Source organism: Spinacia oleracea, chromosome 3, assembly GCF_020520425.1.
Source record: "Spinacia oleracea cultivar Varoflay chromosome 3, BTI_SOV_V1, whole genome shotgun sequence".
Taxonomy (NCBI): Eukaryota; Viridiplantae; Streptophyta; class Magnoliopsida; order Caryophyllales; family Amaranthaceae; genus Spinacia; species Spinacia oleracea.
Genome location: NC_079489.1, coordinates 82,904,571 through 82,976,659, shown reverse-complemented (window position 1 = coordinate 82,976,659; position 72,089 = coordinate 82,904,571). Strand labels below are relative to the sequence as shown.

At 37.9% G+C, this 72,089-nt stretch overlaps 3 protein-coding genes and 1 long non-coding RNA gene across 5 annotated transcripts; 2 read left to right on the top strand and 2 right to left on the bottom strand.

Annotated features, from left to right (window-relative positions):
• Positions 1 to 50,480: 50,480 nt before the first annotated feature.
• On the top strand, positions 50,481 to 60,500 carry LOC110805405 (uncharacterized). Its single transcript, XM_022011010.2, has 8 exons — positions 50,481 to 50,987; positions 56,015 to 56,095; positions 56,196 to 56,255; positions 58,499 to 58,542; positions 59,618 to 59,660; positions 59,774 to 59,845; positions 59,936 to 60,037; positions 60,142 to 60,500. The coding sequence occupies exons 1-8, from the start codon at positions 50,568 to 50,570 to the stop codon at positions 60,259 to 60,261; spliced, it is 942 nt and encodes a 313-aa protein (XP_021866702.2). The 5' UTR covers positions 50,481 to 50,567; the 3' UTR covers positions 60,262 to 60,500.
• An 840-nt stretch (positions 60,501 to 61,340) lies between these two features.
• LOC130470413 (uncharacterized) lies at positions 61,341 to 62,045 on the bottom strand. Its single transcript, XR_008930700.1, has 3 exons — positions 61,908 to 62,045; positions 61,687 to 61,796; positions 61,341 to 61,580 (listed from the first exon to the last, which is right to left on the bottom strand). It is a non-coding gene; the product is annotated as an uncharacterized lncRNA (long non-coding RNA).
• Positions 62,046 to 62,137: 92 nt separating this feature from the next.
• Positions 62,138 to 66,320, top strand: LOC130470412 (protein MAINTENANCE OF MERISTEMS-like). Of its 2 annotated transcripts, XM_056840532.1 has the most exons (4): positions 62,138 to 62,653; positions 63,885 to 65,377; positions 65,468 to 65,902; positions 65,979 to 66,320. In XM_056840532.1, the coding sequence occupies exons 2-4, from the start codon at positions 64,391 to 64,393 to the stop codon at positions 66,102 to 66,104; spliced, it is 1,548 nt and encodes a 515-aa protein (XP_056696510.1). In that variant the 5' UTR covers positions 62,138 to 62,653; positions 63,885 to 64,390; the 3' UTR covers positions 66,105 to 66,320. The 2 variants fall into 2 exon arrangements, with proteins under 2 accessions (XP_056696510.1, XP_056696511.1); XM_056840533.1 differs by lacking the exon at positions 62,138 to 62,653 and having other exon boundaries at positions 63,536 to 65,377.
• A 262-nt stretch (positions 66,321 to 66,582) lies between these two features.
• Positions 66,583 to 70,274, bottom strand: LOC110805415 (uncharacterized). Its single transcript, XM_022011017.2, has 3 exons — positions 70,271 to 70,274; positions 66,937 to 68,604; positions 66,583 to 66,845 (listed from the first exon to the last, which is right to left on the bottom strand). Exons 1-3 carry the CDS (start codon positions 70,272 to 70,274, stop codon positions 66,583 to 66,585), a joined length of 1,935 nt encoding a protein of 644 aa, XP_021866709.2.
• Between the last annotated feature and the right edge of the window lie 1,815 nt (positions 70,275 to 72,089).

The window sequence follows — 72,089 nt, the reverse complement described above, 5'->3', positions numbered from 1 at the left end:
GCCATTTTTGGGCAAAAATGACCTATATCGACCCAAATGACCAATAGGCGAGCATAACGAACTTGAAATGAGTCTTATAATCATCTGACTAATCATATAAATCATGAAAATGGGTTAGAATGTGGAAAGAGGTTTGTTTGTTGGTAGTTGGCTTCGAAAATGCCATTTTTGGCCACAAATGACCTATATTTAGGGGTGTTCATTAGCGAGTACCCGGCTTATCGGGTACCCGAAGAAGCAGGTACCCGCTTTTATGGGTAGTGAAAAAGTCGGCCCATGACCCGACCCGCTAAAACCGGGTACCCGCTTTAACCGGGTAGGGTCACTGGGTACCCGGAATTTTATTTCATCTTTTCTTGTGCGATTTTTTAAATGGAATCTTCATTCTATATTTCTATCAAAAATTGATTAAATCCAAAACAATTTCAAGTAATAGCCTAGTTTTGATAATATACAAAGTAGTTGATAATAACAAACCGTGAATCAAATACTATAACCGAGTAGTTTAATTTCAAATCATAATTTGACGAAAAAATTTGATGAATCCTTGAGAAGCATCTGGAAAGCACAAAATAAAAGAAAGGTAGAAAAACTCAGATCAAAGCAATATATTTTGGATGTATGCAACAATTTCATGCCTTTTCCAGCACCATTTAAGCGTCATAGCCATTGCTATGTAAAGTAGAGATCATATTTAGATAGAGAGTTTGAGAAATCACCATTCTTGAGAGACCAGATCTGAATAGTGAGTTTGAGAAATAAAAAATGAGAGTGAGAAAGCGGCAGCGGCTGTGTGAGTGTGAAAGAAAACCTACTCCGTATTTCATTGTCCCTAACTTACCAGTTTGCAATTTTTTTCAATAAAGAAATAATAATAAGCGGGTATGCGGGTACCCGTTTCGATCATTCGGCGGCCCATGACCCGACCCGCTACCCGGTAATTTAACCGGGTCGGGTACCCGGCCCACTAAATTTTAAGAAATCAGTTCAATACCCGGTTTTTATGTGTCGGGTCAGCGGGTTAGCGGGTCGGGTATTTATGAACACCCCTACCTATATTGACCCAAATGACCCATATGCATGCATAACGAACTTAAAATGAGTTTTATAAGCATATAACTAATCATATGAATCATGAAAAACGTTTAGAATATGGAAATAGGTTCGTTTGTTGGTAGTTGGGATCGAAAATGCCATATTTGGCCATAAATGACCTATATCAACCTAAATGACCAATAGGCGTGCATAACGAACTTGAAATGAGTCTTATAAACATATAATTAATCATATGAATCATGAAAAACTTTTAGAATATGGAAATAGGTTCGTTTGTTGGTAGTTGGGATCGAAAATGCCATTTTTGGCCATAAATGGCCTATATCAACCCAAATGACCCTTAGGCTATCATAACGAACTTGAAATGAGTTTCATAGACATATAACTAATCATATGAATCATGAAAAAGGGTTAGAATGTGGAAATAGGTTCGTTTGTTGGTAGTTGGGATCGAAAATGCCATTTTTGGCCACAAATGACCTATATCGACCCAAATGACCCATAGACGTGAATAACGAACTTGAAATAAGTTTCTAAACATATAACTAATCATATGAATCATTAAAAAGGTTTTAAATTTGAATATAAGTTCGTTTGTTGGTAGTTGGGATCGAAAATGCCATTTTTAGCCATAAATGACCTATATCGACCCAAATGACCCTTAGGCGTGCATAACGAACTTGAAATGAGTTTCATAAACATATAACTAATCATATGAATCATTAAAAAGGTTTAGAATTTGAATATAAGTTCGTTTGTTGATAGTTTGGGATAGAAAATGCCATTTTTGGCCATAAATGACCTATATCGACCCAAATGACCAATAGGCGAGCATAACGAACTTGAAATGAGTCTTATAATCATCTGACTAATCATATAAATCATGAAAATGGGTTAGAATGTGGAAAGAGGTTTGTTTGTTGGTAGTTGGGATCGAAAATGCCATTTTTGGCCATAAATGACCTATATCGACCTAAATGACCAATAGGCGTGCATAACGAACTTGAAATGAGTCTTATAAACATATAATTAATCATATGAATCATGAAAAACGTTTAGAATATGGAAATAGGTTCGTTTGTTGGTAGTTGGGATCGAAAATGCCATTTTTGGCCATAAATGGCCTATATCGACCCAAATGACCCTTAGGCTTGCATAACGAACTTGAAATGAGTTTCATAAACATATAACTAATCATATGAATCATGAAAAAGGGTTAGAATGTGGAAATAGGTTTGTTTGTTGGTAGTTGGGATCGAAAATGCCATTTTTGGCCATAAATGACCTATATCGACCCAAATGACCCATAGGCGTGAATAAAGAACTTGAAATGAGTCTTATAAACATATAACTAATCATATGAATCATTGAAAAGATTATGAAAGTGTCCTTTGGTTCATTTGTTGATATTTGGGATCAAAAATGCCATTTTTGGCCAAATATGATCTACATCGAGCCAAATGAGCCTTAGATGTGCATAAAGAACTTGAAATGAATCTTTGTACACTCAGAAAGTTGTTTTCGCGACCAATATAATTTCTGTTTTCGCATATGAAACTTAATTTAATTTATTTGTTCTCATGTACGTTGTTCTTTTAAAGGTTTTCAAAACTCCACGGGAGGGGCCCTTTACCAAAGAGGAGTTGGATGAAGTTCGAGACAAGTGGGCTAATACTTCAACGATTGTGAACTACCCTCAGTGTAATAAATAGAGCAGGCTTGTAGTTATCCGTGACTCTTACATTATTTTGTTATTTATCGATTTAATTAATTACATTTGAATTAATTCGGTAATATTATTGGAAATTTGAAATTTATATCATTTTTGAGGAATGTCAAGATGATGTTTGGTGAAACAGTATTCTATAAATTATAATGCAGAATTTTATTATTGCAAAATATCTGAAATTATATTGCAGATTTTTTTTTTTTTTAGAAAAAAAAACTCAAAAGTTGCCCTTGTTTGCAACAAGAGAAACTTATGTGAAGCTTATAAGTTGCCCTTGTTTCAAACAAAAGCAACTTATGTGAAGCTTATAAGTTGCTCTTGTATGCTACAAGGGCAACTTATAAGCTTCACATAAGTTGCCCTTGTTGCAAACAAGGGCAACTTATAAGATTATAAGTTGCCCTTGTTAAGGGCAGCCTTTGATAATTTCACAAAAGTGACCCCCCATATGTTGCTCTTATAATTGGCAACTTATAAGCCTATTTTAAGGGCAACTTATGATGTTTTTTCCTCTAGTGTATGATTTGTTTGAATTATTCTTTATAATATGATTTGATTGAGTTTTCTCATAAAATGATGTTTATGAGAAACCATGAATGAAATGATGTTTTATTGATCCTAAGATCTAAATGAGTTATGTTATTTCAACTAAAATACAAAATCCAAGGCTTAGTAAAATTACATAAAACATGGCAAATGAAAGTGAAAGACCTGGTTTGTCCGGCAGTATATAAACTACCATTTTCCTATCTACCGGTCATGCATGTACCTATGGACACCTGTCCACCCATGGATTACGAGCCCAGGCTCCCATGGTATATGAGCCCAGGCCCCATGTTACCAGTTCGATGATGAGCCCAGGCTCATATGGGCCCAAGCCCTAGAGGAGAATTCCATCACGGTTTGTACTTGCCGACAACTAGCATGTTAAATTGCAAAGTTTATGAATGAATTAATATGATGTTTTATTAAATGTTTTACCTATTCTATTCTTCCTGTGTTATTAAATAAAATGAATTGAAATGAATTTACACTGCTGGAATAGTTCGTTACTAAGTCTTCGGCTCACCATTTTGTTTTCTGTTTTAGGTACTGCGGGGAACGATGGAAACGAGTAGTGGCGAGGAATTTCACTTTTATATTATTCACCTAGTTTATGCTTAAAGTTTTAATAGTTTAATTAAAGACTTTTAGTAAGTTATGTACTTTTATTTTGGTAATATAAAGGATTATTATATGAATTTTGGGATTTAATAGCTTATGATTGATGGTTGCCTTGTAATTCCCAAGAGGGAGTTACGGCAGGTAATGTCCCGACCGAATTAGGTTAATTCCGCTGCTAAGTATGCTCTAATAATAGAATTAGAGGTCGGGGCGTTACATCCTGTCTTATACTTATCTTTTCATACACTAGAGTTTTAACTACACTCCGGGGCATTACAGTTTGGTATCAAGAGCAAAGGTTCTGGACCACAAGTGCTAAACCTTACGGGTTTTCGCACGAATAGAATTCATTAGGCTTTAAGTAAAGAAATTTAAGGAATGAGTTAAAAATAATGTTCTAAAATCTTGCTAAGTTAAAATGAATATGAGTGTGAGTGTAGGAACGGGATCAAAGGGTTTATTTTATATTATTATCGCTTCAATCTAATAAGATATGTTATGCAGAATGTCGACCATTGATGCTATCAACGATGTTACCAACGGAGCTCGCAACGAGCATCATGTTCACGATGATAAAGACATTACTCACGAGGAGTATGTCCATGTTAATGGCCATGAGGAAAAGATGGAACGATTGGAAAATGTGAGTGCAATGTTGGCCGAATTAGTCCAAGATTCTCGGAAAAAGAAAGATGTAAGTGGGAACGAGAGCGCAATAATGTTCAAGAACTTTTCATCGCTCAACCCACCATCCTACGATGGCAAGACTGATCCAGTTGAGTTCGAGGATTGGATAAGTCGCATTGATCAGTTGTTTGAAACCCTGCAATGCCCGGAGAAGTGGAGAGTTGACTTTGCTGTGTTTTATTTAACGGGCCAAGCAGGATTATGGTGGAAAGTTAATAAGGAACAAAAGAATGGGCTTGGATTTGGTTGGAACGAACTACAGAAGTTAATGAGAGACAAGTTTTATCCACCATCCTTGAGGAAACAAAAAGAACATGAATTTCTACACTTGCAACAAGGAACAATGAGCGTGTTGGAATACGCAAATAAGTTCATGGAGTTGTCAAGGTTTGCACCAGACTTGGTGTCGACAGAGCAGTCAAGGATGAACCGTTTCGAGCGAGGTCTTCACCTTAAGTACCAGGATAGGTTGTCCACTCAAAGGTTTACTTCCTATCAGGATATGGTTGATATTGCAGCTAATGTAGAGCGAGTGGTATTACTTCGAGAACTGAAGAATGTTGGGTATAAAAGGAGAAATGATAACCAAAGCCAAGGAGGAGCAAAGAATCCTAACCAAGGCTATTAGGGTAATCAAAGGAGGAACGATGTTGGAAACAAAGGGCAAGGATATCGTGGAAACCAGAATAATAGGGCACAATAATGTGCCAAATGTGGGAGAAGAGGCCATATCGAGAGTGAATGTCGTGCAGGATCAAACACTTTTTTTCGATGTGGGAGCCATGATCATTACATCAGATATTGTCCAAAGAAAGTAACACCAGCCATGAGAGGACCAGTTTCAACTAACAACGATTGTGGTCGGAACAACAACAACACAGGAGGTTCAAACCGTAATCCACCTCGACCACCGCCAGCCGAAAGAGTTTTTGTGATGAGACAGGATGAGGCAGATGAGAATGATAACGTTATCACTGGTACCTTTTATATCCATTCTTTACCTGCCCATGTTCTTTTTTATTCTGGAGCTTCACATTCCTTTATTTCTCCATTGTTTGCCAAATATTTAAATTTGAAACCATGTGTGTTTCCCTTCCTAGTGGAGAAATTGTGAAATGTAGAACAATGTATAGGGATTGTCCTATTGTAATAGAGAAAGATGAGTTTCGAGCAGACTTAATAGCTTTTGACCTATCGGAATTTGATGTAATCTTGGGAATGAATTGGTTGACTAAGTATGAAGCTAACCTTAATTGTTCTAGGCAAAGTGTGACCCTTAAAACTCCAAATGGAGATAGAATTTCATTCCATGAGTTAGCAAGAAAGCCAATGATTCAAAGTGTCCATGCTTTGAGAGCACGTAAAATGATTGAGAGTGGTTTAGCTGGTTATCTGTGTAGTGTTGTTGACCTAAATACCCCTGGATCATCCATTACTAACATACATGTTGTTTGTGAATACCCACATGTTTTTCCAGGAGAAATACCTAGCATGCCCCCACCAAGAGAATTAGATTTCAGCATTGAATTAATCCTAGGATCCACCCCTATTTCTAAGGCACCATATAGAATGGCACCAGCTGAGCTACAAGAACTAAAGAAGCAATTAGATGAGTTACTTGAAAAAGGATATATTCGACCTAGTGTTTCACCTTGGGGAGCCCCTGTCTTGTTTGTGAAGAAAAAGGACGGAACTTTGAGATTATGCATAGATTATAGAGAGTTAAACAAGATTACTATTAAGAATAAGTATCCTTTACCCCGTATTGGTGATTTGTTTGACCAACTTCGAGGTGCAAAAGTGTTTTCAAAGATTGACTTGAGGTCAGAATACCATCAACTTTGAATTAAACCTGAGGATATTCCCAAGACAGCCTTTAGAACACGATACGGTTACTATGAGTTTGTTGTGATGCCTTTTGGGTTAACCAATGCACCAGCCGTATTTATGGATTTAATGAACAGCATTTTCAAACCATACCTTGATAAGTTTTTAGTTGTTTTCATTGATGATATTTTGGTATATTCGAAGAGTACTGAGGAACACGAGGAGAATTTGAGAAAAGGGTTAGATATGTTGATTGAAAACCAGTTATATGCTAAGTTGTCGAAATGTGAATTCTGGCTTAAGGAAATATCATTTTTAGGTCATATAATTTCTGAGAAAGGTGTAATACCTCGTATTTTTATAATAATTATAAATATATTTTATTATATTTATAAAGCATTTTATGATTTTTAGAATTTATTTCGCATTTAAATATTATTTAAATGTATTTTAATTAATTAAATATTTATTATTTTAATTAATTATGAAACGAATTTAATTTTCGAGCCGGGAAATTTAATGGAGTCGCAGTAATTTTAAAGGTTTGGGTTTTTAAATAAAAGTCCAACTCGTTTTATTAAACAAGCCCAATCAAAAGAATTTAATTCTAAACACTAAAGCTAGCCCGATCATTTAATTCCTAGGCCCAATATCAAATTCCTAAGCCTAGCCCATTAGGGATTTGGGAGCCTATAAATAGGACTCCCCTCATTAAATGATCCCCCTTATTTTTCATTAAACCCTTCCTCCCTTTCTTGCCCAACACTCCTCTCTCTTTTCTCTCCCTTGTGCCCGGCTCCCCTCACCCGCACAACACGAGCACGGGTCGTGCCTTATGCTACCGTGCCTTGTGCCTCTCGCACACCATCGCTGCCCCTTCCCCTCGTCGCTCCTATCGCCCTCGCGCAGTGCAGCACGCCAGTGATGTTGCACGCTGATGCTGCTGTTGTTGTTGTTGTTGTTGTTGTTGTGTGCTGCTGTGCCGCTGCCCCTCTCGCCCAGCCACACACGCACACTCGTCCCTCTCGTTCCGCGCCCAGCGCGCCCTGCTGCTTCCCTCGCTCCTCGTCCGCGCGCGCACACACGCATCGTGTGTGTGTGGGTGTGTTGTTTTTGTTCGCTCGTTCAATTTTTCGCCCAATCACATTCAATTCGTGATTGTTCCGTGCTATAGGCCGGATTGGTGTAATTCTCTTCTTCCTTACCTATTCTATTTCAATTCCGTATTTCAAATTATATTATTATTATTGTTTTGAATAATTAAAATGCTGGGAAACGGTTATGAACACCGTATTGTGATGTTTTACATGTTTTGATTCTTGAGACGTATTTTAATTATTAAAGTATGAAATTTCAGATTCACTTATTTAATAAAGACTTGATTTTTATGGTGTTAAATTGATTTTATTGGAGAATTAAAGTTAGGGTTTTAACCTAGACCTAAAGGGTCAATTGATTAGCATAATTAGGTGATTGATTTAATTATGATAATCAATTATATTTTCAGATTTACAAAAAGGTTTAAAGTGTCAATTTTTATTGATTTTAAGGGTGGAAAAAGTATGTTTTCATACTAGGGTGTAGTTTTTCAAATTGAGACAATTAATTTATTAAAGAACGATTCAATTATAATTAATTTCAAGGTTTTATATTCATAAAAGTTGCTGGAAATTTAATGAACATGGAAATAATTAAGGTTTCATTATTTTGATGATAGGAGGTGATTTCTAAGTGACTGATCGTGTTCACAAAGTGGCCCCTACACTTAGATATTCAAGGTACGTACAAGTCTAGGGCGACCACATTATTTGTCAAGGGACATTACGTGATTATTTATTAATGTGAATCATATTACGTGAACTTGGTGAATTCATATTTGATTTGATGGACAAGCATGTGAATTATTATTATTGGAATTATTTGATTTGTTGATTGAACAAGCATGTTGGGACTATTGTGAGTATGGATTTCATTGTCAATCATGTTGTTCAATATTTATGCATGTATGGTTTGTTTCACATGCAAGGGATGGATTATTTATTATTATGCTATTGTACGGGATGTCTAGCATACTTTTGAGCCAATTATTCATGCCTCGTTGCACTATTTATTTTACCACATGTGAAGGGTTCGCTCACGTAAGCCGCCGCACATGTAGGGTTCAGTTGGGAATATTTTATATGAACTGAATTAGGATTTGTCGTGCTAGGGCACAACCCTTATGTTAACAGGCATGATGTGGAATCTCACCTTTTGTGAGAAGGAACTTGGTAGTAAATTCACTACGTCTTGATTTATTGATCACAAGTCCTATAGGATTAAAATGAGATTGTTTTGGTTGTCGTTTATTAAATGTATGTGAAGGAATTAATGCCCTTGGTCCAAGTATGCATTTAATGTTAAGTCTAATAAATGCGGTTCAGTATTAATTAACAAGTTAATAATTCAGTGAGATCAAGTGAGCTGAATGCCTAGCTAGAGGCCGCTTCAGTTCAAGTGGAATTAATGATATTAATCCACAGCTTACTCTTGACTGAACCCGTAGGGTCACACAAATAGTACGTAAATGGATCAAGTATTTAATGCATTAAATACTCCATCTATGGATATTTGGAATCGACGGATCTTGGTTTCAGTGGGAGCTAAGATCGTCAAAGACAAGTAAATGAATACTCCGGAAACGATGATATTGCCGGAAACGGAAATATGGATCGTATCGGAAATATAAATATTATCCAAGTCGTAGATGTTGCCGGAAACGGAAACATGGTACGTATCGGAAAATATTATCGGAAATGGAAATATTGCTAGAATCGGAAATATTGCCGGAAGAAGAAATATTGTCAAAATCGGAAATATTATCGGAATCGGAAAATAATTCCGGAAACGGAAATATTAAATATTTGTTCGAAACGGAAATTAATTCCGGAATCGGAAATGTTAAATATTGTTCGTATCGGAAATGAATTCCGGAATCGGGAATTTAATCGGAAGCGCATCGTACGAATTAGCATCGGACGAGACTTGCTAGACGAAGGCCCAACACGAAGCCAGGCCCGCTTCCAGCAAGCCAAGCGCCCAAACACACACGCTGCCAAAGCCTCGCCAGGCCCAGCGCAAGGCTAGGCCCAGCGTAAGGCCAGGCCCAGCAAGGCATGGCACGCGCGCTCGTGGGCTGCGAGCTACGTATGCTCGTGTGGGCCGCAAGGCCTGCGCGGGTCGTGCAGTAGGCTCGTGGTCGTACGACGTTTGTGTTCGATACGAATCCTAAAACTATTAGAATTCGTTCTATGATTAAATCCTAATCCTAATAAATAGAATTATTTTAAATAGAGTTTTAATGGAATTCTAAATTAAACTAATTGGTATCCTAATAGGATTCTAAATCCTTTTCCATGACTCTATAAATATGTGCCTAGGATCACAATTTATGGATACGAATTCAAGTATTCAAAAGGTAAGATTTTTAAGCAAAATTCAGCCAAAACACTTGCCCTATTAGCCGAAAATAAGTAGCACTTTAAGGGCGATTCTAGTTGGTCAATCTTAAGGCGGATCCGGACGTGCTGTGGACTTTCTACGGAGGGACGACACTTGGAGTCCTAAAGACTTGTTCTTGTTCGGTTCGGGCGCATCTAGGGAGGGCACGCTACAAAGTGTATGCATCCTAGACTAATTATATGATTATGTGCAATTAATATGATTCCTGACATTAAGGTTTTTCCGCATGATTTATGTTGTTCATATGTATCATAACCTAACAGTATGTTTGTTTGAGTCTCGAGTTCGCTATTAATAAAATATTAATAAACGTAAAGTGCAACCAGAACAAGCTTCAAAACTCTTGGAACGTATATACCTCGAGTATGAACAATGGGGGAAGACTTTCCGGAAAACTCGATCTACTACTAATGATACAAGACGTTGTTTTGTTTAATTTATGTGCTGGAATTCCGTCGGTATGGCCCGACACTCGGTATGGTCCGATATTCATTGTATTATTTATTATGGTGTTTGGTGGGCTCCCAACACCCTTCCTTTTTATGGAAACTTCTTTTGGCCCGTTCGAAGCTTATTCTAATTAAATTGTGAGTCAAGAGTTGAGTCAAGAGTCGAGTCTTACATTCATGATATGTTTGTTATTATTAAATGGCTTTTGCATGTGGATTAGTACTTTAGCGAGTGATGCATGTTTATAATTTTCTTTCACTCTAGCCTTGTAAGTACTCAGCTTTTGCTGACTACGTGCTTTATGTCTCTTGGTCATGGCCTTCGCCTTAATGACCCTATGATGATCCATCATTGAACTTGCATTGTTGGGGAGTAGATTTAATTTAGCAGGTTGGTAGAACAAAGTACGATCGAAATCATGTAGCTTGGGATGGTTGAGAATTGCATTCTTTTGTGCTTTGGAAACTATTTTAATATTTTAAGTTCGTATTACCTTCGTGGTTTGAATTATACTTTAATCATGCTTTGAGTTTGTTGGATTTTCAATGCTTTGGTTTTGGGCCGTTATGGTTCCAATTTGTAGGAGGCCTCAATTATTATTTATGTTGGTTTGAAAGTTAGTTATCATTAAATACAAACCTCGAAGGAAAACCAAACTCCAAAAGTCACTGCCTCAGGAATGTAATAGCGAAAGCTATGCTTTTGTTTACACGCTAAAGCGAAGCTTATGAATAAAGCGAAGTTTTTGGTTGTTTACACGGCTCGCAGCTTCGCCAGAAGCGACGAAGGGGGGCTGGGGAAGAAGGCCGACGACTACATGAGAGGGAAGGGGCTGAGCTGTCTACTTCGCGAGCCTTCTGTGCCCTGTTTTCCTTTTTCTTCCGTCCACGAGGTTCTGAAAGAAAGAAAGGGGCGGCTATCTGGCGGGAGTCGTTTCGGTTGTATGCCACCGGCAGTTTGAGTCGCTTACTTTATTTAGTTCATTTTTTGGTTTAAGATCTTGAATAGCTTCTTTTAAAAGGGCTTCTGCTTCCTCAGTAAATGTCTTGGAGTGGATGACATCAGTAAGATAGGGTTTCTCGTTCATTCAAATGAGTTTGAACTCAATATCCAGCGCCCAAGATGCTCTTTCTTCTCTGTTAAGCTGGGTTAAGTCTGGTAAACCGGCCAATCCCATCCCCATTCATAGTGGAATGCCCATCAAGAAAGGTGGGAGAGCTTTGAGAGAAAGCTCACTGGAAAGTATTGTTTACAGCAACAGCTTGGCCATCTTTAACAACCGGAGCAACAAATTGCAATGGTTTCCCCTTAGCAGTTATACTAGACCCAGAGAAGAGATTTGCCCATTTAGCCTCATTTCCCCGGCCCATGATCCAACTAAGTTTTTTTTGAAGACCCCCATTGAGTAAAAAAGGAGTCTGGGCTGGTTATTCAGAGCCAACAATTGGCTGCCAGATTTCGTCCCGCAACTAGAAGAAGATCACTGCGGCGTGACTGAATGTAGAGCAGTCCGCTCTTACTCCTATTTGCTTACTTGATAGAGTAAGGGCGCTACTGAAAGCAATAAAAAGAGCTCCTTCGGCTCTAAACAGCTACTGACCTAATTGGGAGCTTTTCAGCCAAGGTCGTCGGATTTAGAGGTCCTTTCACAACTATTTGCTTACTTAGAACAAGAGCAGGCTTTTCATTTAGTAGGTAACATCGCCGAAGCGTATTATCAGATTTGGCTACGAACAATGATTGAGAGGGCACCGGTTTTTCTACGCAGGTTCGAATCCTGCCTCTCCCACTTGTTTGTTGTAGAGCTCACCAACTTCACTTGCCTCTATGGGAGGCTCGCTCCGGGCAGGTTCGGATCACTTACAATACACGGCTCTACGAAGGAAGGGCTTGGGTTAGGAGCGTTTTCAATATGATTCTTTTCCCTTATTTGTTCGATGAAAAATTCGAGGCTGATACCTGAGAGGTTGAGTTCACGCCTAGACTATCGCAGTTTTCTTGCTCCATAAGCTTCGCATAAGCGAAGAGCTTTATTCATACCTTGGTTATTTTCAGAGTATAAGAAACCAACGATTCTCTGTTCTTAAACAACCCATATTTTCCACACTTAATCAGCCCCTTGGAAGACATAACTGAGCCCATGAAACTAGCTCAACCCTCAGGGGCAACGAAGAGAAGCCATCGCTGGGGTCAGAGAACCCGTCGCTGCCTCAGCTGTGCCCTCGGGATCAATTTCTTAGTTTTCTGACCTTGAACCTTGTTGGCGCCCCTTCGCCATAACTTGCGCCCTGGAGCCTAATAAATAGGCGTAAGTGGCTTTCAAGCTTTTCGTAGAATGAGTTGAGAACTGGTTTGTGGGAATTTCTTTCTGATGTTGCTAGTGCCAGTGATCTCTCTCCAACCATTCACAATTTCTCATTCGTCCGCTTGACATCGGGTTTAGGAGATTCCATCTTTCTTGGTTTCCTGGTCTATGTCCCCAGGTTCCATCAGTCTTCTTCCTTCAGCGGGTACAATAACCTTCCTTGACCCCTTTGGAAATTCCCAACCTCCTCATTAAAGTGAAAACCAGCAGTCCATTGCTTAACAATCAAAGGCCTGCCTGCATAGGGGCATATGTGCCCAACTGCCATCATACTATGTTCATAGTATGAACAGTTACATGCACGGACCTTTACAGAAGAGGACATACCAAAGGGGAGGGATACATCCCAATAAGTGGTCGGTCGTCCGTTGTCCATCTTGGATGAAAATGAAAGTCAGGATTGTGAGTGAGGTCATCAAAACATCTAGATAAATATTCCATACCTAAGGCAAAAAGAAAGGGAGAGCAGAAGCTGAACATACTTCTATAATTAAGTTCCAAAAGCTTCGCTTAAGCGATTAGACCTTCCAATTCACTCCATTTACAAATAGAAGAAAAGAAATCAACAATAGCATCTTTTTCACTGATACGATTCTCCATGCTGCGGTTCCCTCCGGTCCGTTCCCGGGTTGGGTTAGGGGAACATCCGAGCGGGCGCCGGGAGGGAGGAGATAAAGGCCCCCTACTTTAGAAGCAGAGACAGGAATTGCTACTTGAACTAGAAAGCATACTACTTAGATAAGAGTTCTCGAATTTCTTTCTTTATTTTGGGAAAAAGAAAAAAAGAAAGAGTTATGATAAGCTTGCCACTGTTTGCCAGGCAATGAACAAGCTTCAAAATAAAGGTTTTAAGAGAAATGAGGGGTTTCTCGACTTTCTTCAAAGAAACAGACGTATGAAGTCGCTAAAGCGCAGTTTTTGGATAGTGTCAATTGGCTTATTCGATGCTCACTGCCTGAATTTAGGAGTTAACCCGATCGAGATCAGATGATGCAAGGATCGGATTTGAGAAACTTTCTGGCAATTCGCCTCTTTCGGGATCGGCCGGGCAGTCAAGCTTTCGTGGAGAGGGCTTAAGAGAGATTGAGATTCTATTCTTCGGGAAGGGCATACCAGGGGGTCAGGTCGAATACCGGGTTTCTCTCCTTAGCCTATGGATCTGCCTTGCTTTGGCCGAGGCTTCCTTCTCTCCCAGGCTGCACCTTCTTTGGGATCCAAGCCTTCTTCACACCTCTATTATTAGGTGGTCTATAGGAAAATCAGTACTCACTTGTTGCTCACAGTTATGACCAGCCACATTGCAATTCTTACAGAATGCTGGCTTCCAGTCATACAGAACCACTTGCTTAAACGGTTTACCATTAGCGTCTTCAATCCATATATGGTCAGGCAAAGTAGATGTAATGTCCATTTCAACCAGCAATCTAGCAAAGGATATCCAAAGAGCGGATATTGAAAGCAGCGGATTCTTCCTCAAAATGGATTCGAATTCTTCCTTTTCCTCCGCAAACCAATTTAGAAATAGAAAAAACTTCCGAAACGAAGGAGACTAAACAGGAAGAAGAGGGATTCACCGAAGAAGATCCTTCTCCTTCCCTTTTTTCGGAAGAAAAGGAGGATCCGGACAAAATCGATGAAACGGAAAAGATCCGAGTGAATGGAAAGGACAAAACAAAGGATGGAGGAAGTATGTCCAACCATGATTGGTATGTTAATAAATTAGGTAGTTTAGATTCTCATTTTTTCGTAAACTATCGGAGCGGGTATTATTTTAGATGTGAAACTTGCAGACTTCATTGGTTGTGATATTGATCTTACGCAGGTTCTGCTCCAGTGATCTGTTTTTGCCTTTCAACTTGAAGAACCAAGTTGTCAAACTTCGCCCGTTGCTTGTTGGAGCCTTATCATCATCGATTTCCCGGAGCCATTCTACAAGGCTAGTGAAGGAGTGATCTATCCCGGATTTTAGGCATTCCTGGGGTCAAATTCACTTACTTGGACTTGGAACAAGTATGGCGACGGACCAAAGCGCGTTAGCGCAACTCGCTAAAGCCCTTGCTTGTTTTAAAGCTAAGCAGGAGTCTTCTATAAAGCTTGCTTAGCCATTTAAGACTTTCTCCTAATAGTCTTTCAAAGTTTTAGACCTTTAGAGCAAGAAGAAAAGAAGCAGAGAAACGAAAACTCAGTTCGCCATTGAAGCAAGCTCAAGCTCAGTTCATCATTCTTTTTAGAGAGAGAGTCCCAAAATTACAGAGAAGATAATGATGATGAATGAAGAAATTGGTTAATCGGTAAAGATACATGGATTTGCAAATTATAGTAGCCGCGGCCAAGCGAAATCCGATTCTTACAAATAGGCTTCAGTCTGTTGTTGGTGAAGTAGGGAGTGCAATAGAGAACTTAAGCGAAGCTTTCGGTTGTAATAGCTAAAGCTATGCTTTTGGAAAGGCGGCTGGAAAGAAAATTGCCATTCAACTGCGTAATTCTGGTACTAGCCTTAACTGTTATCACGGTGGCGGTAATACTTTAGTAATTCCTTTATTTTAAGTTGGAAAATAGTTTTATAAAAGCAAAGAATTATTAGGGTGTTACAAAAGGTGTATATGTTGATCCTGAGAAAATAAAAGCAATTGTGGAATGACCTAGACCAACTAATGTACCTGAAGTACGAAGTTTTATGGGTTTAGCTGGATATTATCAAAGATTCTTTCAAGACTTCTCTAAGGTTGCCTTACCTATAACCCGATTAGTTAGAAAGAATACCAAATTTGTGTGGAATGATGATTGTCAATGTGCATTTCAAAAACTTAAGAAACGTCTCACCATTGCCCCTATTCTTACCCTTCCATCTGGAACTGAGGGATTTGTTATTTATAGTGATGCTTCTAAGAATGGATTAGGATGTGTCTTAATGCAAAATGGAAAAGTCATAGCTTATGCTTCACGCCAACTCAAAGTTCATGAATAGAATTACCCTACCCATGACCTCGAACTTACAACTGTTGTTTTCGCCCTCAAAGTTTGGAGACATTATTTGTATGGTGTGTCGTGTCAAATTTTCACTGACCATAAGAGTATTAAGTACATTTTCACCCAGAAGGAACTCAACATGAGACAACATAGGTGGTTAGAACTTCTTAAATATTATGACCTCGATATTCAATACCATCCTGGCAAGACTAACGTTGTTGCAGATGCACTAAGTCGGAAGTCTCACCTAAATTCAGTCCTGACTTTTTCTCGAACCAACCAAGATGATCTACAAAAGATGGAAATTGAGTTTATCAAGAAAGGAAATGCATGTTTGAATGTGTTGGTAATGAAGCCAACTTTGATTGATGAGATTAAGGAAGCGCAATGTAAGGACTCACAATTAGAAAGAGTAAGGAGTGAAGTGGTAAATGGGAAGTCACTTGGTTTTGTAATTCAAGAAGATGGCACGTTGAGGTTTCAGGGAAGATTATGTGTGCCTAATGATGAGAAGTTGAAAAAAGAGAATTTAAGGCAAAGGTATTGGTGGAGCAACATGAAGCAAGAAGTGGCAGAATATGTGGCTAAATGTTTGACGTGTCAGAGAATTAAGATAGAACACCAAAGACCAGCAGGTTTGTTGCAACGTCTGGATGTGCCAGAGTGGAAATGGGACTCAGTTTCAATGGATTTTATCATATGTTTACCAAGGTCAACCAAGGGAATGAATGCTATTTGGGTTATTGTTGATCGATTAACAAAGTCAGCACATTTCTTAGCAATGAAGAACAATTCGAGTTTAGATCAACTTGCTGAGCTATATGTGAATACTATTGTGCGATTGCATGGAGTTTCTAGTTCGATTGTTTCTGATCGTGATACGAGATATCAATCCACATATTGGAAAGAATTGCACAAAGCCCTGGGACAAAGCTTAACTTTAGTACTGCATTTCATCCAACGACTGATGGAGAAACAGAACACACTAACCAAATTGTTGAGGATATGTTGAGAGCATGTGTTTTGGATTTTCAAGGAACCTGGGAGAAGCTTCTACCTATGGTTGAATTTTCGTACAACAACAGTTATCAGGCCACCATTGGTATGGCACCGTACGAAGCTCTTTATGGAAGGAAATGTCGAACACCGTTGTGTTGGAGTGATATTGATGAAGCATGTGTTATAGGACCTGAATTGATTCAAGAAACTACTAAAAAGATTCGTTTAATCCAACCAAGAATGAAGGCATCGCAAAGTAGACAAAAGAGTTATGCAGACCAACGAAGAAGACCGTTAGAATTTGAAGTTGGTGATCACGTGTTCTTGAAAATTTCGCCAACAAAAGAAATAATGAGATTTGGTCAAACTGGAAAGTTGAGCTCAAGATACATCGGGCCATATGAGATATTAGAAAGAGTAAGTAGCATATCGACTTGCTTTACCAACCGACTTGGAAAAGGTGCATAACGTGTTCCACGTATCAATGTTAAGGAAATATGTTCCTGATCCTAGCCATGTGATTACGCACAAACCCTTAATGTTGCGTAACGATCTTACATATGAGGAAAAACCAATTGAAATTCTTGAACAAAGAGAAAAGCAACTTAGAAGCAAAGTAATTCTAATGGTTAAAGTTTTGTGGGCCAATCACTTGACATCTGAAGCTACATGAGAAGTCGAAGCGCAAATGAGATCGAAATATCCCCAGTTATTCGTTTAGAAACGATAAGATATATGGATTTTAATATGTTATTTGAATGATTATGTTATAATGTTATTCCGCCATGTTTGTATATAACGAATAGAACAATTAAGTATGAATTGTATGATTTCTATGAATGGCTAGTTCGACTAAGCTCCAGTTTCGATGACGAAACTTTTTCTAAGGGGGTAAGTATGTAATACCCCGAAATTTTTTTAAAATTAAAAATATTTATTAACTTGATTTCGTTTTAAATAATTTCGAATAATCGAATTTCGTTATTTTAATCATTTTTACGATTTACTTTAAACGACAAATTTATAAACGAAAATTTATTTATTTTTCGTTAATGATATTTTACGAAGAATTTATTTAGTTAAATATTTCTATTTTTATAAATTTCTGAAAGTTACAACAAATTCTGAAATTTGGCCTAAATTGGTAAAATTACGAAAATGCCCTTAGAAGAGCAAAATTTCATTTCTCTTCTTCTTCCTCCTCTCCACGTATGTTTCATCCCTCCCTTTCCTTGAAAATCAGTCCAAATTCATGCCTTGGGGACCATGGACTTCTCCTTCTTCTTCACTCTACCTATTTACAAAAATCAGATTTTCCAATTCAATTTCAATAAATCAACAAAACACAAAATTCAATCTCACTCTACTTGATTTTCTGTAATTCAAACCAACCACCACCATCAACCACCGTATGCCACCACTGCAGCCACCACCGTCCACCACCATTATCACCACTCAACACCGCCCAACCACCCTTGACCACCACCACAACACCTCCCTCACCCTCTCCCTCCTCTGCACGCATCCCCTGCCTCGTTCCACTGTCTCCCTCCCCTTCTCTGCCATGCTACACCACCCACACCACACACCACCACCTCCCGCCACCATCACCACCTTGCCAGCCAACTACCGCCCTAAAAACCCCGGCGAGCCGTCCCCTACCTCCTCCCAGACTCACCCCAAACACCGCAAAAATCTGCCCTACTTCTCTTTCCCTTCGCGCAACTCACCACCCTTCCCCCTCACTGCTCCGCCACAGCGAACCACCCACCATCACCGTCGCATTAATCGACGCCACCCACCGAAGCCATCCACCTCAATCTTGAAGGAAATAATGCCCTTGGTCCAAGTATGCATTCTATGTTAAGTCTAATAAATGCGGTTCAGTATTAATTAACAAGTTAATAATTCAGTGAGATCAAGTGAGCTGAATGCCTAGCTAGAGGCCGCTTCAGTTCAAGTGGAATTAATGATATTAATCCACAGCTTACTCTTGACTGAACCCGTAGGGTCACACAAATAGTACGTAAACGGATCAAGTATTTAATGGCATTAAATACTCCATCTATGAATATTCGGAACCAACGGATCTTGGTTTCAGTGGGAGCTAAGATCGTCACAGGCAAGAAAATGAATACTCCGGAAACGATGATATTGCCGGAAACGGAAATATGGATCGTATCGGAAATATAAATATTATCCAAGTCGTAGATGTTGCCGGAAACGGAAACATGGTACGTATCGGAAAATATTATCGGAAATGGAAATATTGCCAAAATCGGAAATATTGCCGGAAACGGAAATATTGTCAGAATCGGAAATATTACCGGAATCGGAAAATAATTCCGGAAACGGAAATATTAAATATTTGTTCGAAACGGAAATTAATTCCGGAATCGGAAATATTAAATATTGTTCGTATCGGAAATGAATTCCGGAATCGGAAAATTTAATCGGAAGCGCATCGTACGAATAAGCATCGGACGAGGCCTGCCGGACGAGGCCCAGCACGAAGCCAGGCCATCGCCCAGCAAGCCAAGCGCGCCGCACAAACAGCCTCGCCAGGCCCAGCGCAAGGCCAGGCCCAACAGGCTGCGCAGCGCGCACAGCGCGCACAGCACGCGCAGCGCGCAGCGCGCGCGAGCGCTGCGTGGGCTGCTGCTCGCGCGCACGCATGGGGGCCCATCGTGGCTGCCGTGCGTGTGTGTGCAAGTGTTTGTGTTCGTGCACGTTTCCTAAAACATGCAGAGTTCGGTTAATGATTAAATTCCTAATTCTATTTGATAAATTAATTAAATTAGAGTTCTTGAAGGATTCTAGGTTTAATTAATTTGTATCTGAGTAGGATTTCGATTCCCTTTCCATACCCCTATAAATATGAGGCTAGGGCTCACAATTTATAACAAGTTTCAAAGTATTCAAAGTGAGTTTTTGAGAGAAAAATTCAGTCACACATTTGCCTATAAAGTGCCGAAAATAATAGTACCTTAAGGGCGATTCTAGTTGGTCAATCTTAAGGCGGATCCGGACGTGCTGTGGACTATCTACGGAGGGACGACACTTGGAGTCCTAAAGACTTGTTCTTGTTCGGTTCGGGCGCAGCTAGGGAAGGCACGCAACAAAGAGTATGCATCTAAACTATGCTAAATGATTATGTGTAAATAATATGTATTCCTGGCTTAATGGTTGTTTCCGCATGATTTATGAATTGTCATATGTATCATAACCTAACAGTGGTATCACGAGCCCCTTATTATTTTCATAATCTAAATTGCATGAACATGGTTAAATATTACAAATTTGCAAGAATTAAAAGGGGTGATTAATTTTCGTGATAGTTAATTAATTGCAAATTGCGTTTATTTAATTATACGTACGCAGTTTTTCGGCAGTTTCTTCGTTACTCATCCGAATTGAGTGATTTTTGTGTCAATTCCGCATGTAAAAGGCATTCTAAAATTTTGACAAAAAGAATATTTTTCTGCCGAACCCAGAATTCTCAAATTCGAAGCCTAACTATGACTTTTCGAAGGTTTTAGTTTTTCGAATGCAAAATTTCGTAAATTTAAGATGTTAAATTAAATATTTGCGATTCTTGTTGATAAATCTTGAATTTTTGATTGACCTACTGCATATGTTTAACAAGTTTGAATGCCTAGTCTTGTTAATTATGCAATCTAATTTGTAATTATGATTAATTTGTTGAAAATTAGAATAATTTAGAATTAATTTGATTTTCATAATTAATTGTAATTTAATTAGAAACCTATGATTAAAAACCACCATAAAAATTGTAAATTTATGATAAATTTTAAATTTTTATGACCTAGACTTACACGCACAAAGCAATGGACGCTTCGTGTTACCCTTAAGGGGTGTTGTATAATGCGGGCATGCGACGACGAGCAAGGGAGCTCGTCGCCCGTGCGGCACGAATGCAATGAGCAAGGGCGTAGTGCACGAGCACAAGGCAGCAGCCCTGCCTTGTGTCGTGTGCCACGAGCAATGGACGAATGGGCATGGGCGAAGGGCGAGCCAAGGCAGTCGCGTGTGGGCAGCAAGCGAGCTGCGCCACAACGCGCGCTGCCTCGCACAAGAGCGCGCAGCCTCGCGCGCAGCGAGCGCAAGCTCGCGTGCCACGAGCGCTGCGCCCAGCATTGCTCGCGCGCACAGCGAGCGATGTCGCCCGCCCAGCGAGCGATGTCGCGCGCCCAGCGAGCGATGGCTCGCGCGCCCAGCGAGCGATGGCTCGCGCGACCAGCGAGCGATGTCGCGCGCCCAGCGAGCGATGGCTCGCGCGCCCAGCGAGCGATGTCGCGCGCCCAGCGAGCGATGTCGCGCGCGCACTGCGAGCGATAGCTCGCGTGCGATGAGCGCTGGCGCGCGCAGCGAGCACCAATGCGTGCGGAGGTTTGCGATGGGGATGCAGCAGCTATGCGACGAGCGCATGGGCTGCGCGCACATGGCCAGCAATGGCTGTGTGCGTGCGGCCCATGGGCGTGCAACGCGTAGGGTGTTTGCGTTACGATTAAAGATCGTTTTGAATGTTTAATTTGAAAATTCCAGTTCACGTAATTTTAATTAATTTTAAAATTAATAATTTAAATTATTTTCTTGGATTTTAATTTTGAATATTGTAATTATAATAAATTTTATTTATTCTAATTATTTTACTAAAATTAAAATCATGAATTAATTTAAATACGACTGAAATTAAATTAAACTTTTTGGATTCAATTATAAGTTTATATGAGCTTTAAATTTTAATTAAATTTGTATGTTTCCGGTTAGACTAGAAATACATTTTTATGTTTAAAATTAGTAAAGCATATGAATTTATTGGTTTAAGTGGGAGCGTATTTTAGTCATAAACTCTTGATTAGGTCTACAAATCCTTAAGGTTAAAACAACTTGATTAGAATTAATAAGGACTGAATAATTGGTAGATTATTGGTGCCCTTGATTAATTGCTGCAAATGTTTACGTGATGCATAATGTGTTTTACTAACCAGCTATGTGGGCCATTCATGATAATGAATGGGTGAATGGTATATATTGTATATGTACTGTTTTGCAGGTTATGAAGTGACTAGTATGGCCCAAATAGGATAGAAAATATGGTCTGCGTACCATTAATTTGAATGTAATTGGTCTAAAGTACCAAAGTTATTTTTCAATTCAAATATGGTCTGCGAACCATCAAATAGTTGTAATTAGTTATAGCTTATCCTATTTGAAGAAAATGGTGCCTCCCACGGAGATTTTCAAGACGGACTTTGAAGTCAAAGCTTCAAGATGAAGTCGGGCCATACTAGATCACAAATATCTTATGCATGTTTTAAGTTATTTATTGTTTTAAATATGTCTTAAAATGCATGAGATCAAAAGCTTGATTATGTTGCATGATTAAGGATTTTAGTTCACTTAAAATCTAACCAACATAGTAAGAGCCTTAAGTTCCAAACTTAAAAATTGAGTTAAAAGGTGCCATGCCAAAATATACACTTGCTTGGATATCCTTTACATCAATCTAGTAATAGTTTTCGCTCAGCGAGGTGTTACTTATTGGTCCTAAAGGGGCAAGGTACACAAATAATTGTGAGTACATGTTAGTTTTGGTGAAACTCAACGATATAAGTAACGAGTCCTTTTATGTCGTGGCAAATTCGATAGGTTTACCTAATAAGTTCTTAGACGTACCTATCAACCAAGAATAGTTTCTAGACTATTAGCAAAAGGCTTTTGCTTACCTAAGATGTTCTAGGATTAAGTCGACAAACTGTGCTTAGTTCTTCAATGATTTTAGGATCTTGGAATCATTTTATTCACACCTGCCGGAACACATAATTTGAATAAAATGCTTAATAAACATTGAATTATGCATGTATGCTAGAATTTAAGTTTATTAAGAGAAACTGTGAATGGTTATTTATTTGTTTATTCTTTTCAATTGTAGTTTTTAATATGGCAAACAACAATTCATTCAACATTCGATCAATTCTCGAAAAGGAGAAGTTGAACGGGAAAAACTTCCTTGACTGGCAAAGGAACTTGCAAATAGTTCTTATGCAGGAAGAAAAGGAGTATGTCCTAGATGAGGCGATGCCCGAAGCTGCAGGCGACGGGGTCACTCAGGCAGCCCTCAATCGTTGGATTGATGCCAACAAGGATGTGAAATGTCTAATGCTGGCCACCATGAGTGCGGATCTGCAGAAAACGTTCATCAACTCAGATGCTTTCACAATCATCAGTGAGTTGAAGAACATGTTCCAAGATCTGGCTCGAGTCGAAAGATTCGAGACTCATAGGCAAATTCTTGAGACCAAGCTTAAGAAAGGCGAGCCCGTAAGTCCACATGTTCTCAAAATGATTGGACTCATTGAGAATATGAGTCGGCTGGATCAGCAATTTTCTCAGGAAATGGCTATAGACACCATCCTCCATTCTCTTCATAGCGGGTATGATCAGTTCAAACTGAACTACAGTATGAATAGTCTGGACAAAACGCTCACTGAGCTTCACGGTATGCCGAAGACCGCTGAAAAGACGCTCAAAAGTGATAAGCAGGATGTGCTTATGGTGCGTGGGGGCAAGTTCAAGAAATCTGGAAAGAAGAGGAATGCTAAGAAAGGTGGCAACAAGGCCAGCCCAACTAAGCAAACTGGCGCCAAATCTGCAAAGAGGAAGGTCAGTCAACCCACTTCTGAATCCGAATGCTTCTACTGCAAGAAGAAGGGGCATTGGAAGAGAGATTGCTTGAAGCTAAAGGAAGATCAGAAGAACGGAACAGTCGTTCCATCTTCAGGTATTTTCGTTATAGACTATATACTTGCTAATTCAACTTCTTGGGTATTAGATACAGGTTGTGGCTCACACTTATGTTCCAATCCACAGGGACTAAGAAGAAGTAGAAAGTTAAGCAAGGGTGATGTCGACCTACGAGTGGGAAATGGAGCACGGATTGCTGCATTAGCTGTAGGAACTTACTATTTGTCGTTGCCCTCCGGGCTAGTTTTGGAACTGGAAGAATGTTTCCATGTTCCAAGTCTTACTAAAAACATCATTTCAGTTTCTTGCTTAGATGCTAAGGGATTTTCCTTTTTAATAAAAGACAATAGTTGTTCATTTTATTTTAAAGAGATGTTTTATGGATCTGCTAGATTAGTCAATGGACTTTATTTATTAGATCACGACAAACAAGTATATAACATAAATACCAAAAAGGCCAAAAAGGATGATTCAGATCTCACCTATCTGTGGCATTGTCGATTAGGCCATATAAACTTGAAACGCTTAGAAAGACTTCAAAGAGAAGGAATTCTAGAACCATTTGACTTAGAGGATTATGGTAAATGCGAATCATGTTTACTTGGCAAAATGACAAAGCAACCTTTCTCTAAAGTTGGAGAAAGAGCAAATGAACTATTGGGTTTAATCCATACAGATGTATGTGGACCAATGAGTACAAATGCTAGAGGTGGTTTCAGCTACTTTATCACTTTCACTGATGACTTCAGTAGGTATGGTTATGTCTACCTAATGAAGCATAAGTCTGAATCCTTTGACAAATTCAAGGAATTTCAGAGTGAAGTAGAGAATCAATTAGGCAAGAAGATTAAGGCACTGCGGTCTGATAGAGGCGGTGAATATCTGAGCTATGAATTTGATGACCATCTGAAAGAATGTGGAATTCTATCAGAATTGACTCCTCCTGGAACACCACAATGGAACGGTGTGTCGGAACGGAGGAACAGAACTTTGCTAGACATGGTCAGGTCAATGATGGGTCAGGCCGAACTTCCATTAGAATTTTGGGGACATGCACTAAATACAGCTGCACTCACTATAAATAGAGCTCCGTCTAAAGCTGTCGAAAAGACTCCATACGAATTATGGTTTGGAAAGCCTCCAAATGTGTCTTTTCTTAAGATTTGGGGATGTGAAGTATACGTCAAACGATTAATTTCAGACAAACTTCATCCAAAATCTGACAAATGTATCCTTGTGGGCTATCCAAAGGAAACAAAGGGGTATTACTTCTACAATACATCTGAGAACAAAGTGTTTGTTGCTCGAGATGGTGTCTTTTTGGAGAAGGATCACATTTCCAAAATGACAAGTGGGAGAAAAGTAGACCTCGAAGAAATTCGAGTCGAACAACAAACTCTAGAGAATGCTCAAGATGACATTCAGGATGAAACTCAGAGATCTTTAGAAGAATCTGGTGAGAATCATGGTCAATCTAGAAATGTTACCCCGCGTAGATCGCAAAGATATAGATCTCAACCGGAAAGATACTTAGGTATTTTGACGAACGAGAGCTATGACGTTCTATTACTTGAAAGTGATGAACCTGCGACTTACAAGCAAGCTATGACGAGCCCTAGCTCCAAGCAGTGGCAAGAAGCCATGCAATCTGAATTAGACTCCATGTCTGAAAACCAAGTATGGGATTTGGTCGATTTGCCAGATGGCTACCAAGCCATTGGAAGCAAATGGGTTTTCAAACTGAAAAAGGACAAGGATGGGAAACTTGAAGTTTTCAAAGCTAGATTGGTCGCAAAAGGTTACAGGCAAGTCCACGGTGTGGATTACGATGAAACCTTTTCACCAGTTGCAATGCTAAAGTCTATTCGGATAATGTTAGCAATCGCTGCATATTACGATTACGAAATATGGCAGATGGATGTCAAAACTGCTTTCTTAAACGGCGTTTTAACAGAAACTGTGTTTTTGACACAGCCTGAAGTTTTTGAGGATCCAAAGAATGCTAAAAAGGTATGCAAGCTAAAGAAGTCAATCTACGGATTGAAGCAGGCATCCAGGAGCTGGAATATACGTTTTGATGAAGCAGTCAGTGACTTTGGTTTCATCAAGAACGCGGACGAATCTTGTGTATACAAGAAGGTCAGTGGGAGCAAAATTGCTTTCCTAGTATTATATGTCGACGACATATTGCTTATCGGAAATGACATTCCTATGTTGAACTCTGTCAAGATTTGGCTTGGGAAATGTTTTTCGATGAAGGATCTAGGAGAAGCACAGTACATATTGGGCATCAAGATTTACAGAGATAGATCTAAAAAGATGATTGGACTTAGTCAAAGCACTTATATCAATAAGGTGCTTGATAGGTTCAAGATGGCGGACTCCAAGCGAGGCTACCTACCCATGTCTCATGGAATGACTCTAAGCAAGACTCAGTGCCCAAAAACACTTGATGAGCGTAGACGAATGAATGGGATTCCATATGCATCATTGATTGGTTCAATAATGTATGCTATGATATGTACACGCCCGGATATTGCGTACGCACTCAGTGCTACGAGCAGATACCAGTCAGACCCAGGAGAGGCGCATTGGACTGCTGCCAAGAATATTCTGAAGTACCTGAAAAGGCACAAAGATGACTTCCTGGTCTATGGTGGAGATGATGAATTAATTGTTAAAGGCTATACGGACGCAAGTTTCCAAACCGACAAAGATGATTTTAGATCACAGTCTGGGTTTGTCTTCTGCCTCAACGGAGGAGCAGTAAGCTGGAAAAGTGCTAAGCAAAGCACCATTGCGGATTCTACAACTGAAGCGGAGTACATTGCTGCACATGAAGCAGCAAAGGAAGCTATATGGCTAAGGAAGTTCATAGGAGAACTTGGTGTAGTCCCCTCCATTAAAGGACCAATAGCCCTGTATTGTGATAATAACGGAGCTATTGCACAGGCAAAAGAGCCTAGACACCACCAGAGAGTCAAGCATGTACTTCGTAGATTTCACCTTCTACGAGAGTTCGTTGAAAGAAAAGAAGTCGAGATAAGCAAAATTGGAACTGATGACAACATATCAGATCCATTAACTAAACCTCTGCCGCAGGCGAAGCACAACTCGCACACTGCAGCTATGGGAATCAAGCATATTGGAGAATGGCTTTGATGTCTCTGTTTAAAGTTTTAAAGTTTTAGAGTTTAAATCTTTGTAAAACATTATTGGTTAATCATTCACAATAAATGAAATGAATTCATTTTTCTATTTAATTTAGGAAAAATTGATATTGACAGTCCTAACTATGGTCACTTCACTTTTAAAGGTCCCAACTTTTTATTATTCTAGAGTGGTCTCAACTTTAAGGTGTGTTTTCCCAGAATGGTCCTTTAGTTTATTAAACTGTTAATTAAGTTGATTTAAGCATATCATACTATTCTATTTACTTCATTTAATTAAAAAATATGGTTATTGCACGAGAGATACGAGTCTTAATTACGTTATTTAGCACTTAATTTTAACTAAGGGACCATTTTTGGAAATGACTCTCTATAGTTAGGACCACTATGAGATAATCAAAAGTTGGGACCTTTTAAAGTAAATCGGCCATAGTTGGGACTGATAATATCAATTTTTCCTTTAATTTATGGTTTATTAAATGATGAGTCCCTTCAATTTGACGATATATTCAAGATAGACTGTCAGGACCAGTCCTGTGACTAAGAAATGTCTATCAAGTGAACTTGAATGTCAAAGGTTGAAAATGGTCCCTAATCGGAGTTTTCTATAAAATTGGACGCATAGAAAACGTTAGACGATTAGAATGCAAGATGACTAGTAGTTCTGTTTCTTGAACTATGTGGACATGGCAATGTCATAATCATTTGCATAGATACTTACTTTGGGAAGACTAGTATCGGACAAGACCTATGAAACTTTACTGTAAGAGATGAAAATCTGTCATAAGTAAATTTCATTAAATTATTAGACACTAAATCCTCAATACCTGAGTGATTTGAGATTACTTGTTTGAGAACTGGTTGCTTTGACGTTGACCAACCGTCGCACCGTAAAAGGAGGCTATAAAGGCAACGCTCAGGTAATCACCTATCAAACGAAGTCTAATCTCAAGATCGCAAGATTGGGATTGTCCTCCCATAAATCGTGATGAGATGCTTAAAATTTGTACAAGGCCACTCGGAGAGCTAGAAACTGTGAAATGAATGGCCGTGCTCGGATGAATCATAGGCTATGATTATCTGTTTATTTGATCAGTTGAACTCTGAAACCGAGGAACACCTCTGGACATAATAAGGATGACAACTCTTACCTTATGTTCAAGAGCAAGCATCGAGCGACAAAGGAATTAGGAAATGCACACTTGTCCCTAAGGACAAGTGGGAGACTGAAGGAAATAATGCCCTTGGTCCAAGTATGCATTCTATGTTAAGTCTAATAAATGCGGTTCAGTATTAATTAACAAGTTAATAATTCAGTGAGATCAAGTGAGCTGAATGCCTAGCTAGAGGCCGCTTCAGTTCAAGTGGAATTAATGATATTAATCCACAGCTTACTCTTGACTGAACCCGTAGGGTCACACAAATAGTACGTAAACGGATCAAGTATTTAATGGCATTAAATACTCCATCTATGAATATTCGGAACCAACGGATCTTGGTTTCAGTGGGAGCTAAGATCGTCACAGGCAAGAAAATGAATACTCCGGAAACGATGATATTGCCGGAAACGGAAATATGGATCGTATCGGAAATATAAATATTATCCAAGTCGTAGATGTTGCCGGAAACGGAAACATGGTACGTATCGGAAAATATTATCGGAAATGGAAATATTGCCAGAATCGGAAATATTGCCGGAAACGGAAATATTGTCAGAATCGGAAATATTACCGGAATCGGAAAATAATTCCGGAAACGGAAATATTAAATATTTGTTCGAAACGGAAATTAATTCCGGAATCGGAAATATTAAATATTGTTCGTATCGGAAATGAATTCCGGAATCGGAAAATTTAATCGGAAGCGCATCGTACGAATAAGCATCGGACGAGGCCTGCCGGACGAGGCCCAGCACGAAGCCAGGCCATCGCCCAGCAAGCCAAGCGCGCCGCACAAACAGCCTCGCCAGGCCCAGCGCAAGGCCAGGCCCAGCAGGCTGCGCAGCGCGCACAGCGCGCACAGCACGCGCAGCGCGCAGCGCGCGCGGGCGCTGCGTGGGCTGCTGCTCGCGCGCACGCATGGTGGTCCATCGTGGCTGCCGTGCGTGTGTGTGCAAGTGTTTGTGTTCGTGCACGTTTCCTAAAACATGCAGAGTTCGGTTAATGATTAAATTCCTAATTCTATTTGATAAATTAATTAAATTAGAGTTCTTGAAGGATTCTAGGTTTAATTAATTTGTATCTGAGTAGGATTTCGATTCCCTTTCCATACCCCTATAAATATGAGGCTAGGGCTCACAATTTATAACAAGTTTCAAAGTATTCAAAGTGAGTTTTTGAGAGAAAAATTCAGTCACACATTTGCCTATAAAGTGCCGAAAATAATAGTACCTTAAGGGCGATTCTAGTTGGTCAATCTTAAGGCGGATCCGGACGTGCTGTGGACTATCTACGGAGGGACGACACTTGGAGTCCTAAAGACTTGTTCTTGTTCGGTTCGGGCGCAGCTAGGGAAGGCACGCAACAAAGAGTATGCATCTAAACTATGCTAAATGATTATGTGTAAATAATATGTTTTCCTGGCTTTATGGTTTTTCCGCATGATTTATGAATTGTCATATGTATCATAACCTAACAAATCTTCCCTCCTCCTCTCCTCCCTTTTTCCCCTATTTCTTGCCCCTCTCGTGCGTCCCATTCCAGAAAAAAAAAAATCAAACCAGTTTCATTTTGAAACTTTGGTTTGTTTCCTTAAAACCATAAATTGAGTTGGGCCAAAAACATAACCATTTGGGCTTTGGGTAAGAACAATCTAAATTTTCAGAATTTCCATAGTATTTTCGTTTTAATAAATTATTTTTATAATCTAATTAATTACTAATAAATTGTTTATTATTTTTCAGGTTTTATTATCGATTTTATGAGAATAAGATTCTAGTTTTACTTATCAAATGGAATTTAAATAATATTTTCTTGAAAATCGATTTATAAATAAATCAAGCGGTCCAGATTGCTTCTCACGTTTCTCACGCTAAGTACCCTTCTCACCGGATCCCAACCCTACATACATACATATAGGGTATGTATGTAGGGTTGGGATCCGGTGAGAAGGGTACTTAGCGTGAGAAACGTGAGAAGCAATCTGGACCGCTTGACTTATTAAATCCACCCATCCGCTTGCCGGAAAACTTCATAATATAGTCCAGCTGGCAAGACTTCATATGAGTCACAATTCAAAATAAAAATTACCAGCTTCTTGCCTTCTTCCTTCTCGGTATTTCCAAACAAGATCAGAATAAAAATATCAAAATGTACTGCTTTGGTGATATATGCGTTTTATATAGAGTTTTTACCCCCGTCCCTTAGTACTTTTTGATATCAAATGAGCTCTTCGGAGCGATTTTAGTACTAATGTGCTCCTTGTAGTGTGTTTGTAGTTTCAGGTTCATCATTGTAGGAATTAGCATATTTTTGTGCATTTCCTACTCGTTTGAATCAATACAGGAGATTATATACTTTCGAGAGCGCAAACATTGAGTTGGAAGAATTTTCATGCAAAGCGAATAGTGAAAGAAGTAGAAAACTGAATGTCGTCCACTCTTTTGATCATAACTCGAGTTATACAACTCCAAATACAGCGATTCAAATTGGGTTGGATTCTAGACTTCAAGAGCTTTCCAACGAGTGGTCACTCGCCTAATTCCGACTTATAACGAAGGAGATATGGTGTTTTTAAGATAGAGGATCGTGCAGTTTCAACACGCGCCCGATCGGGCGGGCTTCGCCCGATCCGGATCGGGCGGTTATTCTGGGCGCTGTTCTGGGCATTTTGCAACCGCCCGATCGGGCGGAATTTTGTCCGATCGGGCCGACTATCGAGCACATCGCCCGATCGGGCGAAGCGTCGCCCGATCGGGCCACGCCAACCTCCAGCGTATTTCGCGAGATTTTATTTCCGATTTTGGGCTCTATTTTGGGCAAACTATAAATACTAGCCCCTTATATTTTTAGTGACATCTTTTATTCTAGTTTTCTAATTACTTAGTCTATTTTAGTTCTCTCTATTTTCTCCAAACACTTAGTTTTAATTTTAATCAAAGATTCAAGCTTTATTATTCCATTGTTCTTCAAGTCGGTATTGTTTCTTGCTTTAATTTATCTTATTGCTTGATCATGTTTTCTATTATGTTAATTGCTTTGTTATTTATTATCATGAGTGAGTAGTTTAATTTATAGGGTTTAGGGGATCCATGAATGCATGATTGGGATTATATGTGGACTTGATTAATTGATTGATTGATTATAATTTCTATAGCTTATTATTATTGCTCGTCAATTCTGTTCGGCCGGACTATTTTGATTTGAGTTTGATTAACCTTAGATTATGCGCCGAGAGGTATAAATATGATGTTTTTTGGTCTGTGGCTATTAGATAGGAATTATTTCTAGTACGTAGCGAGAGCCCGCTAGTTGTTCTATCCTAAGGAATTCATAAGATTCGAGAGATGCATGTTTTCCTAATTATGATTGTTCATTGATTGTTATTGTCCGTTGTCCAATCCTGCTCTGCATTTATGGTGAACCGTTGCCCTAGATTCCTTTAATATTGTTATTTTCCGATTTGATTATTTGCTTTAGTTTAATATACAAACCAATCCAACTCTTTGTTACTAGTAGTCTAGATTAGTTAATTAATAGTAGAAAGAACATTGTTTCCCTGTGGATACGATCCCTGCTTCCCTTACTATATTTTTAGTTGGTGAACGTTAGGTTTATCTTTGATAGGAGTGCGATTTAGCCTGTCAAATTTTGGCGCCGTTGCCGGGGAAACGGTTTAATTTTCTGCTACTAATTTTATGATCTAGATTATTTTCTTGAGTCTCATAGAACTTCCTGTTCTTTGAGACCATGTGTATATTTTATTTTTTTTAGTTTATTTTTTTATTATTTTTTTCTTTTAATTTTTTTAATTTTTTTTTTCCCTGAAAAATATGGATTATTATTCTTTCCCTCAATTCTTAAATGAGCATTTTTGGGTGTATTTCGATAGGCTAAATGATTTTATTGGTTACCACAATTTTAATCTTTGGGATTCTTGTGGTTTTGCTTATGGTGGTTTAAATGAGTATACAAGGAATGTGATAGAAAGTAGATTTAATGGTGATTTTCGAGCCTTGTCTTTGGATGATATGTGGGATTACTATATGTGGTTTGCAAGGGATTTGTATGAGCGTGAAATGGCGATTCATGTTACATGTGCTAATCCAAATTATGAGCATAATCTACATGTTTCTACCCCCTCCCTTGAATGCTTGTTATAATGAGGTGCATTCTAATGTTTATGATAATCATGTATATTCTAACGACTTATCTAACCCTTGCATGGATATCAATGTTTTGCCTCATAATTCCACTGTTGCTTCTCCCGTGTATTATTGTGAACCCTTGCTCAATCCTGTTCAACCCGAATCAGAAATCAGAGATAGCTTCTTAGAGGAATTAAGAAGATTAAACTCTGAGATTGAGATTCAGTGTACTAGATCTCAAGAGGCTACTAATGAGATTATTAAAGCTAGTAAGGCTACTCTTGAGAGATTTAGAAAAGTTCAAGAAATTATTGAAAATAATGATTCGAGTTGTGTTGGGGATGGGGGTCAACTGAGTAAACCCATAGGCAACCAAGAGTGGGAGGAGCTTATAACAGAGGCTGAGGATGAGTGGGAGGATGATGATTTGACGGTTGGATCAATGGATGAAGGATTTGTTGAAACTGAAAAGCCATATGTCATAGAGCAATTCCATGAGGAAGTTGAAGTTGATAAAACCCTTGTTGTTGTGTCAACCCCTACCCCTCATATTCCAAGTCCAACAAGGGTTATTCTTAGCCCCGTTTACACCGTCTCACTCCCCTTCTCTTTCCCCATAAAACCTTTACTTGAGTATCTTCCTCCTCCCCATGAAAATCAAAAGCCCAATGACCCAATAGAGTATGTTCCTCTTTGTGAATCTTTCGCAGGTACTTACAATACTTACAAAGAAGAGGTGGATGCTTTGCAGAGAGCTCTATATGGTGAAGAGCCTATCCACCATGAATTCCAAAACACAGAGAGAGCTATTTCATTGATCATTGAGGTTGAAGAATCAATAGTCCGTAAAAACAACTTCCATAAGGAGAGTATGCCTACTTTCTCTTTTCCTTCCTTTTCTTATTCTTCTTTTATTGTTGTTTTTTCTTTTTGTTCTTCTTCCTTTAGGCATCCTACTCCTTACTGGCATAGAGTTCATTCGGACTTTATGCAAATATTGTTGTTGATTATCGTGCATGTCTTGTTGCACGAAAGTTGTGCGAGTGCGCATGACAAGCTTCTGCGCTCGTTCGTTGGTTATTTACTAACCAATCTCTTTGCGGGAGGCACGATTTGATGATGCTGAGACCCGAAAGGCCGAAAGCTCGGTGAACGGTGGGCACCGTATTCATGATCGGGGTCGTGGTCTGTCACTTCCCGCGCCACATAGCTCATCCAAGGCAATTGATTCGACACCAGATGGCACCATCTTTGGTGATGAGTTGTCGTGGCTCTCATCCCCTTCCTTTCGTTGTCTGTACATAAACTAAGATTGTGTAATGGGGACATTGCATCAATATAATAGGGGATGAGTATTTCACTATCCATTTATTGCTTTTCGTAGTGTATTTTTCGCTTTTGTTTGTGTGTTTTAGTATAATTTTTGAGCAAGTGTGTGTTTCATTGTAGTTTTTGGTGTTAGAGAGGTGAGAAGAGGGTATTTTACGGTTTGGACGTTTAATGCTGTGCAGGTCTAAGGCTCCAAGTTCGAAAAAGTTGAATTCAAGCTGAAACGGAGTAGTCTGCGTTTTGCCCGATCCGGATCGGGCGAGGAGCGCCCGATCGGGCGCGTGTCGATTCAAGGAAAATGTTGGAAAATCGCCCGAACGAGCGACGGTTGCCCGATCCACACAAAAGGCGAGTGAAATGCCCGATCGGGCGAAATTCCGCCCGATCGGGCGGTTGATGATGACGTCGTAGAAAGGTCAAGGAAGGATTCTGGGCTGAGAAAAGTCAATAAAACAAGGCATTGCATTTCGCCCGATCCGGATCGGGCGAGGTGCGCCCGATCGGGCGCGCACAGATTCAACGGAAAGGTTCGAAATTCGCCCGATCGGGCGATCTGCTGCCCGATCGGGCGATATGCTGCCAGATCGGGCGATCTGCTGCCCGATCGGGCGATTTGCGAATCAGCGACAAATAAGCCACGGTTTGCTCACTTTCCTCATGATAGCCCTTGAGCCAATGAGGACATTGTCTGATTTTGCTTTGGTGGGTGTTTCACTCACTTGTACATATTAGGTATGTTTTTCCTTTTATTTTTGCATTTACTTATTTTTGTGTGTTTATTTTGGTGTGTTTAATGTTTTCTAGAGTAGTTTATTGCTTTGAAAAAAAAATACAAAAATACGTTCCGATGAATACAATATCATGCTTCCCTGTGCCCCTTTGATTGAAAATTGTTTTGATTCTTGGTATTTGATGACGAGCAATGTGGATGTGTTAGCCATGATTTGATATTCGATTGCTTTGATGCCTTAACATGAGTCAACTCTGACTAACTATTCGTGGACTTGGTGCTTAGCTAGTTGACTTGGTTAGGATGTGTGATAGCTTCCTGGTGTGTCATTGATTTTGAGTATTGGTTTGCAACTGTTAGTAGTGTTTTATGACTCATATACATGCACATTGTGGAGGACGAAGGTATTTTTCTGTTTAGGTAGCCTTCAGATTAATCTAGATACATTTGTTCCCTCCTTTTCTACCCATGTTGTTGCTTGTGCCCCTTTATTCGGTGACTAGCCATATTACAAGCCCATGAAAGCCCCATTGGTTACTAGTCCCAAGCCTAGCTTGGGGGAGCTAATAGTAAGTGAGGTGAGGGAGTTGTAGTATGCTTAGTTTTGAGCACAAAGTGAGTGTTGAAAAGGAAATAAGAGAGTTCTTCTTATCTTGTTTGTTGTTTGAAAAAGAGAAAAAAAAAATAATGAAGAGTGAAAGAGATGAGAAGAATAGAAAATATGAAGGTTTCCAAAGGGAAAAAAAGGAAATTGAAAAAAATAAAAAGAAAAAAATTCATTACTCATAGAAAAATTCAAAGCATTGTTACACTCAAGTATTGTAATTTCTTATCTTTATGAGTGATTGATTTTAATTGTGAAAGAAAGGCAAGAAAGTATAGTGTGGTTTGTTTGTTGTTTCATCATGTGTTGAGTGGGAGAGTTGTGGTCATCATTTGTGGTTGATCATGGTTTTGCTAGGATTTATGCTCCCCAAAGCCAAGGCTTTAAGCTCACATTTTACCCAAATTTACCGCACCCCTACCTAAGCCTATCATTACAAGCTTTGAAGACCTTCCGACCTTTGTGCATAGAGTCATATTAATGTGAAAGTAGTTGTTTATCAATGCAAGTTATGACATGACATATTCCGAGTCGACTATTAGGTTGAGTGTATGTTTTTCTAGACACACGAGTGTTGTGAGTTTTGGGAGGGCATTGTACACTTATATGTTGGGAGTAGAGCGAACGGGTACATCTTTTATCCGCCACATAAATGAGTGACGAGTGTGTGAGCACTAGTCTTGAATTCCATTGTGCATTTGTGGTTCGCTTTGCGTGACGATTGTTAGGGAGGATTTGTGGTTGGTGGATTTGATTGGTTGACATTGATGCATGCTCGTTAGATTTTGCCTTGAATTATGTCTTTCGTTTTGAAATATGTTAGGGGTGAAGTTGATCTTGTATTCATCGATGATTTCCTTCCTTAGGGACAAGCAAGGATCTAGCTTGGGGGAGTTTGATATATGCGTTTTATATAGAGTTTTTACCCCCGTCCCTTAGTACTTTTTGATCTCAAATGAGCTCCTCGGAGCGATTTTAGTACTAATGTGCTCCTTGTAGTGTGTTTGTAGTTTCAGGTTCATCATTGTAGGAATTAGCATATTTTTGTGCATTTCCTACTCGTTTGAATCAATACAAGAGATTATATACTTTCGAGAGCGCAAACATTGAGTTGGAAGAATTTTCATGCAAAGCGAATAGTGAAAGAAGTAGAAAACTGAATGTCGTCCACTCTTTTGATCATAACTCGAGTTATACAACTCCAAATGCAGCGATTCAAATTGGGTTGGATTCTAGACTTCAAGAGCTTTCCAACGAGTGGTCACTCGCCTAATTCCGACTTATAACGAAGGAGATATGGTGTTTTTAAGATAGAGGATCGTGCAGTTTCAACACGCGCCCGATCGGGCGGGCTTCGCCCGATCCGGATCGGGCGGTTATTCTGGGCGCTGTTCTGGGCATTTTGCAACCGCCCGATCGGGCGGAATTTTGCCCGATCGGGCCGACTATCGAGCACATCGCCCGATCGGGCGAAGCGTCGCCCGATCGGGCCACGCCAACCTCCAGCGTATTTCGCGAGATTTTATTTCCGATTTTGGGCTCTATTTTGGGCAAACTATAAATACTAGCCCCTTATATTTTTAGTGACATCTTTTATTCTAGTTTTCTAATTACTTAGTCTATTTTAGTTCTCTCTATTTTCTCCAAACACTTAGTTTTAATTTTAATCAAAGATTCAAGCTTTATTATTCCATTGTTCTTCAAGTCGGTATTGTTTCTTGCTTTAATTTATCTTATTGCTTGATCATGTTTTCTATTATGTTAATTGCTTTGTTATTTATTATCATGAGTGAGTAGTTTAATTTATAGGGTTTAGGGGATCCATGAATGCATGATTGGGATTATATGTGGACTTGATTAATTGATTGATTGATTATAATTTCTATAGCTTATTATTATTGCTCGTCAATTCTGTTCGGCCGGACTATTTTGATTTGAGTTTGATTAACCTTAGATTATGCGCCGAGAGGTATAAATATGATGTTTTTTGGTCTGTGGCTATTAGATAGGAATTATTTCTAGTACGTAGCGAGAGCCCGCTAGTTGTTCTATCCTAAGGAATTCATAAGATTCGAGAGATGCATGTTTTCCTAATTATGATTGTTCATTGATTGTTATTGTCCGTTGTCCAATCCTGCTCTGCATTTATGGTGAACCGTTGCCCTAGATTCCTTTAATATTGTTATTTTCCGATTTGATTATTTGCTTTAGTTTAATATACAAACCAATCCAACTCTTTGTTACCAGTAGTCTAGATTAGTTAATTAATAGTAGAAAGAACATTGTTTCCCTGTGGATACGATCCCTGCTTCCCTTACTATATTTTTGAAGGAAATAATGCCCTTGGTCCAAGTATGCATTCTATGTTAAGTCTAATAAATGCGGTTCAGTATTAATTAACAAGTTAATAATTCAGTGAGATCAAGTGAGCTGAATGCCTAGCTAGAGGCCGCTTCAGTTCAAGTGGAATTAATGATATTAATCCACAGCTTACTCTTGACTGAACCCGTAGGGTCACACAAATAGTACGTAAACGGATCAAGTATTTAATGGCATTAAATACTCCATCTATGAATATTCGGAACCGACGGATCTTGGTTTCAGTGGGAGCTGAGATTGTCACAGGCAAGAAATGAATACTCCGGAAACGATGATATTGCCGGAAACGGAAATATGGATCGTATCGGAAAAATAAATATTATCCAAGTCTTAGATGTTGCCGGAAACGGAAACATGGTACGTATCGGAAAATATTATCGGAAATGGAAATATTGCCAGAATCGGAAATATTGCCGGAAACGGAAATATTGTCAGAATCGGAAATATTACCGGAATCGGAAAATAATTCCGGAAACGGAAATATTAAATATTTGTTCGAAACGGAAATTAATTCCGGAATCGGAAATATTAAATATTGTTCGTATCGGAAATGAATTCCGGAATCGGAAAATTTAATCGGAAGCGCATCGTACGAATAAGCATCGGACGAGGCCTGCCGGACGAGGCCCAGCACGAAGCCAGGCCATCGCCCAGCAAGCCAAGCGCGCCGCACAAACAGCCACGCCACGCCCAGCGCAAGGCCAGGCCCAGCAGGCTGCGCAGCGCGCGCGGGCGCGGGCGCTGCGTGGGCTGCTGCTCGCGCGCACGCATGGGGCCCATCGTGGCAGCCGTGCGTGTGTGTGCAAGTGTTTGTGTTCGTGCACGTTTCCTAAAACATGCAGAGTTCGGTTAATGATTAAATTCCTAATTCTATTTGATAAATTAATTAAATTAGAGTTCTTGTAGGATTCTAGGTTTAATTAATTTGTATCTGAATAGGATTTCGATTCCCTTTCCATACCCCTATAAATATGAGGCTAGGGCTCACAATTTATAACAAGTTTCAAAGTATTCAAAAAGTGAGTTTTTGAGAGAAAAACTAAAACACACATCTTGCTCATAAAAGTGCCGAAATTTCTAGTACCTTAAGGGCGATTCTAGTTGGTCAATCTTAAGGCGGATCCGGACGTGCTGTGGACTATCTACGGAGGGACGACACTTGGAGTCCTAAAGACTTGTTCTTGTTCGGTTCGGGCGCAGCTAGGGAGGGCACGCAACAAAGAGTATGCATCTAAATTATGCTATATGATTATGTGTAAATAATATGTTGTCCTGGGTTAATGGTTGTTTCCGCATGATCTATGTAATGTCATATGTATCATAACCTAACAGTGGTATCACGAGCCCCTTATTATTTTCATAATCTAAATTGCATGAACATGGTTAAATATTACAAATTTGCAAGAATTAAAAGGGGTGATTAATTTTCGTAATAGTTAATTAATTGCAAATTGCGTTTATTTAATTATACGTACGCAGTTTTTCGGCAGTTTCTTCGTTACTCATCCGAATTGAGTGATTTTTGTGTCAATTCCGCATGTAAAAGGCATTCTAAAATTTTGACAAAAATAGTATTTTTCTGCCGAACCCAGAATTCTCAAATTCGAAGCCTAACTATGACTTTTCGAAGGTTTTAGTTTTTCGAATGCAAAATTTCGTAAATTTAAGATGTTAAATTAAATATTTGCGATTCTTGTTGATAAATCTTGAATTTTTGATTGACCTACTGCATATGTTTAACAAGTTTGAATGCCTAGTCTTGTTAATTATGCAATCTAATTTGTAATTATGATTAATTTGTTGAAAATTAGAATAATTTAGAATTAATTTGATTTTCATAATTAATTGTAATTTAATTAGAAACCTATGATTAAAAACCACCATAAAAATTGTAAATTTATGATAAATTTTAAATTTTTATGACCTAGACTTGAATCCATAACAATCGGAAATCAATTGGATAATAAATTTTCGATTTTTTCGCCCTAAAATTATGAAATTAATATTATTTATTAATTTGTCATTAATTTTAAATATAAATTTTAAATTTTTATGCGATTCGTTCATAAAACTTGCACGCACGAAGCAATGGACGCTTCGTGTTACCCTTAAGGGGTGTTGTATAATGTGGGCATGCGACGACGAGCAAGGGAGCTCGTCGCCCGTGCGGCACGAATGCAATGAGCAAGGGCGTAGTGCACGAGCACAAGGCAGCAGCCCTGCCTTGTGTCGTGTGCCACGAGCAATGGACGAATGGGCATGGGCGAAGGGCGAGCCAAGGCAGTCGCGTGTGGGCAGCAAGCGAGCTGCGCCACAACGCGCGCTGCCTCGCACAAGAGCGCGCAGCCTCGCGCGCAGCGAGCGCAAGTTCGCGTGCCACGAGCGCTGCGCCCAGCATTGCTCGCGCGCACAACGAGCGAGGACTCGCGCGCACATCCAGCATTGCTCGCGCGCACAGCGAGCGATGTCGCCCGCCCAGCGAGCGATGTCGCCCGCCCAGCGAGCGATGTCGAGCACCACAGCGTGCGATGGCTTGCGATGGAGATGCAGCAGCTATGCGACGAGCGCATGGGCTGCGCGCACATGGCCAGCGATGGCTGTGTGCGTGCGGCCCATGGGCGTGCAATGCGTAGGGTGTTTGCGTTACGATTAGATCGTTTTGAATGTTTAATTTGAAAATTTCAGTTCACGTAATTTTAATTAATTTTAAAATTAATAATTTAAATTATTTTCTTGGATTTTAATTTTGAATATTGTAATTATAATAAATGTTATTTATTCTAATTATTTTACTAAAATTAAAATCATGAATTAATTTAAATACGACTGAAATTAAATTAAACTTTTTGGATTCAATTATAAATTGATATGAGCTTTAAATTTTAATTAAATTTGTATGTTTCCGGTTGGACTAGAAATACATTTTTATGTTTAAAATTAGTAAAGCATATGAATTTATTGGTTTAAGTGGGAGCGTATTTTAGTCATGAACTCTTGATTAGGTCTACAAATCCTTAAGGTTAAAACAACTTGATTAGAATTAATAAGGACTGAATAATTGGTAGATTATTGGTGCCCTTGATTAATTGCTGCAAATGTTTACGTGATGCATAATGTGTTTTACTAACCAGCTATGTGGGCCATTCATGATAATGAATGGGTGAATGGTATATATTGTATATGTACTGTTTTGCAGGTTATGAAGTGACTAGTATGGCCCAAATAGGATAGAAAATATGGTCTGCGTACCATTAATTTGAATGTAATTGGTCTAAAGTACCAAAGTTATTGTTCAATTCAAATATGGTATGCGTACCATCAAATAGTTGTAATTAGTTATAACTTATCCTATTTGAAGAAAATGGTGCCTCCCACGGAGATTTTCAAGACGGACTTTGAAGTCAAAGCTTCAAGATGAAGTCGGGCCATACTAGATCACATTTATCTTATGCATATTTTAAGTTATTTATTGTTTTAAATATGTCTTAAAATGCATGAGATCAAAAGCTTGATTATGTTGCATGATTAAGGATTTTAGTTCACTTAAAATCTAACCAACATAGTAAGAGCCTTAAGTTCCAAACTTAAAAATTGAGTTAAAAGGTGCCATGCCAAAATATACACTTGCTTGGATATCCTTTACATCAATCTAGTAATAGTTTTCGCTCAGCGAGGTGTTACTTATTGGTCCTAAAGGGGCAAGGTACACAAATAATTGTGAGTACATGTTAGTTTTGGTGAAACTCAACGATATAAGTAAGGAGTCCTTTTATGTCGTGGCAAAATCGATAGGTTTACCTAATAAGTTCTTAGACGTACCTATCAACCAAGAGTAGTTTCTAGACTATTAGCAAAAGGCTTTTGCTTACCTAAAATGTTTTAGGATTAAGTCGACAAACTGTGCTTAGTTCTTCAATGGTTTTAGGGTCTTGGAATCATTTTATTCACACCTGCTGGAACACATAATTCGAATAAAATGCTAATAACTTGTTTGAATTGCATGGTTGCTTTAATTTCAAGTTATTATTCATGATAAATGTTTAGACTTTGCATGCTTCAATGTATGTTTTAATTATTGTTTATAATTAAATATCTTGCACTGCAATAAATCCTTTTAGAAAGGTAACAGTAAATTTCCTCGATTGGTAGTGAATCCAAGAACGATTCACGGAAAAGAGAGAAAGTGAGCAATTTACAATGTACGTTTCTTATATCGACCTTTATGGTTGTTTTCGAATATCAAAATCGAATGGCAAACCAATTGGTGTTTGTGAATTCAAAATACAATGTAGTTTTGAGATCATAAAGCATTGAGTTTAAACGCTCAGCCTTACCAATGGTTAACAACCTAATATCTTTGTCCATTTAATTCTCGAATGAGTCTAGTCACTAGACATTCGAATAGATCGATACTTAGAGAACTTTAGAAGCTTCTGGTAAGATCATCTGGTTGAACCAAAATATTCAACATAAATTAAAATGGAAAAGAACCTTGTTGGCGACATTGGACATGTCTAACAAAGTATAAAAGTCAACACTAAAGAATTCAATTCTTAAGACTATAAGAAAGGGTACAAGAAATAGGAAAACAAAGGAACATATGAAAGGAATTTACGATTCCGTTTCTACCTATAAGTTTATGTTTAAAGAGGAGTGACCTAGCAATCAAACTTCCTTGGTATCATATACCGCTTGAGGTTCTTACTTCGGTAATAACTCAAACAATGGAAGCTAGGATACACTAATGACCTACAAGTGGGAAATGAAGCATGGCAATGCTACATTAGTTGTAGGGTCATCTAGTTTGTTTTAAGTCCTTTCAAAGGCTGGAACTTAATGGCTATTTTGTTCCATAATCAACATACCTAAATTTCTGTTTTCAAACACAGAAAGACTCACATTCAAGAAAAAACAAATACAATGTTTGTTTGTTTATTTGAATGAAATGGTCAATTACAGGTTGAGTCAATATGCTTGATTAAAACAAACAACTCTTTAAAGAACTTTACTAGGTTCAAATCAACCCCTTGATTTGAGTTCCACTAATCTTTGGCATTGTTGCTTAGACCATATCAACAAGTTAACATTCAAAAAGCTCTATTTTGATGGACTTTTGAAAGTTGATTGATTTCTAGATCATTTTAAGACAACTAGTCTTACTTGTTGAAAGTAACAAAAGATATGAACTATTGTTAGAACGCCTAGACAATAGAGTTCAAAGCTAAAGAAAGATTTTATAACTTTATTATTTCACACAGATTTGAGTGAATATAGGTTTATTTACTCAATGTGATATAAGTTTGAATCTGTTTGGCTAGTTCAAAGATTCAGAAGTATAAAATCCACTTGGCAAGAAATCATAAAGATCTAGGTTAGATCATGTTGATGATTACTTGAGACCAAATATGATCATCAATGATTGTGTGTTGTAATTTCACAATCTAGGTCCATAAGATATGGCATATCTTAGTTGGAATAATCGAAGTCAATTAGTACTTGATTCGATCAATGATGAATCATAAAGAATTTTCCTATAATTTCTAAAACAAAATGCTCAACTACCACCAAACTAAACCAAATTCGTCAAAGCTATTGAAAAGTAATTTCAGAATATCTTTTCGATAATATATATCTAGAGAGTTGCTAAACTCAGTGGGAGTTTAGTGTTTGTTATTCAACAAACTAAGGCCCAAGTCTAGATATATGTTTCATTGTGATTTATTCAAATGAGACACAAGGGTATTATTTCTACCACGAATTTTTGAGAACATAATGTTTGTTTGCTCGGAATAATGTCCTTTTGGAGATTCGTTTCCAAAATGACAAGTGGGAGAAAATAGACCTCGAAAGTCTTCGAGGCGAACAACAAACATAAACGGACATTCCGGAGGCTTTTCGAAGTGCTTCAGAAAAACCGAACTTATTCTTTAAGGACTTTAGAAGTGGCTTTAAAGAATAGACATCTCTTAAAAAAACTTTACAAGTGCTTCAAAGAGAACAGAATATTCAAAGGACTTTCAAGTGGCTATTGATATTCTATTGTTTGATGTTCTATACCCTAGTAGGCATAGAGTTCAAGTCACTGGAACTATGAGATTCTTCTATTAGATAGTGAAGAAACATGGAGTTCAGGTCACTGAAACTATGCAATTCTTCCATTAGATGGTGAAGAAACCTACAACTTGCAGTCAAACTATTATCATGTAGATTAATGAGTTTGTGACTTGTAAGAAAGCTATGACGAAACCCAGATTCCCTAAAATGGTTAGAGGCCATATATAGACTCAAATGTTTTAAATGGTTAGAGGCCATAAAACATACTCAATGTTTTGATGACAAAATTGAAATTTTGTTGATTTGCAAGAATAGTTTCACACCTATTGGTTGCAAGTTTGTTTTAAGGATAAAAACCATCAAACATGAATTGTGTTCACACACAAAGCTAGATTAGTTGCTAAAAGTTACAAGCAAATTCACGATGTGGATTGTGTTGAAACCTCATGCAAAATCGTAATGCTTCAAGTCTATAATTCAAGCAATGATTGCATATTGGTAAATATGGCAATTGGATGACAAAAGTATTCCTCAATCAAATGTTGGAATAAACTATGTACATGGCATGTCATAGGATTTGTGGATCCAAATAAATGCTTGAAAAGGAAAGCTAGCTTATAAAATCTAAGTACAGATTTAAGCAAGCAATTGGGAATTGGAACTGTATTTTAAGTGAAGCTAATAAGCATTTTAGTTTCATAAAATATACATGATTCTTATAGATGTATAAGAAGTTTAGTGGGAGTACATAAAAACTTATTTGGTCCTATATGTATCACACACATATCTCTCTATTGTGAAATAACATTCAAATGCTAATGACTTAGATTTGAAATTATTCATCAATGATGGACCATGGCGAAACTTAGTACATATTGGGTATTAAGATCTATTTACAAAGATCTTATAATATTGTTTTAGATTAAGTAATGGCATTTACTAAATCAAACACGAAAGTCTCCATTGGAGATATTCGACCCATGTGAATAAATCTAAGTAAAGAATGTTTGAACTATGTATAAGCATTTACTAAGTTAAACATCAAAGAGTCTAAATGAGATTCTTAACCTATATTATATGTCAAAGAATTTAGCTGGATTCAGTATCTACTAAAATTGAATGAGCTAAAGTTACATGAATAGAATTCAATTGGGAATTATTCTGCAAAAGAATTTATCATGTATGATATAATATGAGGATCGCCAAAAACGTATCGTATGACTTTAGGCATGATGAACATATACCAATCTCTATTGATCTAAGTGAAGATCAACTAGATTGAGATCAAGAATACTTATGGTACTTGAAAAGGTACATAGGAGTAGTTCTTGATTCAAGGAAATAAAGATACGCTAAATATTGACGCTACACGCATAAACACTGGCAAAGGATCAAACAAGACCCTTTGGAGTTAACCATTGATAAGGACGAGCTATAGAGCATCGTGTTTTGAAATGGCAACATGGATTGGAGACCATGAGTTGTTGCGTGGGAAATTAAAATATTAATTTCTATGTTCTAAGATATAGTTGGAGAGTCTTCCACATATCTATGAACTGCTTGGATAGGTAAATCCAAACAAAGCATCACTAGCAACCTATACAGTTGAAGTAAAAGTAATTATTGCCTAAGAAGCAATAAAACAGGGTTGTTTAAAGTTCTTCACTGAACTTGGGTAGATCACCTATCTGCTGGCTTGATGGTTCTTCATTGAAAAATGCGTGGAACCACTCTTGAAGCAAGAAAAACGTCTGCTAACTTAATGGTTCTTCATTGCAAAATGCGTAGAACCACTAATGTAGTAAGAAAGACTAGATCACATAATAAACAAACTCGAAAAGATCTTATCATCATATCTCAAAGAACATTCGATGAAAAGGATGTTAAGATTGGCAAAGCATGATAACTAAACCTATGCAACAAGTGAGAAGCAACACTCACATTGTCGCACTGGAAATCAAGCATAGCTTTGAATTCCATGAATTGTTTTAGAAAATGGGTTTGAGGCCCATGGTTGTAAAACATTGGAGTTGAACATTTATCATATATGAAATGTGTTTTCATATTCCATTTAATCTTGGTTTAGTATTAAATGATGAGTCCCTTCAATTTGACGATATATTCAAGATAGACTGTCAGGACCAGTCATGTGACTAAGAAATGTCTATCAAGTGAACTTGAATGTCAAAGGTTGAAAATGGTCCCTAGTCGGAGTTTTCTATAAAATTGGACGCATAGAAAACGTTAGACGACTAGAATGCAAGATGACTAGTAGTTCTGTTTCTTGAACTATGTGGACATGGCAATGTCATAATCATTTGCATAGATACTTACTTTGGGAAGACTAGTATCGGACAAGACCTATGAAACTTTACTGTAAGAGATGAAAATCTGTCATGAGTAAATTTCATTAAATTATTAGACACTAAATCCTCAATACCTGAGTGATTTGAGATTACTTGTTTGAGAACTGGTTTCTTTGACGTTGACCAACCGTCGCACCGTAAAAGGAGGCTATAAAGGCAACGCTCAGGTAATCACCTATCAAACGAAGTCTAATCTCAAGATCGCAAGATTGGGATTGTCGTCCCATAAATCGGGATGAGATGCTTAAAAGTTGTACAAGGCCACTCGGAGAGCTAGAAACTGTGAAATGCATGGCCGTGCTCGGATGAATCATAGGCTATGATTATCTGTTTATTTGATCAGTTGAACTCTGAAACCGAGGAACACCTCTGGACGTAATAAGGATGACAACTCTTACCTTATGTTCAAGAGCAAGCATCGAGCGACAAAGGAATTAGGAAATGCACACTTGTCCCTAAGGACAAGTGAGAGACTGAAGGAAATAATGCCCTTGGTCCAAGTATGCATTCTATGTTAAGTCTAATAAATGCGGTTCAGTATTAATTAACAAGTTAATAATTCAGTGAGATCAAGTGAGCTGAATGCCTAGCTAGAGGCCGCTTCAGTTCAAGTGGAATTAATGATATTAATCCACAGCTTACTCTTGACTGAACCCGTAGGGTCACACAAATAGTACGTAAACGGATCAAGTATTTAATGGCATTAAATACTCCATCTATGAATATTCGGAACCGACGGATCTTGGTTTCAGTGGGAGCTGAGATTGTCACAGGCAAGAAATGAATACTCCGGAAACGATGATATTGCCGGAAACGGAAATATGGATCGTATCGGAAAAATAAATATTATCCAAGTCTTAGATGTTGCCGGAAACGGAAACATGGTACGTATCGGAAAATATTATCGGAAATGGAAATATTGCCAGAATCGGAAATATTGCCGGAAACGGAAATATTGTCAGAATCGGAAATATTACCGGAATCGGAAAATAATTCCGGAAACGGAAATATTAAATATTTGTTCGAAACGGAAATTAATTCCGGAATCGGAAATATTAAATATTGTTCGTATCGGAAATGAATTCCGGAATCGGAAAATTTAATCGGAAGCGCATCGTACGAATAAGCATCGGACGAGGCCTGCCGGACGAGGCCCAGCACGAAGCCAGGCCATCGCCCAGCAAGCCAAGCGCGCCGCACAAACAGCCACGCCACGCCCAGCGCAAGGCCAGGCCCAGCAGGCTGCGCAGCGCGCGCGGGCGCGGGCGCTGCGTGGGCTGCTGCTCGCGCGCACGCATGGGGCCCATCGTGGCAGCCGTGCGTGTGTGTGCAAGTGTTTGTGTTCGTGCACGTTTCCTAAAACATGCAGAGTTCGGTTAATGATTAAATTCCTAATTCTATTTGATAAATTAATTAAATTAGAGTTCTTGTAGGATTCTAGGTTTAATTAATTTGTATCTGAATAGGATTTCGATTCCCTTTCCATACCCCTATAAATATGAGGCTAGGGCTCACAATTTATAACAAGTTTCAAAGTATTCAAAAAGTGAGTTTTTGAGAGAAAAACTAAAACACACATCTTGCTCATAAAAGTGCCGAAATTTCTAGTACCTTAAGGGCGATTCTAGTTGGTCAATCTTAAGGCGGATCCGGACGTGCTGTGGACTATCTACGGAGGGACGACACTTGGAGTCCTAAAGACTTGTTCTTGTTCGGTTCGGGCGCAGCTAGGGAGGGCACGCAACAAAGAGTATGCATCTAAATTATGCTATATGATTATGTGTAAATAATATGTTGTCCTGGGTTAATGGTTGTTTCCGCATGATCTATGTAATGTCATATGTATCATAACCTAACAATTTTTAGTTGGTGAACGTTAGGTTTATCTTTGATAGGAGTGCGATTTAGCCTGTCATTTGGTTCCTCTCTTCTCCAACCTCCATACCTCAACGCCCCGCCTCTCTCTCCTCCTTGTTCATCCACCTCATGTTTATTATGAAAAATGCAAATATACTGCAATCCCATCTAGATACATCTCAAACGAATTGGAGATACATCTCATACGAATTGAAGATACATCATATCTCAAATGAATTGGAGATACATCAGTATGAAGTGGAGATACATATACGTCAACTCTAAAATACAGATACATTGATGCTACCATACAAATACATACAAACTCACCTGCGACTACCTCTGTGAAATTACACAAATTAATTTTGCAATTTCCATTTTCCACTAACACTAGAGTTATAGATACATCAAATTGATATCACAGGTACATCAAGTTTTAATTATACTTGCAATAGAAATTTCAAGTTTGTCGATGACAAAAAAAAATCGTTAAGCTTTAATTTTTCCGACATTCCAAGGAATGAGCATCTCAAAGAAAATTGATAGATTTCAGAAACAATGAAAATAAAGAAGTTGGGATCGACGAAGAGAGAGAAGGGGATGGAGCTATGTTTTTCTCTGGCATAGGAAACAGGCGAGTCTTTTTTATTTGGCATAGGGAATAGAAATCTCATACGAAGTACTAATTTAATATGCGCGTATAATTACAAAGTACTGATATGTTAGGCGCAATTAATTATAGCCATTGATTTGTTAAATCTGACGGTGTGAATGACTTCTCACGCTTGATTTCGATCGATAATAATATTTTCGTTAAATTTCGAAATTATATTTTATTCAAATTCGTTACTTATAAAAAAGTTATTATTTTACAAAATATTGATTTAAAATTATTTATCGATCTAGTACTAATTCAATGATTTATTATTTTGAAAGAAATTGGACTCGGAGCTCAGGACGAACGAACCTAGGAAAATCCCTAGCAAATTGCGGAGTTAGGTAACGGCTATTGCTAGTACCCACAATCCCCTTATAAATGTGATTTATGAAAATATGAGGTTATGATTGAATTTATGAATTAAATGTTTTGACATGTTTTATGGATTGTGGGAATGAATTATGATTTGTTTGAATTATTCTTTGTAATATGATTTGATTGAGTTTTCTCATAAAATGATGTTTATGAGAAACCATGAATGAAATGATGTTTTATTGATTCCAGGATCTAAATGAGTTATGTTATTTCAACTGAAATACAAAAGCCAAAGCTTAGTAAAATTACATAAAACATGATAAATGAAAGTGAAAGACCTGGTTTGTCTGGCAGTATATAAACTACCATATTCCTATCTACCGGTCATGCATGTACCTATGGACACCTGCCCACCCATGGATTACGAGCCCAGGCTCCCATGGTATATGAGCCCAGGCCCCATGTTACCAGTTCGATGTTGAGCCCAGGCTCATATGGGCCCAGGCCCTAGTGGAGAATTCCTTCACTGTTCGTACTTGCCGACAACTAGCATGTTAAATTGCAAAGTTTATGAATGAATTAATATGATAATGTATTATTCTATTCTCCATGTGTTATTAAATAAAATGAATTGAAATGAATTTACACTGCTGGAATAGTTCGTTACTGAGTCTTCGGCTCACCGTTTTGTTTTCTGTTTTAGGCACTGCAGGGAACGATGGAAACGATAGTGGCGAGGAATTTCACTTTTATATTATTCACCTAGTTTATGCTTAAAGTTTTAATAGTTTAATTAAATACTTTTAGTAAGTTATGTGCTTTTATTTTGGTAATATAAAGGATTATTATATAAATTTTGGGATTTAATAGCTTATGATTGATGGTTGCCTTGTAATTCCCAAGAGGGAGTTACGACAGGTAATGTCCCGACCAAATTAGGTTAATTCCGCTGCTAAGTATGCTCTAATAATTGAATTAGAGGTCGGGGCGTTACATCCTGTCTTATACTTATCTTTTCATACATTAGAGTTTTAACTACAATCGGATCTGTAGTCCATTTGTTGTTGGTAAGAGTTGAGCAAATCGTTGAGTGTCGGGCTTGAGTTAAGTCTGGGAGTGGAGAGAAATTTCTGAGTAGAAGTTTGTGAGAACAGTTGCTTGAGTAAGTGACTGTTGGGAACTCGTGATAAAAAGGGAACTCGAGCTTTTTATAGTGTCCTAAATTGTAACAGAATTAGTGTCATTTTTAGTGAAAGAGCTTTTAAGTAAATCCCTAGTGGGTCGAGGTTTTATATTCAGGTTGGCACTGAAGAGTTTCCTTGCTAAAATTCTGTTGCACTTGCTTTTAAATTCTTGTAGCTTTGTTTAAGTTTCGCAAAAACTAGCTACAAGTTTCCACACTACAAATCACCCCCCCGTAGTGTTCATCTGAGTATGTATTATAAAGTGTTTGTAAGAAAAGATACGTGACACTATCCCTCAATCATATGCCATTTACCCACTTTCATTGAAAAAGACTACAAGTTTTAACACTAAATCCTTAACTAATTGAGCTATGACATTTTACGTGTTCTCTAGCTTTGCAAAAAGTAATATTAATAAAATACAAATATCAAGGGAAAAGGATTTGAACATAATTTCTAAAAAGATATAATGATTAATTGTTAGTCATATAATAATCTGGGGATTGCCCGACCATAATTACTAATTTTACTTTTCAGTATGGGCAGTTTTTCTCATTAAGCAATTAAACAAGTGAAAGCTAGTCCATATTCTTAATTCTCCGCTATTGGAATATCCATACATAGCATAAATGATGACAAATCAAGAGGAAGTCTATGTTAAAAGTGTCGTGATTCATTTTGGACGAAAATGACTCTTATCAATAATTCAATACTATTAATTTGGTATTAGTACAGGTTAATGTGTTATTGTCTGTCAATTCACTACTAACTAATACCAATTAAGAGTACAACCAGCATTGGTTGTACCTGGGTATAACCCAAAATTTGTGTCATTAGTTCGATTAGTACTGACATAATCATTGTTGACTAAAAAACATACTTCGTATATTACATGACTTGTGTTCAATTTGATCGTAAGACACTTGATGTTTAGAAAACCTCGAAAAGATCTGAATTCGAGCCCACTACTTTTGTCACTTTAACATGATTTCGCATTCTCAACTCAACAAGAGCCCAATCCATAAGCCAATTACTGAATTACCCATATCTCAAAATCTGTAAAAAAAAAAAATTAAAAAAATAGTGCAAAAAAAATAGTGATGAACAATCTATTGAAACTCCACCATTATCACCCTCCCCTCCACTCACCACCACCACCACCACCACCATCACCATCACCATCACCTGTCTCCCTTCCTCACCCTCACTCCTCATCTTTCATTCTCAAACCCATCAAATTCTCCCGCCATTACAATGCCTTTTCAGCTTCAATTTCTCTCTCCTCCTTCAAACCCAAAGCTTTCATCTCTGACATTGTTCCTTCTTTCTGGGGTAATCAACAACAACAAGAAGAAAATAGGTTGACTGATAATGATTATAATGATGATGATTCAGGGTGTCTCGAAGATTTGGACCCCGATAGTCCAGTTTACCAGAAAACGCTAAGATTGGTGGAGTGCGCCATGTTTGCTGCTGTTGCTGGATTGACTTATTTGCTCAGTAATTCTCTTGCTATCGAGGTTAGGGTTTTCTGGGTTTTCAATTTTTTTAGTGTTTTGTTATCTGTTATTGTTTCTGGATTTGGTGATTGGTTCACGCACATGTGTGTAAGTGTGTTTTCTGGATTTTCTTCAATTTTTGTTAATTATAAGTGATTTTTGTGGTATCATGTAGTTGGAAATTGAGGTTTTTAGCATTTTGTATAAGTTTTTTGTTTAATAAATTATGTGATTGTGTGAATGATTGTATTGTTTCACGGAACTTAATTGCAGTAACTGTGTAATTCATTTGTGGTTGTTGCCAAGAACTTCTCAGGCCGTTGTTCCGGAAGTGTGTTTGCTCAATTCCAGTCTACAATGTATTCTTGTCACTATATTGGATAGACCCATAAACATGGTTTCTCGGTTTTTAAATTGTACGAGCACCATATTGTACTCCTATAAGCATATATGGATTCCATTCCAAAAGTGAACCAATTAACCAATCACTAGGAACGGAATATAGAAACCATTCTAGAATCGGAACCAAGCATATACAAATAGGTAACGGCTTTCAATCCGTGCCATCATGGTATGAGGTTTCATTTCATTCTAACTAGTTGAACCAAACGACGCCGTAAACAATTAGATTAAGGAGTATATTTGTCCACATTCTTTAGAGTAGGTATTTTTAGTCAAAGCACCACTAATTTCAAATATTGTTGGGCAAACTAGTTTTAAGTCGAGTTTGGCTTTTGTGGTGGTGTTTTAAGGCACTGTTTAATTAAGCTTCTAAAAAACTTATGTTTCCTAGAAGTAGTTATCCAAAAACCTTTTTTAGTGAAACACTTTCGAGAAATAAAAATGTTTGGCCACAAATATTTAAAACACGTATGAGAAATAGAAATAGTTTTACATTGTTTGACCCATTTTTATCTTGTGAGAAATTCTTGTTATAAAATATTTTAGGTTTTCTAAATCAACACAACCAATTAAAAAGAAAGGGGGAAAAAAAGGAAGTTACTCTACCCACAACCTACACTGTGATTAAGGGAAGTGTCAAACATTCGGATGAACAACTAGAGTCAACAAGTGTCAATGGAAATAAAAATGTCAATTGCATATAAACAAGCTCAATTGTTAATAATCATGATTTTAATTTACAGATGAATTCCCAGCAAAGTTTGTTCCAGTCACAATTACAACCAAGCGAAATCTATAGCACCCAAAAAAAATTATGGAGTAGATCAGCATATTTAAAAGAACATGGAAAAGAGGAAATGCTTAAACTTCAAAATATTCCAATCAAAAATATATTTCCTCCGGATTTTTTTTAACTTGCATCATTTTTCTTTTTATGGAAGTTGCATATTAGTTGCACCATTTCCTTTTATGATATGTTTTCACATGTTTTTTGGTGTATTTACACAATAAATACCCACTTTACCCTTATGACCTTACTTACATAGTTACATTTCACATTTACCATTGTTACCTAACCTTTCCCCTTCTTTTTCTTTTGTTATCATATGGACGATTTTGATATTTACAATTTATCTTAATCTTTGTGTCTAACTCAAATTGTGGAAGTAAAAAAACGGTGGAAGTATCAAGCAGCATACCCTTCATGATTAGCAGCATACCCTTCATGATTAAAGAGGAATAGATCGATCTACAAAATATCAAAGAATTTTAGATCCACAAAATATTTCGTAATTACTAGTAACCTTTTTAAGTGGACGATAAGGTGACACTGATGGCCGTGAATTTCGGTGTTTCACTTTTCTATCGAGAAATTGACATCAATTGTTATGGTGGAAAATGTCTAGTAATGATGGAGGATTTGAGAAGATGAAGATACCAGATTACCAGGTCTGATGAGAGGAGAGAGAAATAGAAGCGGATAATGTTTTTAAGTGGGACATGGAGGGATATTGTTGTAATGATAAGGGCATGATTGCCCAACAATAAGTTTCACTAAAGGGAGAAAATAGCTCCCCGAGAAACTGTTTATAGAAGTTCCAATGGAGCTTCTCCTTCTCTTCATTCCAAGAAGCTATTTTGGGCTTCAAGAAAAATTGTTTCTCCACCTTGTAAACCCCGTGTTTGGCCAACAAATTGTTTCTGAAGTTGAGACACACTTCCAGAATCTTGGCCAAACAACACCTAAGCTACCAAAAAAATGTTTGTAGGATTCGTATTTCTTTTATTTATTTTACTACTTCAATGGCTAGTTGTGGCAAACACCTATTAGCACTATTGCCTCTATGTTGTTGACAGATTGTAAAACATTAGGAATTAGGATAATTGATTATTAGGCTATCTATTCCTTTCCTACATGTTCCAAGTAATCTCTTACGCCCATTTGTTCCCCCTAATTTAAACATTCTAATAGATTGTAAAGAAGTTCAAGAACATGTTATAATGGAGGTGACGTACGTAGGCAAGAGGGTTAATGTTGGAGCGTATCAGCAATTGGTTGTTTGAAATTTAAGGTGGTCTCTGTGATCCTGTGTGATTTAAACTTGGAACAAAATGTTACCTAGTTTGTTATGGCTCGTCTTAGGGACTTCTTGTGGCGATTTTTGTGAACGTTCCTTAGTTTAATACTACAAACATTTTGATGGATGTGAAACCATCTCTAACTTGTTTTTGTTCGATTTTATATCATTGCTTTCCCTAATTACTAATTTACTAGTGCCGTCAATATGAGCTCAAACTTGTTTGACTTCAACCAACTATCTATGGTCTTTAGTCCTTGTTTGAATGTGGGCCGTTGAGGTGGGACATCATCGTAAATAGAGTTATTAAGATCATCGTTTAGACGTCCCTTGACCCTTCCAAAGATTGTTGTTTGATAGGGATTTCATATCTTCCTACATTCTTGCTAAAATCTACCAAATTTTGTTCATTCTTAACTCACTCTTCACACTTGATTAACTATTGTACCACAAATAGGTTACTGTTGGATTACATGCTGGATCACTTGTTATATAGTTCAAAAGAATGGAGAATTGTGAGAGAGGGATTACCAAATTTACAATGAGAGGAGAAAAGTGCTAGTTGGATGAGGGCATGACATAGGGATTTGTCCTTTCTTATTTCTTTTTGCAGGGAAAATAGAGAGTAAGAGTTGTATGAAGGAAAAGAAGAGCAACAATACCAATTACAACTATAGGGAGGGTGATTGAGAGAAGAGGAAGAGAAATAGGGCTGCTGGCCTATGGGTGAGGCAGGGTTTAGTAAGGGACGAAATTTGTGTTGCCAAATATGGGAGGAGAGACATTCAGTAGCTTTTTGGAGAAAAAACCTTTCATTGATATATAACTTTAAGTGAGGGTACAACAACGGGTAGTTGAAATAGACTATGTAATTTGTTTATTCAGTTCTTAACTTCTTACCAATATTACTTTTTCTTCAAAGAAAATAATCCCACATTTCATTTAAGTGTTCTCTTTTCTGTGGTGGCAATCACTTGAGGGTCTTGGTGTTATGAATTAGCATAACTGGATTAGGAATTAGAGGAAGAAGAAAGAGTTTTGAATTGATAATATGGAATTACAGAATATAAAGGATAATTATCAACCTTTCGAGTGGTCTGATTCACTCCCAAGAGCTAAACAAAGCTAAGGGGTCGTTTAGTTGGGCCGTTTGACATGGGGTGGAACCAAGTTAAAATCCATTCCATCCATTTTATTGTTTGGTTGGGCTTTTTTGGAATAGCCTCTCAATGTCTCATACCAAGAGAGTTTTATCTCCACTCCATAACCCTAAAATTCCATACCCACCACCCCCTGTAAGATTATAAATCCATTCCACTCATTATTCAAACCCTAGTTCATAAGAAAGAGAAGCAGCACACAACAACAGTATCCGGGAAGATTGACAGTGCTCAACACATCCGATTTGGCTACCATCCGCCAATCATCTTCTCCGGCAGGCAGCTTCATCGGCGACTCCGCTGAAGATTTTTTTTAAGTTGGAATTTATCCTCTTCAAAATTGTTTGATATTTTAGGTTTGGATTCTCCTTTGAATTGTTGCAGGGGAATATGGATTTTGATGAGCAGCTATTTTCCAAAAAAAATCCTTCTTGTTTGTTGTCGTGTTGCAACTTCTTCAATTTGTTTTGGGTGTTGAATTGCTGTTAGTTTAGATTTGAGATTGAAATGTTATTATTTTTGCCCCTTTTTTTCATTTTTTTTCTTGTTATTTGAGTCTGCCACTCAATTTCTTTGTTTTACAAATTAAATCTATCTTCTTTTCTCCTCAATATTTTTTTTTCAAGTTTTGTTGTTTCAAATTCAATTCCAAGAATGAACCAAACATTATGAATGGGATATAAAATCCATTCCAAGATTAAACCAAACAATTTAAGAATAGTATGGGATTCTGAATCCATATTTCCATGGTATGAGGTTTCACACCAATCCATTCCAGCTTAGTGAACCAAACGCCCCCCCAAAATGGCAATTCTATGTTCTAGATGCCCTCTTCTTTCCCTACTCTCCCTTTTTTATAGCATTTCTGATTCTGTTTTCTCTTAGTTAGCCAATTATCTTCCTCTTCAAGCTATTCTTCACATGCTAATTATGCAATATCTACACTACCTCTTCCTGTTAGGCTAGTTCGTTACAGATAGTGAGGTTTTTCCTCGATTAACGACCTCGGTTCCTAAATGTTAGTTACACTTATTGTACATACATAGACCAAGGAGCGTGGGAGAGAGACTGAGAAAGTGTAAAATGTGGAGCATGTGTAAGAAAAAGTAGGATAGAGAAAGTGTTGTAAGTGTGGTTTTTTGTAAGAGAATTGGGAAAGTAAGAAAGAGAGTGTTGTAACTGTGGGTTAAGAAAAAATTTGCCAAAATAGGAAAAAGCAAAAGTGTAACCAACAAAAAGGAAAAAACGGAAGTAGAAAGCGTAAGCAGCAAAGAGGCAGTAGTACCATTGTTTGGAGTGTTCTTCTCATTTGGAAATGCTTGAAACAATATTCCCACCATGTTCTTAACCTACGGTGCTTTTTTTTTAATTATCCAAAAGGTTCTTATATTGCTGTTGGTTTCTGCAGAATTATTTTGGATGCTTTTTCGCATTACCAATAGTAATTACTTCCATGCGTTGGGGTGTTGCTGCTGGCCGGAAAACGATGGTATGATCTCACTTGCACTTAATTATTGTATCTTTTTTGCCTCTGAGGCGCTGATGATCTGTTTCAAGGTTGTGACTAATAGTTTTCGTTGATCTTATAGGTAGCAACAGCAGTGCTATTGTTTGTGCTGTCAGGACCTGTTAAAGCATTAACCTATGTGGTAAAATAAAATATTCTTTACTATGGGAGTTGCACCTGCTTCATTTCTTGTATTTACATTTGCAAATTTGGTAATCGTCAGACTGCTAGCCACGGCTTCTTGTTTTCTTCTGATTTCTTAGTCTAAAATGTCGCATCTTTTATTTTTATGTTAGCAATTATGATGTTCTACAGTATGATCTAGAGTGGGGTATACAGAGGGTTAGAGGTAAACTTTTGGATCAGGCTACAGTTTTTATTTTCTACTTTCCAACAGCTTTTGTTATTTCCTCCTTTTCCTTCATGAACCCTTTTTTTTTCTGGTCAACCAGCGATACAACAAAATGCGAAGTGAAACACTCAGTCCCTTTTACTAGCTGATGGAACTTTGGTAATGAGTCCTGTGAGTCGGTCTTCTTACCTATTGTTTTCTTCGAACTAATAAGTTAGAACTTCCCTTGCTTGCAGTCTTGCACCCATCACGAACCCTGCAGAATTCACAGTTAGTGTATATCTTACCTTAATGTCCTCTTCCTCCTGATGACTTGCTGGAATTAGCTTAGTTTAAAAAAGAATGAAAAGAAATCATGGCCAGAAGTCTAGGACTGTGAGGTAACTTGTAAAATCGAACATTCTTAACTGCTTCTTTCCTTCCCAACACACAGTCAGACCACTTGAATATTCCCGGGGGTTTTCAAATAACTCGACTCCTCCTGAACCTTTTTTTATTTTATTTTGATAGAAAAAGAGATTATAGATTATATATTTATATTAATATTAATATTAAGAAAAAGAAGAGAAGAAACAATGAGGAAAAGCAGTCCTCTTACGAAAACTAAATTACAGATTGCCCCAATTCCTTTGTACTTCCCCAACCGAGTAATTCTTAATAGCTCCACCGGCTTTAGCCCATAAAGATGCTAAGTATGTGACCTTGACCCACAATAACTCAGAAGGAACCAAACTCTTGAAAGCACTCTCGAGTTTCTCTCTAATCAGACACACCACATAATCACCATGAAAGCATTACTCCATAAAGATGCTAAGTATGTGACCTTGACCCACAATAACTCAGAAGGAACCAAACTCTTGAAAACACTCTCAAGTTTCTCTCTAACCGGACACACCACATAATCACCATGAAAGCATTACGCCATAACAATCTGTTCTCCTTACCTCTGCCAAACCCCCCAAAACAAATTGAAGGGCAAACCCAAGATTCTTCTTGAAGCGCAAACAATCTCCTCCAACGGTAACTCACCGTTTTACAATGTAAGCAAATATGTGAACATGATTCACTACTTGCACGGAAAAGCAAACACATATCCGGTGAAATAACTAGTACTGGCCTACGCTTTTGGAGCATGTAATATGTGTTAATCCTCCCTAACGCCAAAGTCTACATCTCCTACACCTCGTTAGTTTGCTTTCCTTGCTTGCTTTCACCCGTGCTGTGAATGTCTAATATAATTATACCCACCATGATCATGGATTCTTCAAGATAGATTTCCTTTCCCTCTCCCGCCTTGGTCATAGCATGACTTGCTTCTCGTCATACTTGGCAAACAAATTCTCTCTTACTTACTTGATAAAGGGTATGCTAGTAGCTCCACAATTTTTTAGTCCTTTAGCAGCCTCCACTCCTCTCACGTGCATGAAATTCCTCCTTGTAAAGAATAATAAAATAGTAACTTGATTGCATCACAACACTTTTCAAAAGTCTGGTCAATTATTCTTTGTTTATACGGGGAATTTCTTCTTATTTTAGGGTTTTGATGTTAATAACTACATGATCTGGGTCAATTATGTATTGCTAAACAGAAAATCCAACACCTATTTTCTCCTGCTCATTATTATCTTTTCTCCTCAATGATAATAGAGAAGCTTGAATAGCTCTACTATCCACAGATGAAACAAACCCACAATTAGTAAGATTCATGCACAACATAAAACCCCTCAACCAATTACATCAAGGGATAGGAAAAAACAACCCACAAAATAGAGTTGAGGAAATAATAAATCCAAGTGATTTGGAGAAAGTACCTGTAAAATTTTGCGGTATAAAGTGGTAGAAAGTGTTAGAATTGACTTGGTGGCTACTGGAGGTGGGGAATCCAACCTTGTCTGACAGCGTCAAGTCATGTATTTTAAAGACAAACAAACTTACTGTTATCTCTTTTCAATTTCTTTTAAAGATCATACATGATGCCATGTTTATGGGCTTGTAGTTCTTGGTACAAAAACTTATGGTTTTGTTGTTGGCAGTTGATGCATGGATTACTTGGATTCACCATGGGCTCTTTGTGGAGGTAAACTATGGCCTTCGAAGCATCTTGATATTTTTATTTTGTGTTCTCTCATGATACTATAGATCATCGACCACTTTATCCTCCACCGGTCTAATATTTGTTCGTATGTTTCTGGTATATGGTTTGGAAAATCCCCGATGTTCTTTCTGGTTGATAGTTTTCATCTCATTTTTGTTGGATCCTTCATGTTTGTGCTGCTGTGCATTCACTTGTTGATAACTACTCCCTCCGTCCCGGAATACTCGACCCGGTTTGACCGGCACAGAGTTTAAGGGACTTGAATTGACTTATTTAATTTAATAGGTAGTAGTTGATAGTGGGGTATTATTTTAACGTAGTTAGTGGGAAATGTGTAAAGGGGTGGGGTTGGGGAGAGTAAGGGTTGAATTTTATATTATTTTTTGTATGGAGTAGGGGGTAGGTGGGTTAATAGGGGTGGAGTGAGAAATAATATAATATTGTTAGAATATTTCCATTTTTAGAAACAGGTCAAGTATTAAGGGACGGCCCGATAAGGAAAACAGGTCAAGTATTCCGGGACGGAGGGAGTAGTATACATTACAAAGAATAAAACTGCATTTGGATAGACAACTAAAGTACATTAAGAAACTGGAATACTAAGTGAAATTAAGAAAAAGGCTAACGAGTGAAGGGGAAATTAGCTTTAATTAATGACAAGGTTTGGTTTGCTGACACCCCACTGCTTCTCTGGAAAAGGTGGAATGAGGTCCTTTTTCTTAAAAATAGTAAAATGATCGTTTGTTTTAACTTCCTGAAGCCATCCTTATTTATGGGTTTGCCTTAATATTTTTGGGTTGGGATAAAAGTGTCAAATTCACTTGCTTGGTATGTTTGCAAAAAACTGATGCTGCATATCATTGTGCCTGTTTGTAGAATGGCAAATGTTTTAGTTGAATATCACGCTTAAGCTGACTTTTACTGAAATAATGTTGCACTCTCTTTTGATATAACTTCGTATCAGCCGTTTTCTTCTGTGTCTGCTAAGTTTTAGTCTCTTTTTGCCTTCCTTTTTCCTTTTTCTTTCAATATTTATCTCCGGGCTTTGGTTGTTTAGGTTACGAGTGAAATGGAGTATGTCGATCTTCTTGTGCACATTGGTATAGTTCTTTCCACCTTTGCCTAAAAAGGTCAATTGCTTCAGATTTTGTTAAGCTACTTTCAGTTGTTGCATAGCGAGGGCAACTTTTTTTCTTTTTTTTTTTTGATGCAGGTTCGAGCAATAGGAGCGTTAGGATATGTTCTAACATCCTCGTTCTTGATAAGGGAAAACATACTTGCTTTGGTAATTAATTGAATCCTTTTGTATATAACTTGTATATTTCATGTGGTCGGACACAAGATTGCACCTTACAGCGTTATTCTTTTGTTGCAGATCACCGTCAATGTACATGCTACCCTCACCTTGATATTCAACTCATTAGGATTAAATACAGTTCCATCAATGAATACGATATATGCTATATTTGGTACTCTGGTAAGACTTCTAGATCCAACCAAACATCAAACAAAAAAAAACCATTTGTATTTTCAATTTATCTATTACGTATAAGTCAAGCTTACAACCTTCTTTTCTGGCAGCTATTGTTAAACTGTTGCTTCTTCGTATTTCTTCTGCACATCCTATATGCCTTGTTCTTGAGTAGGCTTGGGATGAAAGCATCACTGGTGTTACCGAGATGGCTAATGAATGCACTATAGTATTATTATCTATTTACAGCTGCTGTGTACCTGCTGTCTCATAAATTGTTCTCCGTAAGTTGTAGACTTGTAGTGTATTGAATCGAATCTGAAATGGTAGTTCATGCACAAAATTAAGGATACAATCAATAAGACAAGGACTATTTTTTTGTTGTATACATATGGTTTTTGTATGTCTCATGAAAAGAATCTTATTATGGGGAAGAGAAATAAAACACGCCTTGTGTTATTATTTAGTACGCATTTTGTCATCGAATATGATTCTCATGGACCGGATTCATCTAATCTTGAGAGTGGTAGTCAATATTTGGCATCTTGCATTTGTTAGTATGGCTGAGTGCTTGCCTGCTTGATAATATGGCTTTTCTAGAATGTGGAAAGCAAGTTACAAGCAGAGGGTGTCAATGTCAATTTGTGCAATGTAAACAGAAAAAAGAGGGAGGCCAACACTACATAATTACAAGAATAAATTCTTTGAACATTATTAACTGTGTTGAGAGAACACAACTGAATTCCAATTTATGAATAAAACATCATCTTGTGTACTTAATTTGACAACAAAAAGTTACAAAAACTGGAGCAACTCGATCAGCTGTCAGCAGTCAGCAGTCAGCACCATCAAAAAATCAGAGTGATGAACACGAACTAACAAGTCTACTGATAAAAAAAAGTGTGAAGCATACGACTACTTAGTCTGTTGATTGGCAGGTTCTGTATAGTTGTGCATAACCCATCCTTTCTGTATTCTTAAACTCCAGAAGCTAGAACAACTTGCCTGGCAAATACCATGTTGGAATACACCAACAGAATAAGCTGAACTTGAACTTTGGTTAGATGCTAAACAGATCTACTGCAGCTAAAATTCTCAGCAAAAAATATAGCATGCAAAGTAACCAACTGCAGAATTTACCTATTTCTCAACTCCAGCATCACCTCAGTAAGGCACTAACCAGCCAGTCATATTCCTATGTTCATATTCATAACATTCTCCCAGCAGCTTCTACACACGGATTCGATAATGGTGGCTACTCCGTATAATAGTAAAATCAATCTCTTTGCGTCTTCTCAATCACAATAACTTTAATAAAGAAAGCTCATTTGAAATATGCAAAACCATTTAACAATTAACAGTGAATGACACAAACCAAACAGTTTAAAGAGGGTCTCCTAATGTTGACTTTTACTTGTTTGACGGGAGTTGTAGAATTGAGAGAAGCGACGCTCTGGAATCTTGGGTTTGGTTGTTTTTTTACGCAACCCAAAGATTTCTTGTACCAAAGGAACATGAACTAACACCAATTTCCACGCCATCCACCAACCTGCAACATTAGATTACAAGATTTGATTATTCATCCATTAATTAATCCAAATCAATCAATTAATCAAAATCAATCCATAATCAGATTCACAGTTTGTTGGAATTACCTAAGAGGAGGACGAAAAGAACAAAGAGAAGGGCGAGAGAAGGGCGTACGAAGAGGAGAATTAGGTAATCCCAGGAGGAGAGAGATTTTGGCTCCATTGACATGTTTCTCCTGCACTTTGACCAAACCAAAACATCAAATAAACCATAAACTATAAACATCAAATAAAATCAAAGATCCAAAACTGAAAATAAACCAAAAACATCCAAGGAAGGAACTTACCAGATTAATGGATAATCAAACAATGAAAACGACTTTCTTCGACCAACAAAAAAAAAAAAAACCAAATAATTTCGAGATTAATGGGCTCAGGCTGCCTGGGCTCTCGCAATAAAATAAAATAAAAACGATATGCTAGGAAAATGCGACGTGTTGAAATTTGAAACCAAGAGTGTTAAAAACTCACCCTATGTCAAGTGTAGAGCATGTTTATCAAATAATTAGGGGATTTTTATTCGACGCCCTGTTCCGTTAATAACGCCCTAGTTTATCACGTGAAAGTACGATTCTGCCCTTTAAATTCAAATTCACCCCCCTCCTCCTTCATGACCATTCTCCTTCTCTGCTCTCTCCCTCCCTTCCTCCTGCTGGCACCCCTCCCTCAACGCCGCCCCATCTCCGCCTCCATCACCGCCCCATCTAATCTTGCAGCCCCATCTCCACCGCCATCACAGTTGCATCAAATAACCCCAAATTTGCTGGAGTTGGCCATATCGCCGCCGCCGGAGTTCCCTGTTTCGCGGCGGCGTTGAAGACCTTTCTTGCGAATAATCCAACGGAGCAAGCTTCCCCTGTTTCGATGGCCCTGTTTCGACGGCCTTGAAGACCCTGTTACGGCCCTGTTTCGACGGCCACGGCTACGAAGAGGAGCCCACTGGTTGTCGCCGATGAAGGTGTGAGCGTCAATGGCTCCAAAGAGGAGACCCACATCGACGCCGTTGTCTCCTCCATTACCGCCGGCGTTAAAGGTAACTGATTTTTTTTTAATTTCAATGTTGGTGGCGCACACCATTTGCGTGGCCAACCATGTGAGTCGCGCACAACCTGTGCGCCATTGACAGGGTAGGCGACGCAAGTTGTGTGCGTGGGCGGGAATTCTGATTTTTCGAAATTTGATTTTTTTTTTATTTATTTATTATTGTTGTACTATATTACTGAATTATAATTTAATTTTTATAAATTTCGATTTTTTTTATTATTTAATTTCGATTTTTTATAAATTTCGAATTTATTATGTTAACGGAATTTATAACGTTAACGGATTTTTATAAATTTCGAATTTATTATGTTAACGGAATTAATTATTAATGTTAGGGAATATTATTAATTGATGTTAGGGAATATTATTAATTGATAAATGTTAGTAAATATTATTAAATTATTATATACATCATAGTTTATATAAATAAAAATATTCGATTTTTTTTATTATTTAATTATCTGTTTTAATTTAGATTATGCAATATAATATTTTAGTTAATTATTAATGTTAGGGAATTTATTATGTTAACGGAATTAATTATTAATGTTAGGGAATATTATTAATTGATAAATGTTAGTAAATACTATTAAATTATTATATACATCATAGTTTATATAAATAAAAATATTTGATTTTTTTATTATTATTTAATTATCTGTTTTAATTTAGATTATGCAATATAATATTTTAGTTAATTATTAATGCAATATAATATTTTAGTTAATTATTAATGTTAGGGAATTTATTATGTTAACGGAATTAATTATTAATGTTAGGGAATATTATTAATTGATGTTAGGGAATATTATTAATTGATAAATGTTAGTAAATATTATTAAATTATTATATACATCATAGTTTATATAAATAAAAATATAGTAAATAATATCAAAATGTATTATAAAATTATTAGCGTTTAAACGATATATAAATGTTAGTTTGGTAACAAGTATGTTTCACGCTAATAAAAATTTAAAAATGTAATCCAGGTCACGTTGGTATTAAGAACCAATAGTTGTTAACAAGCATATGTCATGTTAGAATATTTAGCAACACTAGAAATGAGTAACGTAAATTTGAATATTTTATTAGCAATATTTAGCACTTTATAAATGAGTAACGTAATTTTGAATCGATTTGCAAATATAATTGAATATTAATGTAGGAATTAATTTTTAATGAAAATCAACCTAATATATGTCACGTTTGAATAATAGCGACTTACGAAGACCAACGTCGAATTTGATGAGGATAATGTGGATGATGTGAATGATGTCGTTGTTGGTTCTGGAGTGAGGCATACGAGAAGTCGGTGTGTAAATGCTTCGGTTAGGAGAGAGAGAGAGAGAGAGTTGGTTTACCATTGGGTGAGGAGTATATTGAGGAGGACTTGGAGGACTTCACAACTGCTTTGGATAACGCCTTGCAATCCACCTCACCCCAGGCGCAGTTGAATAGCTCGCCACCTCAGTCTTCTCATGGGTCGAAGGTTTGCCATGACTATGACGTGGATTCTGAGGGCGATGAGGACGAGGGTTCTGAGGGCGATGAGGATGAGGGTTCTGAGGGCAATGAGGATGAGGGTTCTGGGGGCAATGAGAATGAGGGTTCTAAGGGCGATGAGGAGCCAGTCATTCCACCTCGCGTCGTGGTGCGCGACTCTAATGCTCCTATTACTATTCATCGACGTAAAGGGAAGTTTATTCGTAACCCTGAGGGGAGTATGAGTACCACCGGACGTTGTCGTAGAGATAAGGGGACTAGAGACACATGGTTAGTTACTGGCCCGATGGGCGGAGGTCCTTCAGACGGTAGCGTTATTCCTAGCTACCCGGCTCACGTTGGGAGGTCCTTATGGGAAGCCATGTTCAATCGAGGTAAATTGCATTGCCAGAGTAGAGTAGTGGTATGTAAGCGACTAATGAAGTGGTATCGTGGAATGAAAGAAGATCTGCGAGATAAGCTAGGTGAAAGTTCGTTGAGTCATTTGCCATTTATGATGGCATCCCACATTGACGCTCCTTTGATTTCAGCTTTCGTGGAGAGGTGGCAACCGGATACGAACACTTTTCACTTGCCATTTGGAGAGATGACGATCATGTTGCATGACGTTCAGGCGATACTTGGGATTCCTGTTGAGGGGAGAGTAGTGAGTTGTACATACGACGACACGAGCAGATCTCTTATGAGCCTTATTCTTGAGTTGCTTCAGGTGAGCGATGAGGCGACCCTTAAAGCAGGGAAAGCGCCTATATGGCAACGCGGTTGTGTGAAGACTTCTACTATTATTGGCAATTTGGAGGGATTGGCTAGGGACCCAGATTGTGAGATGACTGGTTGGCTATGGACTGCTATTGGATGTTGTTTGTTTACTGATAAGAGTAGAAGTCGGGTTCGCTCGCAGATCTTACGTAATCTAGATCATTTGGATCGTGTACCGAGCTACTCTTGGGGCTCAGCTTGCTTAGCCTTTCTTTATCGCCAGCTGGGTATGGCTACACGATCAGAGTCACGAGGTATTGGAGGTTGTCTCACGCTTCTTCAGGCGTGGATATATGAGCATTTTCCATGCTTCCGACCACGATCAGTCAGGAAGGATATAGGACATAATGATCCTCGTGCATTGAGATGGGTTTATGCTCCAGAGAGTAAGGATCAGACTAGGTTGGCATCGTTTCGTGCTCGACTAGACAAGCTCACACCAGAGCAGGTAATATAAACATAATTAATTGTTTTAAGTGCATATTGCTTATGTTTTATATTAGTTATAATATTTTGTTGATGTTATCATTATTCGTAGGTTTTGTGGACGCCATTTGGCGCCAACCCCGCCACACCTTGTCCGAGGACTACTTATATTGGGCCCATATGTTATCGTGACATTGGCGAAATATACAACCCTGATCGGGTTACTCGACAATTGGGTTATGTGCAGCGTGTTCCGCAGGAAGTCATTTTCTTTGGTAAAGCGTATCGGCCACCTAACTCGAGGAAGTATGAGGTGGAGTTTCATGACTTGACACATATAGACAAGTTGTGGAAACGTTTCGCAGTCGATGGTTATGCTGCCAGTTTGATTCTCGCGTCCCTGACTCTTGTTCCAGATGGTGTGCCTTACTTGTGTGAAGATGATTATGATACATGGTTTATGGGTCACTCTCATCCATACATTTGTCCTGCTTTTGCTGCATTTCCACCGACTGTAGTTGTACCTGACCGCTATCACACTGAATACGTAAGTCTATTTACTTTTATAATTTTATTTTTAAACATTTGGTTGTCGTTAACATTTTCCTAAATTCATATTGCAGTGGATTGGGCGATATAACCAAGTCGTTCATGGACTTATTGAAGCTCATAATGATCATCATCACCCGATGGTGATAGCCGCCCAGAAGTTATTGGATGATTGGAACTTTATTTTGCATTCCCAGTGACTGTAATAGCTTTTCATGAACTTCAGTTGCATTGGACTTTGTATTTCAATTTTTATTTGGACTTTGTAATTCGTGTTTATTTTGACTTTGTAATTCGTGTTTATTTGGACTTTCTAATTCGTGTTTGTTTGGACGTTTAGAATGGACTTTGTAATTTAATTTGGGATGATTTTGTTTGTTTAGTTTATATTTGACTTTTATAAGTAATTTCGTTAACATTGCATTTCCAAATAACTAAATCAAAGCAACTACGTCAAAGTCTTTTAATTAATACAAACTAAAATGAAGCACAACATAATTCAGTTAGTTTATTACAACATAAATATTTAAATTACACTATGATCTACCCCTCCTAAAATTAAACTCATCTGAATATCGATCCCAAGCTTGTCTCCTAGTCTGATATCTTGATTCCCATTCAAGAACGCTATAATCTGCCAATTCTCTCCAACACGGTGGAATGGTTGGTAACAGAAAATCAGGAGTCAAATCCAGAAGAATATAGTGATTGGTATCCAGAAGAAAAATCAGGAGTCAAATCCAAATGGTTGATCTCTCCAACAAGCGTTGATCGAATCTCACCATATCGTTCTTGATCACCCAAGAAAAACTCTGCGGCACATCGGAATCCGCAGTTCCCGTCAGGGATTACATCACAGTATCCTCTAATATACTGCAACATGAATTGAGGTAACCACTCTTTGAAACCAGGCGGGATTAGATCAATGCTCATATAGCTTCCTAATGAAAAATAAAATATAACCAACATTAACGATTTAATATAAAACAAACTCTAACGTATATATGTATATATATATAATTTGATAATTACCTAATGAAGACCTCGTTTGTTGGGTGCTCATTGACGACGACCCTTGATCACAACTCCGACGAGGACCCATATTACGCACATGTTCGACAAAACTGAGATTCCTTGTAGTGGAGTTTCTTTGTTTCCTTGATCTCCCTCTCCTAGTTAAGTTGGGTTCCGGTTCCTCAAAACCCGCATTCTCGGGATGCAACTCATCGTGAACGATTCTCGAAATATCTCGGACAACTGCAATATCTCGAGCTAACACGTCATCGACAAGGGATCGGAATAGCTCAACGACTTGTGCGGACTCCTCCACAAACTCAGGAATGTCCGCCCCATCTCCGATCTCCAAGGTCCTCCAAAATCGATGGACAAGGTCAAGATACAAACCAACTCCACCTTGGACCTCCATATATATGTTGCAAGCACATGGGAGTCCATGAGTGGACAATTTAGCACAACCACACCTCTCAAAAACTTCGGTACTTAACTGTCGCATCCTCGTATGTTCTTCCAAAATAAGCTCCAAAGCATGATGGGACACACGACCAACAAGGTGTTGGTATAGATAACTCTTGAATAACGCACCATGTCGCCGCCTTGAACTCTCTAATCCATTTTTAATCTCTGTAACTTGGTTAATGATAGAAGCATGCACTTTTCTAAAAACAGTGTCCAATGACCCTTGCGAACTTCCAAGCCAACTCTTTACGACAGAGTGTTGAATCTCGACCCTACAAGTCGTTATGTTGCCAAAGTGAAGGACCTCATTCGTCCAAGCTAGAACAAACTTCTGCCTATGATCAGTAAGCCATGTGTTGTGCACATAATCGATAACGCTCTGCCATCTTACATAGCGATCTTCCATGCTTGCAACTGCACGATCATATTCTTCCACATTCGACGCCTCTATGATTCTTTTCCAAACTCCGTTCTCGAACGCTCGACCAACGTCCTTGTTCTTGTTGCACAAAAATGATACGCGGGCCTCCACGTCGTTGTTGATATGCCAAGTACATAGCAAATGTCTGGAATTTGGAAAAACCTCGGCAACAGGTCTCATTAGACCACCCTCTTTGTCCGTCAATATTGCCGAGGGAATGACACCCTCCCCGAGGAGCAGCTTCAACTTCTGTAACACCCAACGGTAGCTCGCTGCAGTCTCGTCTTTCATAAATGCATAGGCGATTAGGAAATTCTGATTTGTCGGTGTCACACCAACAATCTCCAAGAAAGGAAATCCATATCTGTTAGTCTTGTACGTCGAATCCAAACCAATAACCAGTGGATATGTGCGTAACACCTCCACCATTGCAGGGTGAGCTAAGAATGCGCGGTTTATGACTTTACTCGTACGGTCACTGCAAGAGACCCAGTTTATGTAGTCGTGCTCTCTGGCTAGATGCAACATCTGCTCAGCAACGTTTCTTCCTTCTGAACCTTCTCGTCTCATCTTTTCTTTGAAGTTGTAAATGTGCCTCATGTTGGGATGTTCATCTGGAAACTTGTTTTTAATGGCCACCATAATATTTTTTGGCTTAGCTTGTGCATCGTTCATCTCGCGAACAACTTCCTTTGCACCCTGACTAAGACCACTAACACCACGGTGACCCTCGGGATATACAATCAATATGTGATTATGTGTGCCACGATCATGAAGCAACTCAATAACCCAATTATTTTCTTCTACTCATTGTTGTTCACACTTAATCATAAACCGACAACCACATGCCTTACTCTTTGTGTTTGGTCGTTTTGCGGTCTCTGGATCCCTACAATTGTTTTCCCTCCTTCCCCGATCGCATTTCAAGTAGCGGTACTTACGACCATCTTTTTGCGTCGTTTTGTACGAGCTACTTATCAATATGAACCCCAATCCGATAGCCACTTGCTTTGCTCAATTCGCTGCGTTTTCAAATCCATCGAATATTTCATTTGTTGCAAATAGATAACTATAATCAACACCGTCGCCACCATAATCCGGAAGTGGGGCCTATAATAAAACATAATTTAATAATTAAAATCACTAACATAATTTCTAAAATTCATAAAAATTAAATTAAAATATAATTTCCAAATAAAATAACAATTAAAATGACACATGTAATTTCTAAATTTTCCTAAATGAACATGTAATTCTAAATTAAATAACAATTAAATTAACATATAATTTTTAAAATAATGTTACTTTGCTCGTAATAACTAACATACTTTCTAAAATCACTAACATAATTTTCTAAATTAAATAAAAATTTAATTATCATATTATATTCTAACTTTGCGCATAATAACTAACATAATTTCTAAAATATATAAATTCTAAAATAAAAAAATTCTAAAATAACTAACATAATTTTCTAAACTAAATAAAAATTAAATTAATAAATTATAATATTAATTTTGCGCATAATAACTAACATAAATTCTAAAATAAATAAATTTTAAAATAACTATATAATTTCAATTTCTACAAATTTCTAAAATCACTAACATAATTTTCTTAAATAAATAATTATTAAATTAACTAATTATAATACTAATTCGAATAACTTTACATTAAAAAATAAAATTTTATTTAAACAAATTTTAGTTTTGGCGCACAAACATTGCATGAAGAACATGTAACTGGCGCACAAATATTGCATTGGTTCCATGGAACTGGCGCACGGAATTTGCACCAGTTCCATGAACCTGGCGCAAATTCTGTGCGCCAGTTCCATGGAACTGGCGCACAGAATTTGCGCCAGGTTCATGGAACTGGCGCACAGAATTTGCGCTAGGTTCATGGAACTGGCGCACAGAATTTGCGCCAGGTTCATGGAACTGGTGCAAATTCCGTGCGCCAGTTCCATGGAACCAATGCAATATTTGTGCGCCAGAATTTAATAAAAAAACAAAAAAAAAACACCATTTTTACCTCCTCCATTGAAGCTTACAAGCTTTCCGGGAGCCGATTTTCCGAGACAAATTCCACGACTATATACACCGCCGCAACTCCCACATGAATTATGAAGAAACAAACGTTTTCCGGAGTTTCAGTTTTCCGGCGAATAATGAAGAAACATGTATGAATTTTAGTTTTCCGGCGACTATGAAAGGGGTAAAAAAATACTCGCCGGAATTTCATTTTTCCGGTGTCATTTCGGCAGCCAGTTGGTGGGGAAGGGGGGTTGAGAGAAAAGTGAGGGAGAGGTGAGGTGAGAAAGGTAAAAAAAATGAAAGGGAGGGGTAAGTTTTTATAAGGGTATTTCTGTACTTTCACTATGAATAGTAGGGCGTTTTTAGCGTGGGCGGGCGTCGAATAGCGATACACTAGATTAATGATATTAAAAACACTAAAAGACTAATATACCCATTTTTTCTCGATAAACATTCTTTCTCCAACCTCTCCCCTGCCTCTCTTCTTCCCTGATCTGATATTCCCAGTTGATAAAAAACTTATTTCTCCCTCCTTGCCAAGATAAGATATTTGAATATTTGATGCTTTATTCTTGATTCTTGATTCTTGATTCGTCTTTCAAAAAAATAAAATTACTGCCAATAATTCTAAATTTTAGTTGAGGACTGGATACATAGTTCATAGATTAAGAGTTTATTAATTTTGCAAAATTTTAGTGGAGAAACATACGCCATTGAACCAATAAACTTCAAATCATACTCACTCAGAAGTTACAAACTTCAAATTACTGGTCTGGATGAACTTTCAAGTGCATTATAGTCTTTCAAACTGAAAAGAAGGCACCTTAGGTAAATTCTCCAAAAATTATTTCCGGCAGTCATCCAAGAGCAACGAAAATTCTGTCTGTCAGTCATATAAGAGCTCCGGAAATTTGAACCGGCAGTCAGGCAAGAGTTCCGGAAATTTGATCCGGCAGTCAGACAAGAGTTTCGGAAAAAATTTCCGGCAGTAAGGTAAGAGCTCCGAAAATTATTTCCGACGGTCAGGTAAGAGCTCCAGAAATTGTGACCCGGCGGTTCTTTGTTATTGCCGGCAACAACATTTAGGGCATGCTTGGATTGAGGGTAATGTATTAAAGGGGTAATAAAAGTCAAACTAAGGTAATTAAAGGTGATGATGAGGGGATGAAGTGGTGGCAAAGGGAACAAGCTAGTGTTGGCAAGAAGAAAATAAAGGGGAAGGTGGAACAAATACCCTCATCTTGGGGGGGATAGTTACCCACCATCCCACTAGGGTGATTATTACCCTCATTTGGGGGGTAATTACTTCCCCCCTTCCTCCCTTCTCCTCACAACACCACCACTACCACAACTTCTCATCACAATACCACCACACCACCCTCCATGCAACCACCACAATTCTCCTTCATTGTCCTTTTATTATGGTGGTTTGACTTTTATTACTCCCATAATCCATTACACCCAATCCAAGCGTGCCCTTAAATGTCATGGATTATGCAAAATAACAAAAGACTCGACTTGCGTAATAACATCAAATAATATTACGACTCTAAGATAATAGTTACAGAGTATTACAAAGTAGCAAGACTTTGAGAGTTGTTTACAAGTGAATGAATATTGAGTGTTACATAGTTATTGGATGAATAAGATTTAGATTAAAAGAAGGGCAGTTTAGGAAGAAAAAAATAAAGTTGTACTGCATTTAGGGAAAATCTAATCTGCATTTAGTACCACCCATATATAATTAAATATTATAAACTTGGAATTTAACTTAATAAAATATAATATTTTATTATTTTTGCACAAACTCAACAGTAACAATATTTAAGCATGTTTATAAAAGACTGAAATATCATCACTCTCTGAGGCGTGATAAACCGCTGGAAACCCGCGGAAATAATACCAGTACCCACCCAAAATAACAAAAAATAAAAAAGTAAATGAAAAGAAATTGAAAAAGGGCGGTCACCTTTAAATAATGGGGAAAAATGTTTCTAACTTGTTATACTCTCTCCGTATTTAAATAGGAGTGATATGTGGTCGGACACGGGTATTAAGAAAGAATAATTGAATGAAATAAAATAATAAAGCAAGTGGGATAAGTAAAACAAGTGGGACCATGTCATTCTGGGAGATGGGGGTGGAGGGGGAAGTCCAAATAAATATCAGATATGTATTTGCTATTACATAACAAACCCAAATAAAAAGGTAAAAGTAAATGATAAATGTTTTTGGGAGGAAAAGCATAATGG

Excerpts from the sequence above, each read along its gene's own strand:
- LOC110805405 (XM_022011010.2), top strand. The coding sequence starts at position 50,568 with ATGAACAATCTATTGAAACTCCACCATTATCACCCTCCCCTCCACTCA. Across the intron at positions 58,543-59,617 it reads ACCATGGGCTCTTTGTGGAG|GTTACGAGTGAAATGGAGTA; the intron begins GTAAACTATGGC and ends TTGGTTGTTTAG. Across the intron at positions 59,661-59,773 it reads CGATCTTCTTGTGCACATTG|GTTCGAGCAATAGGAGCGTT; the intron begins GTATAGTTCTTT and ends TTTTTGATGCAG.
- LOC110805415 (XM_022011017.2), bottom strand. Across the intron at positions 66,846-66,936 it reads ACAAACGAGGTCTTCATTAG|GAAGCTATATGAGCATTGAT; the intron begins GTAATTATCAAA and ends ATTTTTCATTAG.
- LOC130470412 (XM_056840532.1), top strand. The coding sequence starts at position 64,391 with ATGAGTACCACCGGACGTTGTCGTAGAGATAAGGGGACTAGAGACACA. Across the intron at positions 65,378-65,467 it reads ACAAGCTCACACCAGAGCAG|GTTTTGTGGACGCCATTTGG; the intron begins GTAATATAAACA and ends CATTATTCGTAG. Across the intron at positions 65,903-65,978 it reads ACCGCTATCACACTGAATAC|TGGATTGGGCGATATAACCA; the intron begins GTAAGTCTATTT and ends TTCATATTGCAG.